Consider the following 72,089-nt stretch of genomic DNA (forward strand, 5'->3'; position numbering starts at 1 on the left):
GGTGAATGTGGGAGATTTTCCCATTCTTTAGACACTCCTAGGACATAAATAAAAAAGGAAGACAATAAAAATGAACCAAAGTTGTTGATAGCCACTAAATCCTTGTGCAAATTCTTGGTAATTAGGTCTGCCAAGTCAATGAACTTATCTCCTTCAATAATCTTTTGGATGAAGAAATACATATGTGTCTCCCAATGGAATGTGTGGTCATTTCCCTTAATTCTGTTCAATAGAAGTACAATGTTTGCAATTTCCTTGAAATGCTCAATGGTTAATGGTTTGGGAAACCTTGAACCACCTTCTGCCAGTTTTAGAAACCAAGATTGGGCTACCTTATTATCATAATTTCTTTTTCTTTTGGCATATAGGCGTTCTACTTCCTCAAATGTCCATGGTTCATGGGGTTCTTTATGAGGGATCCTAAAAACCAAATAAACGCTGGTTATGTTGATCTTAACTATCAATTCCCCTAAAAATTTCTTGATACACCTTGTGCTAGGATCATAATGGTTTGCACACTCAATAACTAGCTTTGGGCATGTGATTGTTGTGGGAAAGGCGGCTGCCTCAAGCAACCCACTATTAACTAGTCTTTGGTATATGGGACCTGACTGGATGTTTCTGGCTCTTTTAATGACATTGGTTAAATTCTTATTAACCAAAAATGTGTCATGAATTTTAGGCAAAGAGATAAGGAGACATCACTTTTCAAATTTGTGCATTTTGGGACGAAAAAAATCATGGATTGCTATGGAATGACAGGGTCTAAAGACACAAATGGAAATATTTCAAAACAAAAGAAAGAACAAATAAAATTGCAAAGGGTAATGGTGGTGCACTTATAGTTTGACAGAGCTATATCCTATGACTCATTCTTCCTACCAGATGATGCTAGAATTTCCTTTGCAAATGGCAAAATGAGCAGTGAAATGGAATAATAAGTGCATTTAAGGGATAACTTACAAGGGAAATCATAGTATAGATATGGCAAGTAAATATAATAATTACTATTCGTGTGTCACACATAAGAAAAGACTCTATGTGTGATTTGTTATAAATGCCCATCAAATTTGCACACTTATTAATGCTCCATGTCATCATGACATGAAAAATTTCCCTTTTTGCCAAATCTTGCCATATCAGAACACATTCCACCTTAATGTTCTTATTTATTATATCACATGCCTTAGGAAGTGTCTTTATTGGGACCCACCTCACTTTTTTAATTCTAAGACTGAATGCCTACATGAAAACATAACATTAGTATACAAAATTGATATTGAAGTTGAAGTTGAAGTTTGGGATGATTAAGCTTCAACTTCAACTTCGACCTCACCAAGACTGACTCAGGTAGAGCAAGTGAACTTTGTCATATGGAAGATAGAAGGGAGCTCAAACTTGAACTTGATGTTAATTGAATCTTTAAGTTCAACTTCATGATTAAGAAATGACTCATGGCTAAGCCACCTTAGGAAATGAGAAAAATATAAGTGGTAACACTTACTTATGTGATCCATATCACCACTTGAAATTTTGTTTCTCTTTTGTCTACCTCAATAGCTCCTGAATGAATTTTTGATACTAAGCCTTGCTGACATTTTCTTGTTCTGCTAGGTGAGCAAGTCCACTTGACTAAGGGAGAGAATTGAACTAAACTTTGAATAGTAGGTTTAGGTTCAATTCTCAACTTTTGAACACCTATAGTGGGAGAGGGGACAACTTCATTGCTTTGTCCAACAAGGTGAGGCAAACTAGAACTAGCAAAGGCTTTCCAAACTTTAGAGGTAACTAGCCCTAGTTCTGACCATCTTTTTCTTGCAAGCCATTGTTTAGTTCTTGTGATGACAAGTATGGTTCTAGCTTCCAAATTATCTTCTTTTGGTGTTTCCCAATCAGTTGTAGGCAAAGGATATGCTTCAATCTATTCAAGATATATTGGGCCAAGCGCTTCTTCATTTTCCCCTTCAACAATTCCAGAAATGTTCAATTGAAGGGTAAAATCTTTGACTTGTTCAAAGTAAGCCTTGACCACCACTATTTCCTAACCTCATAGTCATCTTCACAATCTACCCAAAAATCTTCTATTTGAGGGATGTGGGAGAAAGACAAGTGCATTTTAAAATATTTCAAAGTAAAATCCTAGCTATCAAAATTGGAATGTGGAGAATAGAATGAGAGATTCCTGGTTTTAATTTTGACATTTTGGCTAAGGGAATCTTGAATGGTCTTGTACAAGTAATGTCTAACCTCAACAAGAAAGGTGTAACTAGATCCTTTCTAGACCTTCCAAGTTATCTCCACCTCCACCAACTATCTGCATACTTTGATCAAAACACAATGATCTAGACAATACCAGGGCAACCTCAAAGTTTCTCCTTCATACCCACCTATACTTAAATACCTAAACTTTTGGAACTGGGTAAAAAAACTTCCAAAAATAATAACTAATTATGATGCTTCTTTGGACATCCTCTTATTTTCCTTCCCTTGGAGCTCAAAGATCAACTTGGCAAGAAAAGTATCTTGAACCCCTTTGAAACCTTTTGGGTTTCTTCTCTTTTTCAATAGAGGTTACTATTCATAGATGTGCTTGGTTTGATTCCACACCTAATAAGGTGAACCTTTCCATTCTCTACCATAGACTAGAATATAAAATAGGTAGGATGCCATATAAAAGCCAGAAGTTCCAGACACTTGGGAAAGGTCCTCTTACAACCTCATTGCTTATGATATTAGACCAGTCAATGAATGTTTCTTTTTCTAGAATGGCTTGGATGAAAAAGTAAATCCAATTCTTCCAATGAAAGACATGTTGATTTCCTTTTACTATGTTCAACAGGGTTATAATAACCTTGATTTCTGGAATCATATGTTCCCTAGTAGGAGGACATGGAAGGCAAGACCTACCTCTTTTTGGTTTTAGCAGCTAACTCTTAGCAATTATATTACTGAACTCATTGGTATTTGTGGAGAATTGGGCATAAGCTACACTAATAGTCCAATCTTCATACACCTAATGGGGAGGAATCATCAATGTGCCCATTAAAGAAACCTTATTTATACACACCAAGACTTATTCATTGTAGGTTTAGATACATTTCTCAGTGGCATCATATTTATCTCAACATGCTAGGACAAGTTCTAGGCAATGGATGGCTTAAGGGAATCCAAAGGCTTGCAACAATCCACTTTCAAAAACCTTCCTGAAAATATACCCAAATTTTGAATTAGAAAATTTGGCTACTAGTTTTCTAATGTGTTCATTAGAAATAAATGTATCCTTAATATTAGGTAGGAAACTACTTATGGATGAGATTTCTCCTTTTTGTGTAATTTGGGACATAAAAAATCCATGGAGGATTGGGGTTGTAACAAGCCACAAATAAAGTATGAAGGAAAGCAAATACATAGACAAAAACTTAACTGCAAGGAAAAGAAACAATAACTTGAGAGGAAAAGAAATTTAGGACTCATTGAGATGGTTGCATGAAAAATCTTTGGTAGCAAAGGTGTCTAACACTATCTCCTTGTATCATTGAATAAACAAAGTTCTTGCCTTAAACAACAATGACAAAGAAAAATACAAAGGAAAGTTGTTTTAAGGCATTCAACTTGGAGAGAGATACATATGGATATGTGAGGGAATGAGTAAAGTGACAGGGTACTTTCCATGGTTAAATGGTTCCTTTGATATTTCATATACCAAAATATTTCTTGCCATCATTAATAAATACATGTCTTTTCTAGGGATTTTAGGAAAGAAAAATCATCATCTGTATTGCCAAGTTTGTCCAGGCATGCATCTTTGTTTATACAAGCTTTCAGACCCATGAACTATGAAAATAATAGTTCAACATTCAAGTTTATCGATCATCACATATTAGAACTGATACTCATAAGTTGACAAGACTCAAAGATTACCAATTGAACTGATTAACTTGAACATGGGTGTTTAATGTTCAACTTCACTAATGAGCATAGAGACCTGAAAAGAAAAGCAAATCCACCAAGCTTAAGTTGACCTAACACCATGAATCTGTGAACTTCTGAACTTTGAAATTTGAACTAACATGTTTAGAGTTCAAGTTTAGTCTAAAGTTCAAAACTTGAGAAAAAGTGAAAGACTTAAAATGAATGAACTTCTTGAGAGGAATGGTAAAGATGTTGAACTCTTGAGCTCCCAAACCTTTCAGTTCAAGTTCAAGATTTAGTCCAAAAATGAAGATTTTGTTAAGTATATGAAAATGGATATTAACATGGACCATGCATGGGCAATAGACCGACTGAAACTTAAGGAAGTATGTTTTTTGAGTTTTATAGAGATGGATGAGACAACTGTTGCACACCCACTATATGTACGACACTCTAATGAGGCCCTAAAATTGATTTTTTCTAGTATATGTCAAATTTCACAAGTCATATTACACATAGTGTGTTCAAGTTTTCAAGAGATTAAAGAGATAGAGCAATTTTAAACTATTGTGTAGCAATCTGATAGAATATCTCTCAGTGTGCCTTTGACAATCAAGTGTAATTTAGAGGTCATGTTATTACTAAGCGAAGTAGAGTCAGTAGATCAAAACCTAAATATGAAGAATGGCATCAACTTCTACTACAATGGAGAAAAGGGCATCATCTAAGGTTACTAATAATCGATTGATTCGTAATGAAGCATGCAATCCTCATAAGTTCAAAACTTACCCTGAGATAGCAATTAAAGGAGATGCATTTGGAGCCCTATCTTTAGTTCCACCTAGGGTTATCTTAATTCATGATGTCAGATGTTGTTATATGTGCAATATTGGTGAAATAAGAGACTTTTAACTATGAAATTAATATGACAAGTTTTGCATTGATAGAAAACTTAAAGGAGGAACATAAGCATATCACCTAGAAAGGGTTAACTCTTTCCCTAAATTTTCCTAAGGTTTTCAAGGCATAATGTTTCAAGATCATCTTAAGTCATGTGGATGACATGAAACTACGGTTAGAAGGAGGACCTATTGAAATCACCAAACAAATCATTCATCGTGTCATAGGATACCCTCTTGATAAATTCAAATATATCCGTTGCAAGGGGAGATAGGTGATTGAGGCAAACACTTTGAAAAAATGGAACAAGAGGGAAATGTCCATCTCTACCATCAAAGATCCTATGCTGGACTTAATAGTGAGGGTTGCGGTTCACAAATTTTATCAATCCAATAGACTAGGGAGTGTACCTTGTTTTGTAGTTGACATGGCATGGAAAATTGTGAAGAAAGATCATTCTTATGATCTTGTCAACTTGTAATTTCAACAACTAGAGCAAAACCTTAAAAGCATCTGGAAACCAAAAAACACAATGTGTAAATTTGGCTCACTATTGGTTTTCATTTTCTTTAATGTGAAAAAAATTCATTTCCTACCATTAGTAATGTAACTTTAAAAAGAAGCCAACAACAAAGCAAATTAATGAGTTTATTAAACTATTGGTAGATGATTTTGGGAAAGTAATGGATAGGTATTTTGAGGACTAGGGAAACTAGCACTACAGTTGCCACAAGTCAAAAGAAGGGATTTGTGAAGATAAAAAAACCAAATCAAATTAAGAGCTCTAGAAAGAGGAAGACAAACTTTGAGGAAGCCTAGCCGAGTGAACCAATGAAGAATTCAAGGAGAAGGCTTGTGGTTAAAAAGGATGATGAAGAAGAGGCAAAAGAGGGAACTGATTTAGATGACTTGAGTCAATTTAGGATAGCCACACCCTAGAAGCCACAAGACCTAGATGAGGTATGTGAAAACATAAGAAGTTGTGTAGGGCTATGTAGATTTCATTATATAAAGTATGATACTTTAAGTAATGGTAATAAAAGTAAAGGAGAGGAAGCTATTTTAGATATGATTGTGAAATTTAGGTATACACCTATAGAACTAGGTAAGATGATTTCAGAAGAGCTATATAATAAAATTTGATGCAAAATTGAAATGGGCATTAGTGACTAAAAGGAAAATAAGCGAAACATCATTGGCTCAATCTGTGTCTGAACTGAGAAACAAACAAAACTGCTTAGCAATGAGAAACCATACAAATACATTTGTACGCAAAAGAAGAACTTACCTATTATTGAAGAACATAGTTGAAGAAGTAGTTCAAGAGATCAAGAGAACATCGAAGAAGATTTATGGCTTAATGTTTAATGATGAAGGAAGCAAGGATGAGGAAAAGAAGGAGGTAGGTGAAGTAGAACTAGACAACAAGGAGGACATCTATGATGATGTTGAGAAACAAGTTGATACAATTCAGAGGATGGCTAAAGAAAGTGAAAAGAAAATTTAAACACTCACCATAGAGGATGAACCTATAGAAGCTCAACTAAAAGATGAGACTCATGTAGAGGAAGAGCTAGAGAAGACTACATTGATCGAGCTAGAACATAAGGAGCAAGCTCCCATGCAAAGTCAACAAAAGATGTGTTGATGAACACCAATCCTATGTTAGCATTAGTGAAAGAATATCCAAATATTGATACACAAGTAACTTCTCAATTGGTTGAACAATCACCTATTTATATTGTTACTTTGAATCCCTTTGATAGACAAGTAAAATTTGAAATCTCTTGGAGGAATATAAGGAAAAACCATTACACTTGATGAAGTGATTGTGATTCCAAATTGGGACACAAATAACTTAACATATGATCAAATGAAGACACTTCAAGAGTTCCTAGCCAAGAAAACCAAACAAGAGGAGATGAGAAGAGAACAACAACAAAAAGAGGTAGGTTATGAGATCAAGGACATATTCCTTGACACAATTTTTGATAGCCTCAATGAGAAAGATCAAATCATTGAACAATTGGTTCAAATAGTGGAGAGATTGAACAATCCAGAAATTATTACAAATGACAAACTAATGCAATGGTCTGAGAGGAAATTTGGGAAGAAGGTCATGGAGAAGATTGCAATAGAGATTTCTATAAGATAGGTATAACTTTCCAAACTTGTAGACAATTTGGAGAAAATCATTCAAAATGTATATATATTGTTTAGGAAGTTATGTGATGTATCTACCTTCACAAAAGAAATAAGAGCTCAATGGACAACAATAAAGCCAATTTGAGGTAGAGTGAAAACACATGGAACATGGACAAGTTCTAGTTCAACACATTTTCACAAGTTGAATTTTTTACAAGGGAGACAAGATGAGTTGTAGAAAGAAGATAACAGGATAAGAGAAAAGCTCATTTCAGTTAAAGCTATGCTAACACCTCATTTAGAGATCATGAAAATGCATTTATAGAATGCAAAAGAGATAATAAAGAGAGATCTTATTTTTTCTATAGAAAATAGTCTGGTAGATCTTGCAACTAAATTGGAAACTAACATTCAAGTAATAGATTCTTAAAGGACTACTTGAGATAGCTCATTGACAATAATTTTGTATATTCATAAACTATTTTTGGATAAATATGGTTTAAACCCTTCTAATACCCCACAACGACCATGACAAAAACAAACTAGAAATAATAATGTATGATCAAGTTTAGGGGGACCTAAAGATAGAAGTAGAGCATGTATATAGCTACCAAGCCGAGAAAAGGTATGAATTGCATCCTAAGGGGGAGTTTTTGCATATTTATGAATTTTGCAATTTTGGAGTTTTTTTAAGCATGGCATGTTGATCATGATAAGTATTTTTCCACTAATTCCAAAGGGGGAGATTGTTGACCCTAAAGGAAAATCTTAGCATTGTATATTAGTGCAAAACACATAGTCATTTTCTAGGCAATGTTGGTCGGTCAACATTGCAATCGAGCCACTATATAAGCTAATCAAGTAAAATAGTAAAGTGTACATATTTAGTTCATGTCAAGCACTAGTTAGTGTCAAGAACACATAAGAGTCACTGAAAACTTCAATGAATGTTGAGTGATTCAGGATATAACATATGTCAAGTGAGATAGAGAAACTTTTTAGTTTAAGTTGAGAAAAGTCAAGGCCAAGGGACATCATGAAGAACAATATGTGTCGATCATTAGAGGACTATTAGTGCCGAGTAAAATGGGTTTTTTTATATGAGTTTTTAAATGAAAAAAAATAATATGTAAACCATTTTTGTCATGCTGGAGGGTATGCACAGGATAATGGTCAACCAAACTATGGCCTTAAGTGGTAATGAAAAACCAGCAAATCAGGGTTATGTCAACTTGACACATAATTTTAAAGTGGTTATGGACTTCATATCAAAAAGTTATAAGAGAATAATTTGTAGGAAATTGAATATAGTTTCTAAAATTCTAGGCTTTATCTGGAGGAAAAATTATTTGATTGGTCAAAAGTTTGGATTTTAATACAATACTACAACATTTTTAGGGCAAAAATAAAAAAGTAGGTGTATGTCTGACAACCTTAATCAAAATCAAATGATAATATTTTTAATATACTTATAGATATAAAAAGTAGACTCATGCTCGGATGTGACACATATTTTTGAGTATTTTTATTCCAAAAAAATTATTAAATATGATTTTTCTACTATAACTTTTCCAGAATAAAAAACTCTTGTGTCTAACCACCTTAACTAATTGAAAAATTTACCAAATTAATATTTTTTCCCCTTATACTAGGTGAAGCATAGAATGTGATGCAACTTTTGGATTTAAAAAATGTTATAACGTTTGAAAGTTATAGCTATTTTTCAATCAATATGTTAATCAACACTTTACAGTCATCTTCATTAAAAATCAACTAATAGATACTTATTGAACATAGAATTTGACAGCAATTATATTGATGGAATCTTGACAGTGTTATAAAAAAACCCTTTTTTGTTCCATTGAATTTTGATGAAAATAATATTTTCAAATGGCTACTTGAAGCCTGAATGTAAGTGAAATCTTTCGCAAACATGTTTTTTGAGTTGACCAAATAGGTTTGGTAAATACCAAGCCTAATCAAGTACCTGATTTCAAATCGGGTATCCTATACCAGATTGAATACTCGATATGAAATTGGGTACCTGAAAAGTGGCAGCCAAAATTCTTTCAAGCATTCATAACCCAACCCAAATTTTTGAAATTTTGGAGGGAAATCAGAATTTGGGAAGTATCGACATTATTATTATTAACTATTACTATTACATATGATTATGATTATTATTATTACACATAGTAATATTATATTATTATTATTATATATAGTAATATATATATATATGATTATTATTGTTATATATTCTAGTAATATATTATTATATTAAAATATATAGTATTATATTACTATTAAATATAATATAATCATGAAATACACACATTCAAACCAATCAAATGGGTCCCTAGGGGTACTAAGGCCCCTAGGGACACATGTTTTCATGAAATGTGTCAAAAGGGGTCATAGGTTAACCTATAACTCCTTTCAACACATTCAAACCAACCAAAGAGGTCCCTAGGGGTCCTAGGGCCCTTAGGGACATATCTTGTCATGAAATGTGTTCAAAGGGGTCATAGGGGTCATAGCTTAACACATTCAAACCAACTAGGACATATTATCATGAAATGCATCAGAAGCCTATGACCCCTTTTGACACGTTCAAACCAACCAAATAGGTCCCTAGGGGTCCTAGGGCCCTTAGGGACATATGCTCAAAATGTGTTTAAAGGGGTCTTGGGTTAACCTATGACCCCTTTTGACACATTCAAAACAACCAAATAGGTCCCTAGGGGTCCTAGGGTGCCTGGGGACATATTTTTTCATGAAATGTTTCGAAAGGAGTCATAGGTTAACCTATGACACCTTTAACCTAAGACACCTTTAGATGTATTTGAACCAACCAAATGGGTCCCTAGGCATCCTAGGGCCCCTAGGGATATATGTTGTCATGAAATGTGTCGAAAGGGATCATAGGTTAACCTATGACCCCTTTAGTTGCATTAGAACCAACCAAATAGGGTCCTAGGGCCTCTAGAGACATATGTTGTCATGAAATGAATCGAAAGGGGTCATAGGTTAACCTATGACCCTTTTTGATGCATTTGAACCAACCAAATAGGTCCTTAGGGGTCCTAGGGCCCCTAGGGACATATGTTGTCATGAAATGCATCAAAAGGGGTCATAAGTTAACCTATGAATCCTTTTCATGCATTCGAACCAAACAAATAGGTCCCTAGGGGTCCTAGGGACCCTAGGGACATATGTTGTCATGAAATGCATCGTAGGGGCTCATAGGTTAGTCCTAGGGCCCCTAGGGACATATGTTGTCATAAAATGCATTGAAAGAGATCATAGGTTAAACTATGACCCCTTTAGATGCATTTGAACTAAATAAATAGTTTCCTAGAGGTCCTAGGGCCCCTAGGGACATATGTTGTCATGAAATGCATCGTAAGGTGTCATAGGTTAACCTATGACCCTTTTCGACGCATTCGAACCAACCAAATGGGTCCCTAGGGGTCCTAAGGCCCCTAAGGACATATGTTGTCATGAAATGCATCGAAAGGGATCACAGGTTAGCCTACGCATTTGAACCAACCAAATGGGTCCCTAGAAGGACATACATATGTTATCATGAAATGCATCAAAAAGGGTCATAGGTTAACCTATGACTCCTTTCGATGTATTCAAACCAACCAGATAGGTCCCTAGGGGTCCTAGGGCCCCTCAGAACATATGTTGTCATGAAATGCATCGAAAGGGGTCATAGGTTATCGTATGACCCCTTTCAATGCATTCAAAATAACCAAATAGATCTTTAGGGGTCCCAGGGCCCCTAAAGACATGTGTTGTCATGAAATGTGTTGAAAGGGGTCATAGGTCAACCTATGACCCCTTTCAACACATTCGAACTAACCAAATAGGTCTCCAGGGGTCCTAGGATCCCTTAAGACATACGTTGTCATGAAATGTGTCGAAAGGGGTCATAGGTTAACTTATGATCCCTTTTAATGTCCCTAAGGGTTCTAAGGCCCCTAGGGACATATATTGTCATGAAATTTGTCGAAAGGGGTCATAGGTTATCATACATATGTTGTCATGAAATGCCTCCCTTTCAATGCATTTGAAACAACCAAATAGGTCCCTAGGGGTCCTAGGGCCCTTAGGAACATATGTTGTCATAAAATACATCAAAAGGGGTCATAGGTTAACTAATGACTCCTTTCAACACATTTGAACCAATCGCATTGGTCCCTAGGGACATATACTATCACGAAATGCCTCAAAAGAAGACCACTTTCGATGCATTCAAACCGACCAAATGGGTCCCTAGGGGTCCTAGGGCCCTTAGGGACATATGTTGTCATGAAATGCATCCTTTTAACTCATTCAAACCAACCAAATAGGTCCCAACATATGTCCCTAAGTTAACCTATGACCCATTTCAACATCCCTAGGGGTCCTAGGGCCCTTAGGGACATATTTTGTCATGAAATGTGTGGAAAGAGGTCATATGTTATCATATAACCCCTTTTGATGCATTTGAACCAATAAAATAGGTCTTTAGGGATCCTAGGGCCCCTAAAGATATATGTTGTCATGAAATATGTTGAAATGGGTCATATGTTATTGTATGACCCATTTTGACGCATTCAAAACAACCAAATAGGTCCCTAGGGGTCTTAGGGCCCCTAGGGACATATGATGCCATGAAATGCATCGAAAGGGCTCATAGGTTAACTTATGATCCCTTTCGATGCATTTGAACCAACCAAATAAGGCATCTAGGGACATATGTTGGGACCTATTTGGTTGGTTTGAATGGGTCAAAATGGATCATAGATTAACCTATTACCTCTTTTGATGTATTTGAATCGATCAAATGGGTCCCTAGGGGTCCTAGGGCCCCTAGGGACATATGTTGTCATGAAATGTGTCGAAAGGGGTCATGGGTTAACCTATGATCCCTTTCAATGTCCCTAGGGGTCGTAGGGACCCTAGGGACATATGTTTTCATGCAATGCATCAAAAGGGGTCATAGGTTATCGTATGACCCCTTTCAATGCATTCAAACCAACCAAATAGGTTCGTAGGGGTCCTAGGGCCCTTAGGGACACATGTTGTCATGAAATGTGTTGAAAGGGGTCATAGGCTATCGTATGATCCCTTTTCATGCATTCAAAAACACCAAATAGGTCCCTAGGGGTCCTAGGGCCCCTAGGGACATATGTTGTAATGAAATGTGTTAAAAAGGGTCATAGGTTAACCTATGACCCCTTTCAATTCATCTAAACCAACCAAATAGGTTCCTAGGGGTCCTAGGGCCCCTAGGGACATATGTTTTCATGAAATGCATCAAAAGATGTCATAGGTTAACCTATCACCCCTTTTGACGCATTTGAACCAACCAAATGGGTCCCTAAGGGTCGTAGGGCCCTTATAGACATATGTTGTCATGAAATGCATTGATGACCCCTCTTTGACCCCTTTCAACATATTCAAACCAACAAAATAGGTCCCTAAGGGTCCTAGGGCTCGTAGGGACATATGTTGTCATGAAATGCGTTGAAAGGGGTCATAACTTGTGACCCTTTTCGATGCATTTGAACCAACCAAATGGGTCCCTAGGGGTCCTAGGGCCCCTTGGGACATATGTTCTCATGAAATGCATTGAAATGGGTCATAGGTTAACCTATGATCTCTTTCGACACATTCAAACCAACCAAATGGGTCCCCAGGAGTCCTAGGGCCCCTAGGGACATATGTTGTCATAAAATGTGTCGAAAAGGGTCATAGGTTAACCTATGATCCCTTTCGATGCATTCAAACCAACCACATAGGTCCTTAGGGGTCTAAGGGCCCCTAGAGACATATGTTGTCATGAAATGTGTTGACAAGGGTCATAGGTTAAACTATGACCCCTTTCGACACATTCAAACCTACCAAACAGGTCCCTAGGGACCTTAGGACCCTAGGGACATATTTTGTCATGAAATGTGTTGAAAGGCGCCATAAGCTAACCTATAACCCATTTGAACCAACCAAGTGGGTCCGTAGGGACATATGTTGTCATGAAATGCATCGAAAGGGGTCATAGGTTAACCTATGATACCTATTGATCCCTAGGCATCTTAGGGCCCCTAGGGACATATGTTTTCATGAAATGCATCAAAAGGGGTCGTGGATTATCATATGACCCCTTTTGATGTATTTGAAACATCCAAATTGGTCCCTAGGGGTCCTAGGGCCCCTAAAGACATATGTTGTCATGAAAAGCATTGAAAGGTTCAATGCATTTGAACTAACCAAATAGGTCCCTAAGGGTCCTAGAGCATAGGGACATATGTTGTCATGAAATGCATCAATAACCTATGACCCCTTTCGATACATTCAAACTAACCAAATAGGTCCTTAGGGGTCTTAGGGCCCCTAGGGACATATGTTGTCATGAAATGCGTCGAAAGATTTCAAAGCATTCAAACCAACCAAATGGGTCCTTAGGGTTCCTAGGGCCCCTAGGGACATATGTTGTCATGAAATGTGTCAAAAGGGGTCATAGGTCAACCTATGTCCCCTTTTGATGCATTTGAACCAACCAAGTAGGTCCCTAGGCATCCTAGGGCCCCTAGGCCCACATGTTGTCATGAAATGTGTCGAAAGGGGTCATAGGTTAACCTATGACCCCTTTCGATGCATTCGAACCAACGAAATGGGTCCCTAAGGGTCCTAGGGCCCCTAGGAACATATGTTGTCATGAAATGCATCGAAAGGGGTCATAGGTTAACCTATGACCCCTTTCGACCCATTCGATTGAATCATATATAATATCCTATTAAATTTAATATTATATATAACTATATATAATATTTATAGATTATAATAATAATAATAATATATATTACTATATTATATTTAAAAATAATAGTAAAAATCATACATACATATATATATATATATATATATATATATAATATTTATAGGTCATAATAATAATAACAATAATAATATAAATTACTATATTATATTTAATAATAATAGTAAAAATCATAATAATATAATATAATAATCATAATAATAATATTCATAATAATAATTATATACAAAATTTTATATTTAATAAAATACTAATATATAATAACATTTGTACAAATTTGTTCACATTGCCCATACTTTGAAAATTTTGACTTCCCTCCAAAATTTGGGCATCTATTTCGGGTACTCAATATGGGATCAGATACCTAAAATATTGGCATGCATTTTCCAAAATATTCTATGCCACTACAGACTTGATAATCATGTTTTTTGGAGGCCATTTTCATGGATTTGGAGAAAAATGATTTCTTGGGGCCCATAAGATTGAAAAAGGTTCTATAATGTATGATTAGGTGTCCGATATTGTTTTTTGAATGGGGAGCAATAGTCATCAAAAGGCTAAATGCAAAAGGAAGGTATTGAATGAAGATATTGCAACATATAGGAAAAGGGAAAAGGTAAATCACTGAAGGAAGAGACAAGGTATGTTAAATGTGAGTTAAGTTGACAATGTATTGATCAAAGGTGAAATCATAGAGTCAGATAGTGAATATGTATAGTTGTGGAATGAAAATGTACCAATTGATAATGATAATGTCGGGATTGAAAATTTAGCGAATGAAAATTTGGAGAATGAAATTTTACTAGTTCATAATGTAAATTGCATGATTGACCATTTCAAAAATGACAATGCATAGGAATGTTACATATCTCCTAATTTTAATCAACATGAAGGTTCTAGAACACAAAAATGGATAATTGAAATTGATGAAACAATTATTACCAATTTGGAAGGGAAACAATTAGAAAGAACCATTCGGTTATGGGCTTCAAGACTATATAAGATGTTTTTCGACAACAAGACAAAGGTGGAGGAATGTCAACTTTTTATGCACTTATTAAAGATGCAAAAGATGAGACCTATGCTTTCCAAATTGAAGATTCATGTCAATAAAAAATTGGAAAGAAATGCCATTATGGAGAAGAATCTTTTCAGTGCTCTCAATAGCATTGAAAAAAATAGTAGGGAGAAGGATAGGAGAACTACTTGAAGGGTTATTACAAACTCTTTGGTAAGTAATTATTTGAGAAAGGGTAGATATATGAGACAAACTTGTATTAACTTGAACCTAAATTGTACTACTTTGAGAAGAGCACTTATTAGACTAGAGAGAATTGATGATCCTGTTCAAAATGAAACATGGGCTTTTGGTGGGAGACTTCCATGTTTTGATAAGAATCTATCTGATGATGTGAAGGAAGAAATTACACAATTTTGAAACTCTACTCAACAGTATCATCCAATGCTAAAGACATGTTAAAGTTGAAAATTGGCATCAAAGACCGCATGCCACATCTTAAACATTATTTGGAGGTGAGTCAAACTATGTTGTTCAAATAATTTAGAGAGAGTCATCCAAGATTGCATATATCACAAAGGTCTTTTGAATCTTTCAAGCCATTTTATTATGTGCCACTTAAAATTTGAAATACATGTTGTTACAAATATCATGTCGAGTTTTCTATACATCATGAACTATTACACTCCATCCGTTCTACTTTTCATAGTAAAGAAATGTTGGAGAATTGTGGTGCTAGTGGGCTTCCAAAATCATCAAGAGGCTTGCTAGATCAATTTTTATGTCATAGAGTTGATGATTGTTTCTTTTATATAAATTATTGCTGAAATGAGAAGTGTTCAAAATGTGGTGGCTTATCCAAGTCTAACAGATGTTTCCATGAGGGGTGCGAACAAGATCTTGGGAAGACAATAGTAAACAAAATAGTATACGAAACGATGAAATATACATTGAAGAGTGGGGGTGAGGGCTCTTGATGTGAATTAGTTGCAAAAAGAAATTAGTGTGGCTAGTTTTATTTTAGATTTCAAGACAAATATTTTCTACAAGTATGCAAGACATAGTTATAGGTCTCAGTGGTTGGATAAACAATTTAAAATATGTAAGGAGACTTTTCCCATTGGCACTATTATATCAGTTGTTGACTCTGCTGAGAACTACACATTGCAGTCTCAAAATGAAACACAATCTTAGTATTACAACTCCATTTAGATTGCTATTTTTATCCACATAAAATATAGATATGCACCTGATAGTGAGGAAGATAATTAGAAGATTATCATAGAGTACCATTTTTATATGAGTGATGATAGATCTCACTCTCACGAGTTTGTGCAACATTGTTTTGAGAATTATTTTGATTTCTTATAGGAGCATGACATTTCTATGGATAGACATAACATTTGGTTAGATAATTGCACAGGTCAATTCAAGAATGCTTGCATGTTTTATTGGTTGTGTAGGATGCACATAGAGAGTGAGGTGCCTCATATTTGGAGTTTTTTTTTACTCTAGCCATGGGAAAGAGGAACATGGTGGAGCAAGGGCATTTGTGAAGAGAGCTCTAGTTAAGGAGTAATTGAAGATTTCAAGAGCAAAGCTTCTTGATGCTCGTAACATTACTGATTGGTGTAGTTCAACATTATCTCTTGATTCAATAGTATGCAAGTTCTTTTGGTTGGTTGAGGAAGGGTCCATAGGTGATAGATCAAATTGTGCTATACAAAGAAACTCATCAAAAATGCATTCATTTCGGAGCTCTAATTCTAGTACATGGACCATTTGGACATGATAGCTAGCTTGCTTTTGTATTAGTTGTTTTCAGTATGGTTGGGATCAGTGTGATTCAAGTGAGGGGGTGGAATGAGCTCCACATTATCTTAGTCCATTTTTCATCATACCCTCTATAAAAAATGATGACATGGAAAGTTCACTTGAGCATAACCATCGACCAGATCTTCTTTAGCCAGGACATGTCTTTGCATTGGTTGCACCGAAGGGGAATGATGAGAAATTGGATTATTGGTTAGCAAGTTGTGTAGGAGGTAAACAAAATCTTACACAATCGATCACAGATAATGATGGATTCACATATCCTACTGGTTTAGTGGTTGTTGTTGGAACATGGTTTCGAACATACATGCTTAGCAGGAATGGAATTCCTGTATTTGAAGACTATCAGAAGCACAAAACAATTCTCATATATTCACATCTTATTATAGCAACAAATATGAAGTTGTTAAAGCATCAAGAAAGACCAAAAGTAAATTTTTTTTTTACTATTACTAGTGTTGATCATAAAGCCCTATTGGAGACCCTAAAATAGAGAGAGGACCCTAGTGGAACACTCGACTAGGTATATTTACTTCTTATGTTATTTTGTTCATAATGATTCAGTGAATTGATGATTATATTGTTTAATACAATAAGTTACTAATATTTTTTATGATATTGGAATGTAGGTACATCATGAAGATTAGCCATGCATGAAGATAAAAAAACTAAAAAAGGAGAAAAATGAAGAAAGATCTATTCTATTTTTGACACTACAATTTTTGGTAGTTGTGTATTGATGTAAGATTAAACACTTGAGATATTGTAAACGTAAACTTGTTGATTTAATGTAAGAAACAAAGATGATTTTACTTAATGCAATTTAAGTGGAGGGACCTAAAAAATGATGATTTTAATACATACTAACATTAAACTTGCACTGTGCCCAATGCCAAAAACTTGAGAGAGGTAAAAAATAATGTTTTTACTTAATACTAACCCTAGTGGCACCCTTGTTCCAGCCATAGAGAGCCTCCATCATTCATGGCTACCTTGTATCGAAGAGTCTCCAAGGTGCTCTAAGTGTGTTTTGAGGTTGATCTTATGAGGGTCATTAATCAGAGCTCATGAGGGCTACTAATGAAATTTCAAATGCTATAGGACAATCATGCCAAGGCCTCAAATAACCCATCTCATTTTTGAGAGATCATGTTCCATTTGGATTCGGCACAATGATCTCGCTCAATGCCAAAACTCGCAGTGTGACTCAATTCATAGGTGCATCACAACATAACTTTGAAACCACTAATCTTGGCATCAAATCATCAATGCCATTAACTCTAGATCAATGGGTGAACCCTAGTGACACCCTTTTTCTACTTATGAAGAGCCTTCATCATTCACAACCACCCCGTACCAAAGAGTCTCCAAGATGCTCTAAGTACATTTCAAGGTTGATCTTCTAAGGGTCATAACTTGGAGATCGTGAGGGCTGTCGATGAAATGTCAAATGCTAAAGGATGGTCATGACAAGGCCTAAAATAACCTATCTCATTTTTGAGAGATCACATTCTGTTTGGATTCAACACAACAATCTCACTCGATGTCAAAACTTGTAGTGTGCCTCAGTTCATAGGTGCATCATAACGTAACTTTGAAATCGTTGATCTCGACATTGAATCATCAATTCCATTAGCTTTGGATGGGAAAGAGAACCCTATTGAAACCCTTATTCCAACTATAGAGAGCCTCCATCATTTGCAGCCATCCCATACCGAAGAGTCTCCAAGGTGCTCTAAATGTGTTTTGAGGTCGATCTTCCGAGGGTTGTAACTTAGAGCTCATGAGGGCTATCAATAAAATATTGAATGTTATAAGAAAGACATGTCAAGGCCTAAAATAAGCTATCTCATTTTTGAGAGATCACATTCCATTTTTGATTTGGCACAACGATCTCACTTGATGCCAAAACTCGCAATGTGCCTTAGATCATAGGTGCATCACAACATAACTTTGAAATCACTGATCTTGGCATCAACTCATTAGCACCATTAGCTCTAGATGGGTGGTTTAGCCCTGGTGACACCCTTATTCTTTTCATGGAGAGCCTCCATTGTTCACAACCACTCCGTACTGAATAGTCTCCAAGGTGCTCTAAGTGTGTTTCGAGGTCAATCTTCTGAGGATTGTAACTCAGAGCTCATGAGGGCTATCGATGAAATTTTAAATGCTACAAGATAGTAATGTCAAGGCCTAAAATAATATATCTAATTTTTGAGAGATCACATTTCATTTGGATTCGGCACAATGATCTCACTTGATGCCAAAACTCGTAGTGTGCCTCAGTTCATAGGTGCATCACAACATAACTTTGAAACTGCTGATCTTGGCATGAAATTGTCATACCATTAGCTTTGCATGGGTGGGTTAACCCTATTGACACCCTTGTTCTGGCCATGGAGAGCCTCCATCATTCGCTACCTCCTCGTATCGAAGAGTCTCCAAGTGCTCTAAGTGCATTTCGAGGTCAATATTTCGAGGGTCATAACTCAAAGCTCATGAGGGATATTGATGAAATATCAAATGCTATAGGATAGTCATGTAAAGTTCTAAAATAATCTATCTCATTTTTGAGAGATCACATCCCATTTGGATTTGGCACAATGATCTCGCTCGATGCCAAAACTCACAGTGTGCCTCAATTCATAGGTGCATCACAACGTAACTTTGAAACTACTAATATTGGCATCAAATTATTAGCACCATTAGCTTCAAATGGATGTGTAAGCCCTAGTGACACCTTTTTTCTAGCCACAAAGAGCCTCCATCATTCGTAGCCACCCTGTACCAAAGATTCTCCAAGGTGCTCTAAGTGCATTTCAAGGTCAATCTTTTGAGGTTCGTAAATCAAAGCTCGTGGGGGCTATCGATGAAACATAAAATTCTATAGGATTATCATGCAAAGGCATAAAATAACCTATCTCATTTTTGAGAGATCACATTCTATTTGGATTCAACACAATGATCTTGCTCGATGCCAAAACTCGCAATGTGCCTCAGTTCATAGGTGCATCATAGCGTAGCTTTGAAACCACTAATCTTGGCATTGAATCATCGATACCATTAGCTCTAGATGGGCAGGTAAACCCTCCTGACACCCTTTTTCTAGTTGTAGAGAGCCTCCATCATTCGCGGCCACCCTGTACCGAAGAGTCTCCAAGGTGCTCTAAGTGTGTTTCGAGGTCAATCTTCTGAGGGTCATAACTCAGAGCTTGTGGGGGCTATTGATGAAATTTCAAATGATAAAAGATGTTCATGATAAGGCCTAAAATAACCTATCTCATTTTTGAGAGATCACATTCTGTTTGGATTCAGCACAGTGATCTTGCTCAATGCCAAAACTCATAGTGTGCCTCAATTCATAGGTGCATCACACCGTAACTTTGAAACTCCTGATCTTGGAATTGAATCATCAATGGCATTAGCTTTGGATGTGTGGATGAACCCTAGTGACACCCTTTTTCTAGCTACAGAGAGCCTCCATCATTCACAACCACCCCGTACCGAAGAGTCTCCAAGGTGCTCTAACTGTGTTTCGAGGTCGATATTCCAAGGGTCGTAACTCAAATCTTGTGGGGGCTATCAATGAAAAGTAAAATGCTATATAATGTTCATGTCGAGGCCTACAAAAGCCTATCTCATTTCAAAGGTTCTCTAAGTGTGTTTGGGCGAGTGAACCATAGTGACATCTTAAGGGATTGCAGAGATTATTTCAACTTAAACATATGTGGTAGCATTTCAAATTAGACATTGCATCAAAATTTGTTAATGAAGGTAGTTAAAATATTAGTCACAAATTATTGCATTTGAATCAAATATAAAAAACATGATCAAAATGAATGATATTCTATAAACATGAACAATACACATGATCCACGATAAATTGAACAATAATATACTAAATTAATACATATATCATTGTGCACATAAATGAAAAATAAAATCAAAATACATGTATCCATAGAAAAATTACACAAATATATATCAAAATTCATGTATCCATAGACAAATTACTCAAATATATATCAAAATACATAGATCCATATACAAAATGTGGCTGATCATGCCATTAGAATGTGTATAATATCAATGCTTTTGTATTTAATGTGGCATATTCCATCTCAAAATGTCTCATGATGCATCCTATGACAACTATACTATCCTATGTTGCTAGTGGATGATCAAAATGCAACCTCTTTGCTACACTAGGTGGATCAGATGCCTCCTACATAAACAAAAAAGGAAAACCCAAAGTTAGACTACTAAATTTATATGATTCTTTGTATCTAACATTGAATTACTCAAATGCATAATGATCTTTTCTTTAAATTAAGATTTATAGTATTAAACTTTCATCATAAATACCTCTCTCATTGACCTCCTGTGTCGGTCATGATTCCTCTCATATGTCCTCAACAATGCTTGAACCTCGTTGATTGTGGCCTATGTATGTTCAAGTATGTTTGTTAAAGGAATCTACAACTTAAACTACAACATTATATTTCATAGCATGCTAAATTTATAAAATATAATCAAGAATTCAAACTACAACTTACCTGTGTCGATTCCTCCTCTAGATATAATGGCTACGTCAACAAAGATTCAAAATTCTTGCATCCAACCTCCTATGCACTAGGTGTTTCATATGAAATACAAAAAAATAGTTGTTAATATCATGAAAATCAATTTTGAATTTATTTATAAAAATAAGAAAAACAAAAAAATAAATGATACTTATACATACAATGGGGCTCTCACTTTGAATGGAAATGTCAACGGGTCTGTGACGTGGAATCTGCCTAGACTCATCACCAATAGCCACATCCTATACAATAAAGAATGTAATTAAATTTCATTACCACAAACATTTTACAAGAATGCATTGATATTTAATCACTTTAAAAGCACCTAATTACCTTTCCCTTGTTAATGGGTTGTGCCTCATCCCTCGCACTCTGCCCCCCATTGACAAGTGATACCTGTAAGAGAAAATAAAGATTATAAACCACATATGCTCCAATGTCAAATAAAAAAAAATTATGAGAACACAACATAATATACCATAGATGTCTCAAGGCCAAATGAAATAGTTGTTACTAAAATTTTGCACGTGTAAAATTTAAGTAGAAAGATAAAGAGAGTGCATGAATGTCATTATTTCAATCAAGAATATCTTTGTATTATTCATCAAAAGATAGATACAAATGATATTTACAACTAAGAAGTGAAATGAAAATCTAAATGTCCATGTTTTCTCACAAGAGCTGTAAGATTAGATTTCATTACAAAGAATGATCCTATCCTATTCCAGTGAAAGTACATAAAGAAATGAAATGAAATAGCATATGGGTCATAAGGAGCCAGTCATTGCCTAGTTATGACTAGTTGTTGCATACTTGTGTTATGGTTTAGTTGTTGCTCTAGCTCTACAAAGTCCAAAATCTTCCAATAAATAGAGAAAAATGAGGTAGATCATTTCGATCTAAGCAATGCCAGCTCACCTCCCGTCAAATGCAAAAGCATTTCATTCATGTTGTACTTGCATAGAACTAGAAAAGAAAAATCAACGACATTGATAGATGAAAGCAAATATTCAAAAAACTAGGCAGGATTTGTTTTGAGCTAGAAATTAGAACAAGGGAAAATCCAGTTACAAAGCGTAATATATGCAACACTTGTGATGTGTTAAATCCGAAATGTATGAGAATTTCAAACTAGAAAAAGCCCAGACAGGAAGAAGAATAAACCTAGTCACATAAAGATTATGTTTCTATGCAAGCTTTTTGTTGTCTTTAGAGAAAAAGTAGAAGGATTGGTTATTACATCAAAGTGGTAAAATAAAGAAGAAATTGTATACATTTTCAAAATGCCTTACAAAATATAATTTGAATGCTATCATACATAAGAAGAATAGATATATGAAATATATATCAGATTTGCATAGCATGAAATGGCTCAAAAACAAACTCGCATGATTTTAATCTGTAAGAGAGCTTCATGATTTAAACAAAAGCAAACAAGGCACATGACTGTTGGTTGCTAGCAAATTTGTTACAAAGAATGTTTTTTTTTCAAATTTTTTTATAAAGAAAAGGCCCTATGTTTTCTAGTAAATGCAGGAAAAGGGCAAAATGAAATAGAGAAAACATCAAAACAAAGTAGCATGGGTTTTGTGGCACTTCAAAATTCATCAAATAGATAACTTATAGTTGCAAGAGAAATGTCATGATTTGCATTGAGAAATCCAGTTCAACACTTCAAATGCTAAATAATAGCCACGTAGCTATAGAACGGTTTCAAATTTCCATTCAAAATGCTATTTAATAAGCTCCACATGAGGAAGATGTTTCAAAAAATTGTAGCAGAAATAATGGTCATTCAAGATCAAGTCAACATCAGGAGAGTTCACGGCAACAACAAAATTGAACTCCAAAAATGACACCAAGATAATAATGTGAAGACCTGGTCATGGCTACAATAGCAACATGAATAGCATTAAAAAACCTGAATCATGCCCATTAAAAGTGCAGGAGATTTCATCAATTCAAATTCTAAGCCATGAAAAAAAAGAAATCTCAAAATATAGCGGTGAAGTAGGGCTCTAAATGTGGTGTTTTAAAAGAAGAAAGCTGCTACGTTTTGAATCACAAATGACCTAGTCGCAGATGAAAAAAGACTCTAAAATGGTGTTGAGAATGCCTAGAAATTAGACATGTGAAATCCAACAAAAAATGAATAGTTCCAGTAAATTTTAATGACCATTAATGCCTAGAAATTAGGCACATTAAACTCCAAAGCGACATGAAAGATACAACAAACCAATCACAAAATCGAATAGGAATAAAGGCTAGAAGTTTCTCCATCATTTGATAAGTAGGAGATAATTTCCACAGCTAGTCAAATTGTGATATGAATATCAGGATTTAACTGTGTGATTTTTGAGTCAAACTCGATGACCCATATTTCATGAGTAGTGATTCAACATGAATCCATCTCTCATGAGAATAAATGGAACACTTAGCACTCATTGGATCTAGGTGATGCTCCATCATTGCTGGCAAGGGTTTTTTAATTTTAAAACCCTATTCTTCTTCTCTCTCGAAGAATGAAATAAAATAATGTGTTTTGGCTTTACCTTTGCCTTAGCATATTATGTTTAATTTCATAAAGATTTTGGGTCCATAATGTCCACTTTGCAAAAAAAAATTACAAGTATATACTATGGTTATTAGAAATAAAATTTATAATAATAATAATGTCTTAAAATATAGTTTTTTATATATTATATTTATTTTATTAAATACTATTGATATATTTACTTAATAAGAAATTAATTAAAATTATGTCTATTAAGTGAATTATCAATATCATTTAATAAAATAAATATAATATAAAAAACTTATTTTAAAACAATAATGTTATTATAACTTTTATCATGTCCATATATATTTGCAAAATTTAAAGCTTGATAGTTGGAACTTATAAGTTAATTGTCAAAGACATCTTAATTGCATTAGGAGAGTTGGCATTTCTAGTTGCCAAGTTTTGAAGGTCAATTTCAAAATTGTAAAGGTAGAGCTTTATTGTTGCCATGCATTTTAGAAATGGTGTTGCATTTTGAGTCCTAAATGGGGACTTTTCAGTCATTTTTGGGAAAAATGTGGAGATTTTGTTGTTCCATTTGACTTGTCACCATGTGACTATTATGGAGTAATTGTTTGACATTGATTGGAGGTTTGTTGGAGTGGTTAGAAGGCTTATTTTCAAGGGTTTCTGATTCTATCCAACTTACACTTCCTAATTTTATGGGTATGCTATTGAGTTTGGAAGTTGATATATACTTCTCATTTTCAAATGAGAGGTAGTTCTCTCTTATGAAATTTGGGCTATTAGTGATTTTTCTATCCTTTGGGCATTTTTTTGCATGATTTTGTAACTCATTTTATTATATTTAGAAGCTACCTTGGAGACAGTTTTGGCATAATTCTTATCATCTTCTTGTCATTTTCTGAATTATGTTCATGTCATTTGATAGAATTGTTTGTGAAAGCTTCATTTTCCTTTCAGTTTTTTTTCACTTTCATACCTATTCTATGGTAAGTGTATGGCATAGGTTGTAGGTTGTGTGAGTAGATGCAATGTGTTCTTCATTATGAAAGTTTATTTTGCTTTGTTGAGCAAATTATCATTTCAACCTTTATGCAAAATATTTATGTGCATTTATTTGTTAGGCAAGTCATGTGAGTTTGAAGATTATTTCATTGTTTTCAACTGTAAAAGTTCTCTGGGTATCACAAATTCTAGGTGCATCACCATAGGTTTAGTTTTTCTTTTCTGCATCTTTCTATCCCTTTCCCTCCTAAGCTTTCAAGCTTTAAATGAAGCATCTGATAGGAACTAGCCTACAAACTAGAGGTCTCACTCCATTACATGTTCCACATATAAGTGATTCCCATGTTATACCAGGATTACTGAACTCATTCAGTTCAGTATTGGGTGCAAATTTTGGTACTTAACAATAGCCAAGAGAATGACATTATCAACCCATCTGAGTTCCTCCTCAGTCATCAACTAAACATGAATGAAGATCACATACATGTCTAAGTCAATATGGGTTAAAAATTAAAATTACTCTATTATAAAGATTAACTTTAAATTGCATATGTTGAAACAAAAAAATGTATACACATATCGACACAGAAGGATTCCATGCCTCTGCATGCCCCTCCTCTCTCACGTCAATTTGTGTAGCCTTTTTACGCGCATATGGTGTATCCTCCTCAATTACAAACTAATACACAGAAAGATCACCTATGGACCCAGAAAAATATTCTTGCATATTATGCAAGTATGTGGCACACAAACATGTAATGAGCTCACTGATGATAAACTCATGGCAACATCATCATCAAGGGTAGGAAACACTGACCTAGCCTGGGATATCAATAGGCTACTCAATCTATGGATCACTCTAATAGTCTAAGAGCTAGCTTTTGTAATGATATCAGGATGTTGCACTTGAGGAGGGGGGAAGACATCAGTAGGAGGGACAAAAGCGTCAGCTTTCTTTTGCTAGGTAAAGGGTCTATCCTAAGGAGCTCCTCCTCCTGCACCCTTATTGGGCCTCATGCTCTAATAGTTCACCTTGAGGCCTAACAAAAATTCAACATACAATTTTCTAATGAAATAAAACAACACCTCTAACTTGTTGTGTGGAGGGATGTCAAAAACCATCCACCAATGATCTGAAAAGTTCGCCAGCATTGCTTCATTTGTGCACCATTTAATTGATTGTTTGGGTTTTGTGTGTTCTACTTGTTTATCAATTTTCAGGTTTGCAAAAGGTCTAACCATATTATCTTTAGTTATATTTAGGGTCATAACCTCATCATAGTCCAACCCATCATCAAACATGGCATGCATTTGGTCATGCTAGCGAAAAGGAACACTTTTTTCATTGGTAAGTGTTTCAATATTATCTACTATGGTGTTTAACATGGATAACATGGGAGCTAATGCGGGTATAGTTTTATATGTGGTTCGCAAAACCCTCAGTTCAACGAGATTTTCAATTATCAAATCTTTAATTTGAGGAGGGTTTTGGGGGGGTAGGGGATCGTTTGGTGGACAATTTCGAGGGGGTACTGGATTGTTTGGTGGAGGGTTATGAGGAACATTATTTCCTGCTTTAGTATCATTATTTGGGTCAACCATACCTATTAATTTACAAAACATATTTTGAATAAAAAACAACCTAAATTTCAACAATTTCTATTAAAAAAAACCTAATTTTTAACAAATTCAATTAAAAATAACTAATTTATAATAATATTCATTCAAAAAAAATTTACCCTTATTGTATACCCATTCTGAAATCCGATACCTAAATGGAGGTCAACATTCAAGCCAAAAAAAAAATGTAATGTAAAAAGAGCTCTTGGGTTTAAAAATAAATAAATCTATGTACAGGTTTCAGGTATCCAATTTCATATTGGATACTTGATATGATATCTGAAAAGGATTGGTCCTAACTTTATAGCTTTGGTATTAGGATTGGTGGAAAAAAGTCAGAGCAAATTTTGAAATACTTTTAGATGTTTTCAAACTCTATTTTTTTCACATCACCATTTTTTGGCACACCATGATCTTGCACATACCCTGGAAGCATATTCTACAGATGGAGGAGCTAATCAAGGAGCTGATTACACCTGTTGATGAAGATCATTAATCCTTATGAAAGGAAATCCACCAATCAGAAAATTAGAAGGACCAAGCAACAAAAGGGATGAATCTAGATTGTTGATCATGATCTAGAAGCTTTGCCAAACAACTATATAAGGAGGGTTTTAGATCCAATTCATAAGTGTGTGAGTGAGAGGAGTTTTGATACACAGTTTTGAGGTGAATCAAAGGTGAAATATAGAGGTGAATGAGAAGTGCAATGAGGATTCATTGAAGATCAATCATAGAGAGGTGATATTACATTGGATAGAGGAGATCTTTTATCAACATTGAAATGCATACCAAAGGATCAGGTACTGATATATTCTAATAGGTGTTTCAGCATTAAATATCTCAATAGAGTGGTTTTAACATCCCCTTGTAAATATCCTAATAGAGTACTCACTTAGTTGTGAGGTAAAATCCTTTAATCAAGGTAGACCTAACAGTTTTGTAAGCCTTTTACATGACCCCTCATAGGGTAGATTATTAGAAGTGATCAAACATTATAGCCTTAACAGGCAGACTTTATTGCTATAGTAGTGAAGATTTTTTACGTATCATCCCCACCATAGTATTACCTTCACCTTGGAGGGTTTCCATGTTACCAAATCTTTGTTTCAAGCATTTTATATGTTTTCAATCTTTATTCATGCAATTATATGTTAGCTTTGATGTTATGTTGAAGCACATGATTGCATTGATATAAGATTAAGATTTAATGAGGGTTTTTTATGGAGATATCAAATATGGTTCATGTTTGAAGTGTTAAAGTTTTTAGATCCTGATTCACACCCTCCTTCCCTCTTAGTATCTTACTTTCCCTATTAGATTTTAAACATATTCATGTATTTAATAGAAGCCTTCAATTATATTACCTAAATCATATGTTGCTATCAAACCATTGCACCTCATTGCGGTGCAAGTACTAGTATATTCAATGATATAAATTTGAACCTTGCATTGGTATATTGTGATGTTCAAGTTGTGTTCTTATTGCTCTTATAATCAAGATTCAAACCTCACTTGAGTGTTATTGTTGAATATTTAAATGACACTAATGTCCCTTTTTTGTGACTACACAAGTCCATAACTCTAGATCAAAAGCATTTAGTCCTATTTAGAATTAAAAATAATATGAATTTAGAAATTGAGAATTTAAATTTCAATAGTGAAATAACTAAATAATCTTCTATAACAAATTATTTTTTTCTCACACAAGAAAGAGAAACTCTAAGTGAGTTAAAGGAAGTGTCTACTAATTTATTATGGTTTGCTAAATGTTTTCTCTTTTCATCTTGATTCATATAATGTTTATTTTATTTTATTATATAGAAACTAAAATTGTTTATATCTAATAAGAAAAAATAATTTTGTAAAGTCTTCTTTTACAAATGTTATTAAAAAGAGGTAACCACAATTTTGATGTATAGCCACCGTATAAGAACATTATTTTTAGAAGGCTTACATGGAAAGTTTCATGAGGAATACATTGAAAATTCATCATAAATCAATAAATCATTTAAACTTTATTCTTAATATTTTTTTAATTGAAATAAGTAGAAGAAATTATTACATTAAAAAAGGCCACAAATATGTCACCAAAAACAAGCCAACAAAGTTGAGAGACAAAACAGATCCTTAACACTACAAGAGGCCTACCAAATTATAAATACAAAGCAATACTATTGTAGCAGCTTGAAGCAATGTTGAACCACACAATCTATATAATAAACCTATTGAGATCTAATTGAAAAGATCATTGTTGAGAGATATTATTGAAAGAGGGAGATTGTTGAAGAAGACTATGTGTTTCAATCATTGTTTTGTCACTGATGTCAAGCTTGTTGTCTATTGTTTGTTGGTAAGAGAACTGCTTATAAGATTCAAGTACTATCACTTATTTGATGGATGGAAGAGGATTTGATCAAAAGATCTAACAATAGCACCTAGGGGAAAGGTTGAGTTATGATCATGTAATGAAGTACAAGGATCAGTTAAGACAATGATGACATGATGTATTGATAATCTACTTAAGGTTACAAAGGATAGTTACACTTAGAAAGTTTAGAAGAACAAGTTACAAAAAGTTTGTCTACCAAGCTTGACTGAGTGCTTAGTAGGTGCCAAGCAAACTCAGTGCAAGCTGAGCAGAAAATTAGTTGGAGCTAAGTAAAAGTTCATTCTAGTATATGCCGAGCAAAATAGTTGATGCTGAGTAAAGTTTAGTTGATGTCGAGGACCAGTAAACTTTAGTAGGTGCCAAGTAATTTCATAGTGGATGTCAAGCAACACAGTATGTGTTGAGCATTAGAAGGTTAATAATGCCAAGCTACTGCATTATTTAAAAGATCAAAGATTTGATGAATCTGAGCTGACAAGATTATTTTCTTGGATTTTGTGAACTAGGTGGAAGATAAGGTTGATGAGTTGGTGGCACAAAATTTGAGGTAAGCCATTTTAAGGTGAATTCAAAGTGGATTCTAGGAGAAGTTTCTAGAAGAGATATGAGATATGGGGTAGATACATTGTATCCTATCTAATCCATTTGAACTCAAAAAATTGGACGATGGAAAATGAGCGGAAAAATATCTTAATTTCCTATTTATAGGAATGTCTGGTCATGAAGCAAAGTTATCATGTTCGAGAACCTAAGGGAGACAAGGAGTCAAGGGTTTTACTTCATCAAGTGATCTAAGAGAAGAGTTTGCAATGGCATGTTAAGAAAGAAGGCTTAAGGAGATGAATGCTTGAAGGGTGAATAAGCTATCAGAGTTGCAAAGTATTAAGGCCAAGTAGAATTGAGGACTAAATAGAGATCTGTAATCTGTAAGAGAAGTTGTAAGTTGTATCAGATCAAAGCTCTATTGTTACACTCTAACAATTATATTAGTCTGGCGTAAATCCTTTGGATTAAGGTTGACCTAATAGTCATTTGTAAATCCTTTAACCAGGTGGCATTCCAAGTGAATGGCCTAAAGTCCTCTAACAAGGCCCACTTCTAACAAGGTGATTGAAATCCTTTAATAGTGTCACATTTAATAGTATGTATTGTAACCTTTAACAAGGTTGGCCTTTCACAGGGCATCACTTCAAAAGAGTGAAAAAGAGTAGCATGTTACTTGTGATTTTTCCCAAATTGGGTTTCCATGTAAATCATTGTGTCAAGTGTATTGATGAATTTTTTATGTTTCATGCTTTAAAATTTCTGCAAGTTGATTTGACAGTAACCTAAAATTTTTTAGTGATTGCATAATCTTATGGATGCATGCATGAATATAAATGTTTTATGGGTTCACTAAGCTGTGAAAAGTGTTATTTATACATTTGGACCTTGGATAACTAATTCAACCCCCACCCCCCTCACCACTCCCACCCTCTCAGTTATTCTAAAGTATTCCAACAAAACCATGTTCAAACTATATAATAATCATGTTGTGGTAGCTTATAACAAAAAATATTAAACCTTTTTTGGAGTTATTTTAAACATAAATATCAACTTTGTGAAGTTGAAGCAGTTGAAGATTGATCCTAGCCTTTTCTCTTAATACATTCCTCAAGTATTTCTTCTACATCACCATTTCCCAATCCATTCCAACATCAATCAATGTTGGATATAAGACCTAAAATCCTATGCCATAACTACCTACCTCTTGTTAAGAAAAAGTTTGACCTATAGTTAAAATTGTTCAATCCAAAAAGTAGTCTTTAAAGTTCTTTTCAACATTTTCCTTGTAGTGACAAAAAAAGAAGAAGTCAACAATTAAAAAATATCTAAGTAAAGCCCTAAAATGTAGCTTCCTAGTGATTTTGATTGAGATAATTGAAAATATTTTTTGCCCGAGTATCTCCATATGCAAAACAAAATGACATTTCTAAATCCATAAACAATGACATTAACATGTAAGCCCACACTGAGAAGGGTTTCTTTTCAATTTAATTTATGTTCAAAGATGACTAGTAAGCCATTAAAAAAATAATTCCATTGATTCCTAACAAACCAAAATCCCCAAAATATATGAGTAATATTTTCAAATCTTTGACATAATGGAAAATTAAGTGGTTTGACCATGTCATGCATTTCAACTTGTCCACAATGAGTAGTTTGCAATGAAGAATCTCCCAAGCAATCAATTGTGCTTCAAATTTGACTTTTGATTTTCACATTTGAGAAAATAGTTTAGACTAAAAATATTCTTTGAACCTACACACCTTGAATCCAATTGAGACCTTAAAGGTAAATTCAAAAGTAGTTGCACATAGACATGTTTTAATAGAAAAAGTAGAAAAGGACATGATGAAAACCATAACCAATCCTTGCAAAAGTTATAATGTCCATAAGCATACATAATTTCATAATCAATTATAGTGGCACTAATAACTAAAAATAAATAAATAAAGATTATGTTTAATACTTATATTAAAATTTTCATTAACAAAACATTGTGAGAACTAACTTGTAATATGAAAAATCCCAAATATCTTGAACATTATGAAATCCCGTTTTGAAAATAGCATAAGACTATTTTGTAAAGCTTAACATAAGGGGTTAATCCTAATAGAGAATGTGATTATTCCACCAAATAGAAGATGTGGAGAAATTGAATCCATGTTGGAGTGAGTTTTCTCTCCATTTTAATAGGATACAATTATGTTTTCAAGCCTTCCATATAGATTGGAGGGAGGAGACACCTTTATTGAGAAACAAGAGGCATGAAGAAGTTTATCTAATCACTGTACATGTTTCCATCTACCCTTGATAGTGTCAAGATTAATATAGTTCCATATATGTACCATGGTTTATCCCCATGGATAGCTCTAATAATCTATTTGGTAGCCAAACAAAACCCTTGTATTATTGGATCTATTAGTCCTAAACCACCTTTACATTTAGGCTATAAACAATGTGTACATGAAGTAGATATGAACCTTATATTACCATATGATTCAGCTCAAATAAATTGACAAATGATTTTGACTAAATGAAGATAATACCCTTTTTTGAAGGCATCCAATGTGAGGAGTACTAGTGCACATGTGTATCCAGAAATATTTTTATTGATAACTTGGAATTTTTCAATCAAATTCAATAATTCATTCTCCAATTGAAAAACTTATTCTAGGCTCTGTTAAGATACCAATTCCACATGTCTTTGAGTGACACCTCAATACCAAAGGGTGTGCAAAGGTCACAAGGGCTTCACTTAGCAAACCTAAATCATAGCACATGTGTTTTTGGTATACTAAATAATCCCCCTAATTTTAAAAATAATTTCCCCAAACTTCTTCTTTCCACCCCCTCTAGTACCCAATTAATACTCCCCACACCTATTTGCCTATATAAAACTCCATCCCCCATGCCCCCAACCTAAAACACCTCCCTATCCCCCATTTAGGAAATATATTACCCCAACCCCCCTTCTTTTCCTATTTTAAACCCCCACAATATGAAGCATGTGGCATTGCATTTCCTCTTTAGCAAAGATCCCACTACTAAGGTATCTCATGATCGCCCCATGTTTAGTTTGTTTCCAATCTCAAGGAATCCAATGTGGAATAAGTCCATGTTGAATCATCCTTCTTTTGTTTTATTATGTTGTTGGCTAAATTTTTTGTAAGCCACTATAACCACAACTTACAAAATGGGAACTTTAGGCAACAGTGTAGTGAGATAAATCTCTTCTCTCAACAATAAGGGAGGCTCCCTTCTTACCATAAGTGGCTACAACAAAGATCTAATGAGAATTAAAAAAAGGGTGGTTTACTGAATCAATTCCTATTTTTTTAGAAATGATTTTATACTACCAACTACTACTTGCAATTAAAAAAACATAATCTATTGCTATGTTAATACTAGTGGTTTAAGTATTGACATAAGAACAACAATTATACTTGACTTGTGTGGTTGCTAGCAAGAACCCAAAGTCACCTACAAGAAACCTTCTTGAAACAAAATGGCGAATAGCTAATAAAGGTCAAAGCCTTTGTTCAACTATCCGAATATGAAATGATATACTAAGAAATCAAGCTCAAAGTCTTCAAATCCTAGTACTTGCACCCACTAACAACCTAGATTAATCTCGTTTAAGAAAGCTCAAAGTCTTCCAAAACCAACATCAAGCACCCAAATGCTTCTAAAGAGAGAAGTATCAAAGTTGAATGAATTAATGTAACATCAAAGACAATGATCAATTCCTTGTATCTCAACACAAAGTTTGGGAAAAACTTGCTTCTTTATTCACTTTAGAGTTTTGCAACAAGAAATGCAAAGCCTTCTAGTCACAAGCCAACCTTCTCTTATGAAGAAAAAGATGATTATTTACAATGAAATCTCCTTTTTATATAGGAAAAATGAAGAGAGAAAGATGGAGGAAAAAGTGGAACAACCTCAACCATCCATACTTATCCTAACTATCTACTTTGACTTTATTCAAAGTTGCATGCCTAATACAATTACAACTAAACTACATGAGCTGATTATAAAGGTACATATTATCTAGTATTTACAACATGAATCCTCTTTACATGTTTCCTACAACTATTATACTTAAAGCATATAAAAATTTGAAATGTTCATAAGGTCTCAACAATGTTTGTGAATTTTTGTAGTGAATTCCACACACCCTTGGTATCAAGCTCACCAATGTACTCTGCAACCATTATGATCCTTCAATATGTCTTGGTTGCCTCCAAAATCTCTTTAATAGAAACCTCATTTTTTCTTTGTAGTTCATCTAATGAACAATTCCAACTTGCAAATGTACTCATTACATCGAGATTGAAATCATCTACTTCAAGCTATGAGTGAATTGTTTTAGTGAACTCTATAACAATATCCGTTTCTTTCCTGAGTTCATCATTCTTGGTGATATTTCCACATGATAGCTTCTTGAAGCACTTACTCATCATGTGTTTTTTTATCATCAATCTTCGCTATTGGTAACTCTACATCATTCATAAGTTGTTGCAGAACTTGTTCTTTATTAATCATCATATGCTTATAATCATGATACATCTCAATAGATGAGATGAATCCATAAGAAAATAAAGCCTCCAAGTCAAGCTCCATCATACTCTTCCAAGAACCAATATCCCCATCTAACAACTGTAATTTTTATTTAAGTGATCCTTGAAAATCACTTAATTGACCAGTAGATTTCCCACCCTTTCTCAGCATTCTATAAATATTACGAATGAGTTGATAACCTTGTGATTCAATGTTGGTTACCCATTCATTAATGACATGTGCATTTTGCTTCTCTCATTATGTATATACAACTAAAATAGGTTCATTATCTGCAGAGGACCTCTTCTTTTCTTCAATGATTCCCAACAGATGTGCATTCTCCTCTCTAAGTTTCATTTTCTTTTCCCATAGTTTAGCTTTCTTTAGATAAAGAAGGTTAACTGCCTCATGTGAATCCTTTTGATAACTTAGCTTTATTTGTTTACCAAGTTCAACCATTCTGATTTTGTAATCATCAGGCTACATGTCTTTAGTAGATTTCTCCACATGTGTTTCAACGACTTCAACAAACTTGATGTGATTTTCATCAACAACTACCTGAGAAACTATCTTAGCTTTTTTATCTTTTGAGACCCTTGGTTTTCTCACTTTCCTATCAGATTCTTTAGGTGGGATTTATTCTTTCTTCCCTTTTTGTGTGATAGTGCCCAACCAAGGAGGAAAGTTGAAATAATATGCATTGACTTAAGAAGTAGTTACCATTGTTAACTCTAGATTACCTTGCATAATAGTAATAACTATAGTTGGTATCTTAGCTTGAATGGTTGTAGGAGGAGAAATTCTATGTGTGACCTTAGTCATGAATTGTTCAGACTAAGCTGAAGACACATCAAGTAATGTTGTAGACCAAACAATGACAAAAGGAATCAACCAAGAATATGCATAAAAAATATTCTCAAAATCTTATTGATCTCCTCATGTTTCTAGTGTACATGCAGTTGAGGACACTGGCAATGCTGGTGTAATAGTCACATAATCTTCAAAAGATAGATGCTCAATGGAGATACATCCATAGTAATGCCTAAAGGTGAATCATGGGATTCATTAGATACTGGATCCAAATTTGAAAGAAAAGTTGTAGTGAAAACATCAAGAGGACATAAAGTGAGAGGTGATTACTCCTTTGATTTCCTTTCTTCATTTCCACTTGAATCAAGTTGAATTGATTGAGATTCAACCCTTTTCACCTCAAGTACTCTTGAATCATTTCCTCATTTGGTAAACAACTTGGGGAAACTTTGAGTAGGAGGTTCAAATATAGATGAGGATGTGTTGTCTTTAACTTTACCATTTATTTTTAATCTCAAACCATTTGGACCAATAGGATCAAAATATTTTCCAGGATTTATTTTGATGCATTTGAGACCCCTTCTCTTCATCCATGTTTTGGTATTGGTTATAATCGACTACAATCTATCCCAAATGGCATATTTTCTTTGCATGACCATGTAGCAGGAACAATGGGTAACTTATCCACATCATGCTGAAAATATTTAGGATCTAGGATTTGATCATCATCTTCAAATCTAGGAGGGATTGATGCAAAGTTGAAATCTATAATATTCTTCATAGTCAATTGAGTATAATCCATGTGTCGTATATGCACCTCGATATGTACATCAATCCAAAGATCTTCTAGATGTTGTATGTACAAAAGTTTCTTCCTTATCTTTTAATGTAATCCTCTCCAATCAAAACAACTCCTAGTTGCAAAAATAATCAGTGTGATCCTTTAGAGTTCAAACTCCATGTTCTATGCTTGAGACATAGTTTCTATCAAGTATCTTCAAATCTTCAATGGGTTTTGAGATGAGGTCCCCACTTTAGATCTATGCAAACTAGACTAATAAGCCTAGACTTCTATAAGTTGACTTGCCAACTCCATGAGTATGATTTTATTAGTAGGGTACCTTGGTAGTGTGTATGACTCTCCCTTGAAGCATCCAACTCTCATATATGTGAAGTTGGGGAACTATGAAAACATACAACCATATTTAGTTACCTTGTTCCATGCTTCATCAGATACTCAAATATTAGGAAGTTCTTTATCAAGTAAGCACATAAAATGCACAAAGAAGGCATCCTGAACCCCTATGAAGTGTATCTGACCTTTCTTTAATGGAAGCTTCTCATAGTACTCCCAAAAATGCACTATAGACATGTCATGTATTATTGATAAACCAAAAAAGGTTCTTAAAGAAGCAATAATGTATACAATATAGGAGTTCTTGTTGACTACACCAATAGATAATGCATTCAACAATTGCTCACATATTGAGTCACTCACCAATTCAGCTCCGAAAACATTCTTTTTTGACCAAAGTATTAGTGAGATGTACTTATACATCCAATTTTCAAAGGTGTTTGAATCCTTGAGCCCTACCAAGGACTTGAAAGTGTGATGAGATCATTAATTTGTTCCTTGAAATCACATCTGTGCACTCCTATGACTGACAGTCTGACAAGATTTAGCCTCTTGGTGAATAATCAATTGCCATTTACAAAATTAGTACAATAAGGTGTATCCTCATTCCACTTGTCCATAGCCTTCTTCTTAGTGATATTTGTGTAAACTGGAGTGTGAGGAACATGAAATATATGATCAATAGTCTCAAGATAAAGACTAATGATAATATTTCCATCTTGGTCTTTGATAGTTCATGGAGTTGACTCAAAGTGTCTTGCACATACAAGGATGAATTATGGTTCATGGGATGCCAAGGGAAAAGTGGATAAAAAATAAATATGATTTTGCTTAATCCATGTCATATCTTTAGTAGCTGTAGCATCAAATCTTGCAAGAAGGTCTTCAATGTTGATGTGAGAAATATTAGTATCTTGTACTTCATCACAATATGAAGTTACTTGTGATGAACGGATGGAGTTATGATACTAATCATATTGATATGTCATCTTCATTTGTCTTTGCCTTTTTTTTGGAGTAGGTTCTCTTGACATTGCAACATGGTATGCCTACACAAGTGTTACATGAAAATCCCATAAAATGAGAACATATTCATGTGAAGGATCAATTGCAAGATTTTGATAGATTTTGGATAAGGTATAGATGGGGGAAATAGATGGAATGAACAAGGATACAGAATGAATGAATGGGTCAAGCTCATAATGGCTAAATTATGAGTAAAATAGCCTAAAACAAGTTTTTTGGGATGAATTACATATGCTAACAACAAGCTTCAACTTAAGTGAGAAAGGGGGAAAAAAATTACACATTGATCATCTCATGTTTCAACAAGTGTAAAATGTGAAATTCTACTGAGCAAGCATATGGGAAAGACTTCAACCATAGGGTAGCCATATGAAGGCACATGGAATACATAATGGCAAGGTTTTAACTTGCATTCACATGTGAGGGAAAATAAAATTTATCTTTCTTTTAAGAATGCAATTTTACACCTGACTACATATGTAATGTAAACGAAACCTTGCATATGCAACTTTGAGAAGAAGATGAAAATTAGAAGGAATAATTTCAAAAATATAAACATGCAAATATGAAAATGAAAATAACAATGACTTGCAAGACCATTCAACAAATATATACAAATTCCTTAGAGAAAATAATCAAGGAACATTACCTCAAATCCACCAAAAATGAGAAAGACAAATCCTTATCCAAATCTTGAGAAAATATGAAAAGAATCCAAGAGATTTTTGGATTTTAGATTGTCTAAAACCAAGACTTAAATAGATTTTGAAATCCTCATAACGTGGTTCAAATTTTGACATGTGGATATGGTTAGAGAAATGAAATTCCCAAAATGTAGAACAACCTTTGACCTGGCAACTTCAAATGCAAAGACATATTGTAATGCCTTGCCAAGGAACCCAAAAGAAGTTAACCTAAAGTTTTACTAAGTTTGACAAATAAATAAATTTAAGATAACATACACAACCGTAATAGAATAGCAGAAGCAATAACATACACTCAAATAACAACAACACATAATCAGGTTGCAACTCTTAAGGGTCCCATGATAATGAATCACATTTAATTTTAATTAACACTAAATCGAATATATAATAAATCCACATCAAAGAATAATGTACAAGTATGATTCTATTTAAATAATATATAGTTATCACAAATGCCACTTGGAGATAATCATAATGCACCATCATCCACTGTACAGGTCATAAGGTGTGAAGGGTTGAAAGAATGTACAACATAAAAATATATTACAACATCTCATAAGATTCACAAAATCAAATACAATACAAAAGGTATAACCATCCATCATAGTACACAAGAATAGAATGAAATGATACAAAATAGGAAACTCTAACCATGACATCAAATTGTTAGATCTCAATGGTACAAGAAAAAGCACTACCAACTGACCTTGTAGTAACCCAAAAAGGGTCCACTCCCACTGCACTGAGGAGATAGTCTCAAGTCCCAAACATGATAACAAACACAAAAGTCAAATCCAACACTAAAATCTAGAAAAACCTAAAAGCAATCTAACTCAAAGGTACCAAGATACAAAAGACATCTAAACCCAGAGGCAACAATGACACATAGGGAATGTATTATGCATGTGGGCAAGTGTCATCGCACAAGCCAACTCTAAGGTTACCTGGCTAGTCATTTAATCCTCTAGCCCCCTAGTGACTCTATGCAACATTAGTATCCTTTCATACTAACAAGGCATACTAACGAGTCAGCTCTAAGGTTACCTAGCTAGTCTTTTAATCCTCTGGCCCCCTACTGACTTTCTATGGTACCAATATCTTATTAATTCATTTTAAACCCATTTAATGAAATGTTATCAATTATTAAAATAACCTACAATGGGTTCTTGTCAGTCTCTTTAGGGTCTCGACCTCCATTGCAATCCACTTCCCAAAATGACATATAGATAACCTACCCTAAGCTTAGTAAATCAAAAAGATCTCAAAAGGCCATATACCATACATCAGTTCTTAAACAAGCAACTAACAAGCATTAAAATATCACTGATCAAAATTGCACATTCCACCACTACAATCATCCTAATAGGACTGATAAAAAATCAAGTACACATAAACCAATCCATGTCATAACATGACATCAACAATAACAAATCATACAAACACCTCGATCCTATACAAGCAATTAAAAAACAATCCAAATACAATTGATCGAAGACTCAAAGGTTATATCAGATAGTTCACACCATTCACCTCAGTTTCACACAAGAACATTGGAAAGTAATAACAATCAATAGATCAAAACACCTCATAGAGCATACAAGAAACATAACCATGGTTGAGTATAAAAAATCATGATCAAAACATCACCATGACATCACAAAATAGAACTCCCAAGCCTCTAGTAAACATCTTGATTTGACAAAGTACTAAGTCAACCTAACACCCAATAGTAAAATCAAATGTTATAAAGAGAGTACATACAAAATCAACTTTCACAAAATATTAGGTTTAGAAAACACAAACTTTAATTTTCATTAAAGATTTTCATTTCATTGCCAATTTTCAGTTTGCTAAAGTTTACAATTTCCAAATTTACTTTTTACATACAATATCATAATCCATTAATTCCAATTTTAGTTAAATATTATTAATATTTAATTAAATAATCATTAGATTATTAAAGATTGTTGGAATACAAACACCACTGAGGGGGGTGAATCAATGGTTTAAAATACTTTTCAAAACTTGAAACAATTACAAGTTATAAAAATTTAACGCATGAAAAAGATAGTTAATGAATAAAAAAGTGACACAATATTTTAATGTGGAAAACCCCTTAGGGTAAAAAAAAACTTTGAATCTGAAACTTTATTGGCCTCTTGGTCAAATATTTTAGAGCTACAACTCTGGGAAGCACCAACACCCTGTTTTAGAAATACCAATTTCAAGGAACACCAATCCCTTACACCTGAAGCACCAACTTCCAAAATGAACAAATGAGATATAAAATTAGAGGATCATCTCTATTACAACACAAATCATGAATCACTAGTTTCAACTTCTTGTTGAAAACATAATGCAGGATATACTTCTATTCTCCTCAAAACATCCAATATCCAAATATATTTTCTTTTTCTGTTAAAAGATCTAATCAAATATTGATATGAATGAATGAAGCAGAAATATATAACCCTTTTTCTACCTTTGGTAAACTTCTACAATGAAAGTCAAATCACAAATATGAAAATAGAAACATAAAGCATTACCCTCTTCTTTGTTGTTAAAAATCTGCCTGCAAACTGTTTGGTCTATAAGGAATTCCACATAAATCTTGCAACTTATATCAAAACCACCTATTGGATGTTTTAGAGGAATGTATCCTCTACTTATAAACCAAGAAGGTCAAAAATTTTGAGATAGGTACATACCCCAAACTTCCATTAGATCAAAACCGCTCAAACTTGCTAAAACTGTCATAACAATTTGGTAACTATTTCTGATAAACATACATTTTCTCTTTCCATACATGTGTTATGCAAAAACTAACAAAGACCCATTTTAGTTAACTCTGAGACCTTTCCAAAAAGGTATGATAGTTTGAGTCTATCTAATAAAAAAACTTGTCGAATTTCTCATAGACCAAAACTTCTTTTTTTTATAACCATTTTCTAAACCAATGTGAACATTAAGTGTTAATTGTTTAACACTTAAGTGTTTGTCTTGAATATGTTTTGAACAATATTTAAGGACATCAAATAAGATAATTACATGATGTTACCCATACCATATGCTCATTATAATTACATTATCGACATCAATGACAACGATCAAAGACCAAATACCAAGAGTTCAACAAAAGACAATAATAATCACTAATGTATTAATAAAATAACATATATATTAAATTATTAATAAGTAATTATTGATCTAATAATAATTGTTGTTAAAAGATAATAATAATAATATTATAATATTATAATATTTAATAACTATAAACATTTATAAAATTTAAATCTAACATTTATTAAAATAAACATTTAATACAAATATTAATAAATTACTTTAATTTAATAAATTTAAATTAAATTTAAAAAAACTTACCATTAAAACTTTTAAAGCCCGCAGGCTAGGTCTCTGTCACGGTAGCTCTGCTATCGCGAGAGTAGAGTACAACCTATGGCAGTACCTTTGCTGTCACGGTAGCAGAGTTACCGTGCGCAGCCATAAATGGCCACCGATAGCTTTGTTGTCATGCAGGAAGGGAGGGGTTAGGAAAAAGGGGTGGGTGGGGGATTAGTGGCCCCACCCACCAAAAAAACATATATTTTATTTATTAAAAAAAAGTATGTTCCCCCCTCATTTAATAGTTTTTTTTAATATATAATTTTTTATATAAAAAATGTGAACAATGCTCTGATAGGGAAACCCAAAAAAAGCATTCGAATTTACATTCTAGAATTCAATTTTTAAACCAAAACCCATCTAAATAAAATTTATAAGAACAAGGGTTTCAAAAGAATTAATTCCTCAAACATAGATATCTTCAAAATGAAATTAAACCAAGATTCACAAGAAGAATTTATCAATGATATCAAACAAATCTACAAATTTTTGAAAATATATTTATCCAGACATGAAGTAGACAAAAGATTGAAAAACATAAATCTTTTGCGTAATTTAATCACAAATTCTACCTGAATCTAATGCAAACATGTAAACACGCAAACACACAAAATACATGAGAAAACCCCTTCCTTCTAAAAAGCTTCTTCTCTAAAAATCCCTTCTCCAAAATCCTTGGTTCCTAGCGAAAATGAGTTGTAGATCTCTGATAAAGAGTTCTCCCCTAAATTTGGGGCTTTGATTGTGCAATCACGCAACGAAACTTGATGATCATTATCTTTTATTATTTTATTATCTTTTACCTTTTCATGCACAACTCTTTTTGATATTTAATTACAAAATATCTTAATTAAATAACTTTCTCTCTTTAATTAATTTATTATATTTTAATTTTATGCATATGCTTTATGCAACTTAACTAAAATAAACTTTATTAAATTTATATTTTCTTTCTCTAGTTAATTACAAGACGTTTTAATAATATATTTATTAATACAACTAATAATATTATTTAGAGTTTATTATTAAAAATAAAACTCCTAAATAATAATTATTAAATTAAATAAATATAAATACACCAAAATTAGAACTTTAATAAAAAAATTAAATTAAATTTCTTTATTTAATTAATTCCTCAATTAATTAAATATAATTAATTGATGTATGACAAGCCTATCCACCACTTGTTTTCTTTGTTCTTCAGGTTTCCGAAGAAACATAATTCTTTTGTCCAAGGAACTTTCAAAAGTTTCATCCTCTATTGCTTTTTCTAACTTGAAAGCGAGAAGCTCTTAAGTTATGGGAATTTCTGCATTTAAACCATAAAGAAGCTGAAGTGGTGACATGCCAATAGCTCTTTTTGGTGTAATTTTATCTACCCACAAAGCATCAAAAATTACTTTGTGCCAAGTTCTCTTATTATCATTCATGTGTTTGTGAATGATTCTAACCAAGTTCTTGTTACTAGATTCAACTTGTCCATATCCTTGTGGATAATAATCATATGCATAAGCCACAATAATACCATGTTCAAAGAAAATTGTATAATCTCAAATGATGAAAATACTAAAGCATTGTCTAAAATAATCTTATTAGGTATTACAAAATGATAAATAATATTCTCCTTTAGAAATAAACACACCACTGATGATGTTGCATTCTTCACAGGAATCACCTCCACCAAGTTAGTGAAGTAATCAGTAGTAGTCAAAATATAAGTATGCCCTACACTGGATGTTGGATTAATTACACCAATTAAAGCTAAAACCTATTGCTGGAAAGGTTCTTCAATTACCATCGACTTCAATGGAAGTTCTGCTAACTTTTGTTTTCCAACAAAATGTTGGCATCTTTGACATTTACATACCCATTCATAAGTATCCTAAAAAATATTTGGCCAATAATACTTTGCTCGTAAAATCTTATGAGCAGTAACTAGTGTTGAAAAATGGCCTCTACAAACTAAATCATGAAATGATTCCAACAATATGATTTGTTGTTATTTATCAACACAACAAGGAAAGTGCCATCAATTGGGTGCTTATATAGACCACTGTTCTAGAGAACAAAATTAGTGGCTCTAAGCTTTAAACTCCTTGTTTACTTATAAGAAAAATGTAAAGGACATTCACTATATGTGGGATAATATGCTATATCAAAATACCATTCATTATTTGTACTGACAAACAAAACTTTAGGTAGTCCTTTCTGTTTTGGTTCATTTTTAGCCATGAGCTAACAGAAGCCTTTAGATTGAACCAACTTCATAGGATTGATTTCAATATCATACTCTTGAATTTTGGAAATCCAATCACCTCTTTTAGTTTTGAACTCTTGTTGTATCAAAATGGATTTGACAGTCGTATCTGGAACAAAAGCCACCAAATGTGAATTCAATATATAAAATCTAAATTACATAACTTCTTTAACCATCGCAAAGGCATTATTTTCCATCATTGACTACTTTAGCTCATGTGATTTGAGCAGAAAAATCATGAATACAATGGGAGATTCTATATCTTTAGCATTCTTCTGCACAAGAAGAGATGACATAGTATGCTCTGAAGCATAACTAGACATGATAAAATCCTTGGAGAAATTAGGACAAACTAGCACTGGTGCATGTGCAATTTCTTCCTTTATCTCTTTAAAAGTAACCTTTCCTTTAGTACTCCAATGGAATATGGTAGATCCTTTTATCATATTTGAAATGTGACGAGTCTTCTCCAATTTTTTTGGAATGAACCTTCTTAGAAAATTCACCTTTCCAAAGAAAGAATGAGCAACCATATTATTAGTTGGTAGACAAAGACTTTGAATAGATTTCACCCTTTTAGGATCAATCTTGATTCCTTCTTTGGACACAATGTGTCCATGAAACTTTCCTTTTGTATCTCCAAACGCAAATTTCATAGGATTATGAGAAATCCTGTGTCTCTGATAGTTTTCTAACACTTGATGTAGATGATGAACATGATCTTGTCTTTATTTATAAAAGACATTAAGATCATCTAGATAGACTATAATGATCTTATCCTTGATATCATGAAAGGAAAAATCCATTACCCATTGGAAAGTAGCACCTATGTTTATCAACCTAAAGGGCATCTTGTTTTATGAAAATGTACCCCACAAATTTGTAAATGTTTTTTTGTATTGATCCTCTGTTAGAATATATGGTCCACCAATATAACTTAGAGGGGGGGGGATGCGTGAATTAGTTATCCAACTATTATCACAATTATCAACTTTAAACAAACTTAACCATATAAGAAATAAAATAAAAAACAACAAGAAGATACTCATGCACAATTATACCAGATATGTTTGTTGGAAATATAAGAAGAGTAACTAAGAGGGGAGGGGTGAATCAATCACAAAAATAAATCCCTAAGCTCTTAGATGTCAATATAAATCAAAACTGAACTATGTTGTAACTCAATAAACATACAAGAAAAATGGTTTAATTTAGTAAACATTGAAATACCTCGGCAAGTGCTTAACATGAAAATCTTAAGATATTATCTATGGTTTATCTTACTTAACTTAGTTGCATAAACATAAGAGAAATAACATGAACATAATTGACAACAAGATTTAACGTTGAAACCCAATTTGGGAAAAACCACCAATTGCAAATAGTTATTGATTTTTACTCTTCTGAAGTGAGCCCTATTAGGAGCCAACCCTATTAAAGGTTACAAAACACACTTTTAGATGTGACCCTATTAGAGGATTTAATCACCCTGTTAGGAGTGGCCTTTTTAGAGGTCTTTAGACAATTCAATAGAAATGCCACCTTTTTAGAGGATTTACAAAAAGCTATTAAGCCAAATTTGTTAAGAGATTTAGATCACTGGTACAATGGTTAGAGAGTAATAATGAGATGACCTGATTCCTAATATAACTGAATTGTTGATTATAGATCTCAATTCTGGCTTGTATACTCGATCCCTCTTGATTGAATGTATCTTTGCATCCCAACAAGGATATTCTACTTATCCTTCTAAATTGCTTCCTCTAAGCATCATCAAATCTTTAAAAATGTTCCACACATTCAATCCTCAAATTGACCTTACATTTATATCTTACATATTGTCAAGTCAACTTGAATACAACTTAGAATAATTAATATTCACCTTCTAAGTTGGCTAGAATCAACAAACAATACAATTGAACTCAATATGCCAAAACAAGAAAATCTTTTGTTAGCTGACCCTGCTCGGTAGATACTAACTCAAAAAAAATTTCCTGTGTTAACCAAGTGAACTTGGTTAACACTACATATTCACAAAGTTCCTTTGGTAATTGAGTGAGCTTGGTTAATACTTGTTCCATCCAACATTTCCTTCATTAACTAAGTGAGCTCAGTTAACACTCAACTTCTACAAACTTTCCTTTGTCACTCGAGTGAACTCAGTAGACACTATCTTTTGAACTAGAAAAACTTTGGAATGCTCAACAAACTCAAAAAACTGCCTTTAATGCCAAATTGAGCTCACTATACATTGATTAGAAATGATATGACATTTTGTGTAACATCAAAGATAGTACATAGTTAATCAATTATTTCTAACAATCTCCCTCTTTGGCATTGATAGCAACACATCATTTCATAATGCAATGAAATTTTAGAGGAAGAATAAAGTAAGGAACATAGCCTTAGTTTCATTATAATTCTCATCCATGAGAACTCCCTCTATTAATGTGAACTCCCTCTACCTTTAGTTTCTCCCTCTGTCAGCAAACTTCTACCTTTGATATTTCCCTCTTTGTTATCTCTTGAACTAATAAATTTTTTGTGAGCTATGACATAAAACTTCTCCCTCTTTAAGATCTCATACCAAAGACAATATTTAGTATAATATACCTCATGTACTGATTCATTTTCAATGTGCCTTTGTCAATATTGCATCAACTGATTGATCTTCAACATGCTTTGGTTGATGCATCACTAAACTTCTTTTAGCAAGCTTCAGATAGGGGAATGACCCCTAGCTTACCTCTTAGATACAAAAATGCATCCTTAGGTAATGACTTCGTGAATATGTCTGCAATTTGTTCTTTAGTATTCACATATTCCAATCTTACCTCTTTATCTTGTACCAATTCTCTAAAAAAATGATATTTTTATAGCAATGTGTTTTGTTTTGGTATGCATCACTAGATTCTTTGATATATTAATTGCATTGGTGTTATCGCAGTATATAACCACTAGATCCTTGATCTCTATCTTCATACTTGACAACTATTGTTTGAACCAAACAATATTAGAACAATTAACTACTCCTACCACATATTCTGCCTCTACCGTGGACTGAGAAATACAATTTTGTTTCTTGCTACTCTAAGACACCAATCTTTTATAAAGAAAGAATGGTTCACCACTAGTGCTCTTTTTGTCATCAAAAATTTTGTCCAATAAACATATGTGAATACTTTTAAATCCAAATTGCCTCCTTTTTTGTACCATAAACCATAGTCTTTAGTGCCTTTCAGATATCTTATGATTCTTTTGATTGCCATCATGTGATTTTCTTTGGGATTTACTGAGAATCTTGCTAGCATACCGACTGCTAATGCAATATTAGGCCTTGTATGCACTACATACTACAATTTTCCAATCATTGATCTTTATGTGATTTGGTCCACCTCCTTGAAATCATCATTTTTGGAAAGCTTATGTCTAATAGAAATAGGAGTTCCAATTGGTCTTGAGTCTTCCATTCTAAAGCTCTTTAGTATCTCCTTGATATTTTTAGATTGAGTAATATAGATACCATCTTTCTTCTACTGGATCTGTAATCAAACAAAGAATTTTATCTCTCCAAACATACATATCTCAAATTCTTTACACATTTCTTTTGAAAATGCCTTGCACAAGTCATCATTTCCTATAAATAAAGTATCATCCACAAATATTTTTGCCAACACAATCTTCTTATATGGTCCTTCTTTGATATACAGAATATTGTTTATCATATGTTCTTTGAAAACCAATCTATATCAAGTAGTTATGAAGTCTTTCATACCAAGCTTTGGGAGCTTGCTTGAGACCCTATAATGCTTTGTGTAATTTGCAAAGCATATCTCTTTCTCTAGGATCTACAAAACCTTCAAGTTGTTCTATGTAGACTTTCTCATCAAGAATTCCATTCAAGAATGCATATTTTACATCCATTTGATAAACTTTAAATCCTTTGTAAGTTGCATATGCTAGTAAAGTTCTAACACCTTCCAATCTTGCAATAAGAGAAAAAGTTTCACCATAATCAATACCTTCTTCTTGAGAATAACCTTTACATACTAACCGTTCTTTGTTTTTGGAAACTTCCCCATCTTCATTTAGCTCATTTTTATCCTTGGGTCTAGGAACAAGACTCTAGGTTTTTTTCTTCTCTATCTCTTATATTTTCTCATTCATTGCTTCAATCCAAATTTCATTATCCAAAGCATCGTTAACATTTCTAGGTTCAGATTCAACAAGCAAACATGTACCTTTCAATTTGTTTCTTGTCATTGTTCCATCTGACTTGTCTCCAATGATCTGATCAGGTGCATGATGCCTTTTGACATATCTTGATTACTTTGGATTTGGATTTTGTTTCACTGATTTCTTCATGATCTATATTAAGTTCAGGTCCCACTATCTGTGACTTGAGTCCATCAGACTTAGTTTTCTTTAGCAACAACTTGGTAGCTTTTGGAGATTTTGGGGATTCAGGAGGTGAGGTCTCCTAATTTCTAGATAGATTTGGTAAAGTATCAGGTTCATAGTAAACAAATCTTTTGTAACCATCAAGTTCTTTGTTGCTTTCTTCTTTACTCTTTTCTAAAAATTCATCAATTCTCACATGTGCACTTTCTATGATTTTATAAGTAGAAAAATTCAAACATTTGTATGCTTTACTTCTGTAAGAGTATCCTAGTGATATGCCTTCATCACCTTTGACATCAAATTTACCTTTCCTAAATTCTTTCAAGATATAACATTTGCAAGTTAGGTTTATAGCCATACCATAGTTCATAAGCAGTTTGATTTGAGTCTTTCTTCAACTATAATATCTTCAAGGTATGCACTGCAATACTGATTGCTTCCTTCTAGTATTTGATTGCAACATTCTTTTCTATCATCAATATTCTTCCACAATTCATGATGGATTTGTTCCTTCTTTGAACTATACCATTCTGCTGAGGTGTATCAAGGTCTAATACTTGTCTTTTAATTCATTTTTCAATGTAGAATTCATTGAACTCATTGGAAATGAATCCACCACCTTTTTCTGATCTCAAACATTTTACCTTCTTTCTAATTTCTTTTTCTACTCGTACCAGATACCACTTAAATTTTTGAAAAGCTTCAAATTTTTCTTTTAGATACATTACATTCATCATTCTAGAATAATCATCAACAAAAAGAGTGAAAAACTTATCTCCACTATAACTCTCTATTCCAATAGGTTTACATAAGTATGTATGTACAAGCTCTAAGACTTCTTCAGAATGATAGTTCTTGTTTTTGAATCTAGTTTTTCCCATCTTACTAATTTGACAATTTTTGCATAGACCTATATTAGGTTTCTTCTTCTATTTTTTCTTATCTTGACCAGGTTATCAAAATTCACATGAAATAATATTTTGTGCCATAACTAGCTTTCTTCTAATTAAGCAACAAAATATGAACTTTCATTGAGATCAAGATAGAATAGATTACCTTTTGTTTGTTTGCTAGATTCAACCAGATTTCCTTTTTGATCCAATAGTTTGACCTTCCCATTCATAAATTCTACTTTGAATCTAATATTATTCAACTATGCCACACTCAGTAGATTATGCTTTAGTCCTTCAACTTAATAAGCATTGTCACATCTAAGTTCATTGGTTAATGAGATACACCCTTTTCCTTTTATGCAACAAGGTTCATTGTTTCCAAATCTCACACTACCACCATCATAATGTTCCATGTGTTCAAATTTTGTTTTATCTCTAGTCATATGATGTAAGCAACCACTATCACTAATCCATGTATCATTTTTGCTAACATGAGAAATAAGTATCATTTTATCCCCTTCATCATCAAATTCATCTTTTACAACAATATATACCATTTCATCTTCACTGTTATCAGAATCTTTAGCCATAAACCAATATTTCTTACCTTTGTCCTTGTAGTCCTTGTAGTTTTTGAATTCCTTCTTGCCTTTGTACTTATCACTTTTCTTTTCATCCTTGTCTTATCTGTTTGGGCACCTTGCAACAATGTGACCAACTTCTTCACAAGAAAAATAGATTAGAGGAATCTTACCTTTGTACTTCCTCTACCTTTGGAATATTTCCTTGCAAGTAGGGCTTCAACAAGTTCAAGATCATTGTCTAAAATTTCTTCTTCTTCTTCTTTACTTTCTAATTGACTGGATTTTGATTTGTTACCCTTTTTCTTGAGTGAAAGATGAGCTTCAAATGGAAACTCAATATCTTTGGAACTAGGGACATAGTTATCATAGTTATCCAACTCAAAACATGTCAGTCTTCTAACTCTTCCAACTAAAGAACCCAAAGTTATTTTTCTATTTGGATCACATCTCATGATCATGAATAACAAACATTCTAATTACATAGATAGGAAGAAGGGTTCTGAGTACCTTTCTTACAACTATTTTGTCATCAATGTTTGATCTAAACGCTTTGATTGCACTCACGCTTTAATTCTCTCAACATATTTTGTAATGTTTTCAACTTCTCTCATCTTCACCTAATCAAATTGTCCTCTAAGACTTTCAGCCTTAGCTCTTCTTACATTATCATCTCCTCCATAGATGACTTTTAGTTTGATCCACATATGATAAGTTGTAGTGCAACTTTTGGCTTTATCAAATTCAACATAATTAAGAGCAATAGCAATGTCAATCATCATGATGTTATGATTTTTCTTTTCAGCAATATCTTCCTCTAATAATGTTCTAGTAGGAGTCTTGTATTCACTATCAAGATATTTATGACCTAAATCACTGATAGATGACATATGTAACCTCATAAGTCCTTGCCATGTTGCAAAGTTGTGTTGGTTTAACTTGAAAATCTCTCTTCTGTAAGATATCCTGATCTTTAGCTTTGGTCCTTAAAACCTTCTTTGCAAGCACCAAAAGCTCTGATACCAATTATTGGAAATATAAAAAGAGTAACTGAGAAGGGAGGGGTAAATTAGTTACCGCAAAAATAAATCCTAGATCCCTTAGATGTCACTATAAATCAAAATTGAACTTTGTTGTAACACGGTAAACATACAAGAAAAATGTTATAACTTGGTAAACACTAAAATACCTTGGCAAGTGCTTTACATGAAAATTTTAAGATATTATCTCTTGTTAATCTTACTTAACTTAGTTGCATACACATAAGAGAAATAGTATGAACACAATTGACACCAATATTTAACATGGAAACCCAATTTGGAAAAAACCACCAATTACAACTAGTTACTGATTTTCACTCTTCTGAAGTGAGCCCTATTAGGAGCCAACCCTATTAAAGGTTACAAAACACACTGTTAGGTGTGAACCTGTTAGAGGATTTAATCACCCTATTAGGAGTGGCTTTGTTAGAGGTCTTTAGACAATCAATAGAAATATCACCTTGTTAGAGGATTTACAAATAGCTATTAAGCCAACTCTGTTAAGAGATTTAGATCACTACTACAATGGTTAGAGAGTAACAATGAGATGACCTGATTCCTGATGCAACTGAATTACCGATTATAGATCTCAATTCTAGCTTGTATACTTGATCCTTCTAGATCAAATGTATCTTTGCATCTTAACAAGGATATTCTGCTTATCCTTCTAACTCTCTTCCTCTAAGCATCGTCAAATCTTCAAAAATGTTCCACACATTCAATCCTCAACTTGAACTTATATTTATATCTTACATATTATCATGTCAACTTAAATACAACTTAGAATAATTAATATTCATCTTCTCAGTCGGCTAGAACCAATAGAGAATACAATTGGACTCAATATACCAAAACAAGAATATCCTTCATTAGCCGAACCTGCTCGATAGATACTAACTCAAAGCAATTTTTTTTTGTTAACCAAGTGAACTAGGTTAACACTACTTATTCACAAAGTTCCTTTGGTACTCAAGTGAGCTCGGTTAAAATTGGTTCCATCCATCATTTTCTTCATTAATCAAGTGAGCTTGGTTAATAATAAACTTATGTAAACTTTCCTTTGTCGCCCAACTGAACTTGGTAGACATTGTCTTCTGAACTAGGAAAACTGTGGAATGCTTTGTAGACGTAGGAAACTATCTTCAATGCTTGAGTGAGCTTGGCATACCTTGACTGACAATGATATGATATTTTGTGTAACATCAAAGACAATACACAATTAATCAATTTTTTCCAACAATTTTAACTAGGGAAACCTTTAATCAAATGGAAAACTGTTGTGGGGATGGTGCCCACAAGATGATGTACTAATATAGACATTGCTTGTTATAGGATGGACCCTGTTAGGATTCTATAAAAACATTCAGTACATATCAGTCCCTATTAGGAGATTCCAACCTTGTTAGGAGTTGAGCCAACCCTGTAAGGAATTATGGAAGACAACTAGACCCACTACCCAAAAAAATTCAAGGGAAAGACCAATGAACCCACTATCTAAATGACCTCAGTACTATTCCTTGTAGAATAATAAAAATGAATAATACTTCCTTCCTCTGTCCTATCAACCAGACCCCTGCTCCTTTTGATCTTGTAACTAGATCACAAAATTTGCATCCAATAATCCCTTGGATTGCTTACTCACATTCACTAAACACTCTCTCCTTTTCACACTTCACACTTCATACAATGATCCCAATACACTTACTCATATTACAAACAAGGAAAACATCTTTCCTTTATACCATATCTTCAAAATAATTCCTTGGGTCAGCCTTGAAGCTTTCTTGATTAATTATAATAAGATAATTAAGTAATTACAATTACAATAACATTGTTGGCTCATAGGTTAGACAGAGCTTCACATGTGTGACACTTGGGCTTGCACATCTTAAATGAAAGATATAATACAAACATCAAAAACTACTTTCCAAGCACTCTGTCTCTGTACTACTCTTAGTAAATCAAGTTCAATTTTCGTACATCTTAAAATTACGTATTGCACATTGAATCTCATCATTAGGACATAGTGCAGAACATGCTCATGACTGTGCATCATTAGACAAGCAAAAGTTTTTCCATACAACTAAGATCTCTCTCTACTACTCTACTAGTCTTCATAGACTTACTGCTATGTTGACATCAATAACAAACATAGTCATGAATGCAACTTGTCAATACTCTCTAATGCGTAGGATACTCCCCCATTGTAGTATGATCAACATTCATGCTAACAATCTCCCCATTTGGCATTGATGGAAACATAGATGAAAAATATCTAAGTTCCATGAATTCAAAAATAGTACCCTACTGTTGTTGTTGTTGTTGTGCTTATCTTCTCAAATCCTCTTCATCAAACATATCTGAAATCCTTTGGAACACTGCTCTGTTCTTCTTCTTCTTCTTTAGGATTGGCAACAATTGTTCATAATAAACAACTCACCATACATTAGAATTCCTTGTGCTACATATCTCCCCCATATAGATATTCCTCCTTCTTCTTTAAATGAATCTCTCTAAATCTCCCTAATTTTCTCTTCATACATACTACAAAGATGTTTTTCATGCATATTATCCCCCTTTGACATCAATGACAAAGGTCTTATTATGTAAATTACTACTCTAAGTATTCAACTAGCTCAAGTGTCCAAAAATAGTATTCAAGACTAGATACAAAGAGTCCTCAAAGACTCAACTCATCTTAGATAATCCCCCATATGAGAAGCATAAACATTTAGTCCAATCTAATAATAGTGCTTTATACCACTAGACTAATGCAATTATTGCATCATCTACTCAGAATTAGGCAAGGGCATAACTCCAAGCATAACTCTCAAGTACTCAAATATATCTTTAGGTAAAGGCTTCAAAAAGATATCTACAATCTGATCTTTAGTACTCACATATTCCAATCTAATCTATTTTTATGTTACCTTCAATCTCAAGACATGATACTTAATAGATATATGCTTAGTATTAGAATGCAATACATGATTCTTAGACATACTCATTGCAGTTGTGTTATCACAGTAAATGATAATAGGTCATATAAACTCAATTATGATATCCTTACACATCTATTTCATCCACATCACTTGATTGAAATTATTTTTTGTTGCAATATACTCTGCCGTAGCTATACTCTGAGAAATACAATTATATTTCTTTCTTAGCCAAGAAACCCATCTTATTCCAAGGAAAAATGCTCCACCATTGATGCTTTTTCTGTCATCCATACTACCTACCTAATCTACATCAATATATGCACATAGAGTGAAATCACTCGATCTATCATACCAAATTCCATAGTCACATGTTCCTTTCAAATATCTGGTCTAGTGTAAGTCAGATATTGCAACCCTCCAATCATGGATCTATACTTCTTCTACTCAACTATACATGTTTCATCCTTGCTAGATAACTTGTGACCAGTTATCATAGGTGTATCAACAAGTTTACAACTTTCCAATCCAAAACTTTTCAACAAATCCTTCAAGTACTTGTCTTGTGAGATAAAAATACCATCAATGTTCTGCATAATCTAAAACCCTAGGAAAAACTTCATTTCTTCTATCATGCTCATTTAAAACTCATTCTTCATTTCTTTAGCAAACTTATCACTTGCTTCATCATTACCTCCAAATATGATGTCATCAACAAACATTACTATTATCAACAATCCATTCTCAATTTCTTTCAAATATAGCTTACTATCTATCGTACCTTTAGCCAATCCAAGTTTTTCCAAATAGCTATCCAACCTTGCATACCAAGTTCTAGGTGTTTGCTTCAAACTATATACATATTTCTTTAGTTTGCATACCATATCTTTGTCTTCTATTAGAGGAAAACCTTTAGGCTTCTCAATATATACCTCTTCTTTAAGTTCTCCATTCAAGAAGTTTGATTTAACACCCATTTGATATACTTTGAACTTTTTATTTCCTACATAAGACAAGAACATTCTTACTACACTTCCATTCTAGCTACAGGGGCATATGTCTCCTCATACTATATGCCTTCTTGCTATGAGTAACCTTTAAATAAAAGTTTGGACTTGTTTCTCACAACTTCGCCTTGCTCATTTATCTTGTTCTTGAATACCCATTTGGTTCTTATCACATTCTTGTCTTTAGGTATAGGAACTAACTCCCATGTTTCATTCTTTACAATTTAATCTAATTCTTCCTTCATTGCTTGAATCCAATGATGATCTTTACATGCTTCATCTACACTTTTAGGTTCAACTTGCAAAACATATATCTCTATTAACTCTCTTTCTTGTCATCACACCTTTGTCTTTGCTTCCAATTATCTATTCTGGAGGGTGATTCTTTGTTAGATTATTTTTAGGGTAGGATTTGACATCTCAACTCTAGGTTCAAACCTCTACTATCCTCTTTTCTCAACAATTAACACATCATTCTACAGATCATTGCTAGTCTCAAAGAAAAATTCAGCGTTATGTCTAACAATTCTAGAACTCTCTTCTTCTTCATCTGAATTGTAATCTAACATATTTTCCTTACTTCTAAGCTTTTCATCAGTCTTTACATTTGTACACTCAACTATTGTCTGAGTTCTATGATTAAAACATCTGTATGCTTTACTTTACAATGAATAGCCAAAAAACATACCTTCATCACTTCTTAGAGAAAACTTACCAACATCATCATCTCTCTTAATATAACACTTGCTTCCAAATATTTTGAAATACTTAACTGATGGTGAATGACCAAATCATAGTTCATAAGGTGTTTTGCTCATACCTTTTCTAATCTGTACTTTGTTCATAGTGTACATTGTTGTATTGACTACTTCTCTCCAAAATATCTTGGACACATCATTCTTAAACAACATTTCTCTTGTTGCCTTTGCTACTGATTTATTTCTTCTTTCTACAATCTCATTCTATCCAGGTGTCCTAGGTGAAGATAACTATCTTTTGATTCCATTTTCTTCATAAAACATGTTAAACTCTCTAGAGGTGAATTATCCTACTCTATTTGATCTCAAAAACTTTATCTTAACACCAAATTCATTCTCAACTCTATTCTTAAATATCCTAAACTTCTCAAAAGCTTCAAACTTCTCTTTAAGAAATGCTACCCACACCATTCTAGTGAAATCATCAACAAAAATCATGAAAAACCTTTCACCATAGAATCATCTTGTTCTAGAGGGACCACTCAGATCTATGTGAACAATTTCCAACTTCTCTATGGTTGTGAATTTCTTGCTAGGAAAAAATACCTTCTTCTACTTCACCCAAATACATTCTTTGCAAACAGCATTAGTAGGCTTTATTATTTTAAGCAAATCTTTGACTAGAAACGTGCTACTAACCTTTACAATATTATCAAAACTTTAATGACAGAATCTCTTATGCTATAACCAATTTTTATACACTTTAGTAACCAAACAAGTCATTTTAGTAGGATTCAATTGAAATACATTACCTCTAGATCTAGTTCAAGTTCCAATCATCTTACCATCCTTATCCTTGATAATGCAAGTCTTTCTAGTCAATTACAATTGATACCCTTTGTCTAACAACTATCCAACACTCAACAAATTGTACTTTACACCATCAACAAAATAAACATCACCAATGTTAGCTCTTCTATATAAAGTAATGGATCCAATCCTTGTAATATGACAAATTATATTGTTACCAACTCTAACAATACCTCCATCATAGTTTTTGAATTTAACAAACTTATTCATATCACCAATCATGTGATGTGAACAACCACTATCTACTATCCAATCAAATTTCTTTTCAACTTGGAAAACTAGAGCCTTTTCTTTTCTAATTTCTCTATCAAGATCATCTTCCTTAATAGCTAAAAATCCTAGCTCATCATCACTTTCACTTTGAAATCTTTCATCAAATTCCTCATCTTCATTCGCATACACAAAATTTATATCTCTCCTAGGCTTAAAATTTCCTTTATATATATGTATATGTATGTATGTGTGTGTGTGTGTAACTACATACTTATACATACATACATACATGTATGTATGTATAAGTATGTAGTTACACACACACACACACACACATACATACATACATATGTATATATATATATGTGTGTGTGTGTGTGTGTGTGTGTGCGCGCGTGTGTGTGTGTGTGTGTATATATATATATGTATATATATATATATATATATATATATATATGTATGTATATATGTATGTATGTATGTATATTATATATATATATATATATATATATATATATATACATACTTGTACATACATGTGTGTGTGTGTATTTATGTATGTATATGTTAACTACATACATATACATCCATAAATACATACATACATATATATGTATGTATGTAGGTATGTATGCATTTATATGTATGTAGTTATATACATATATATAAATATAATATATATGTATATATGTACAGATATATACACATATACATCATATATATATAATGTTAGAGTAATTAGATATTTACTAATTAACTCTTATTTGCTTAAGCTAAACTTTAGGCATCTAATAATTAATTATTTTATTAATTATTATGATGCAAACTAGGTTAGACCTTTTTAGGGTTTGGATCTCCTTTATAAGGACGATCTCTCTTTGTAATTTTTCAATTCATTTTTTAATATAACAATTTATTTTTTTACTCATCAAGAATGTCTCATCTATGGATATGATAATTTCAGCCTCAATAGCTTTTGCCTCTCTCTTTTTGTGACAAGTGTTTACATGCAGGTGATTCTTCGGATCTGTGGGGTTGATCTTTTATCTTATTCAACATGGTATCAGAGCTCCAAGTCTTTATGCCCTTGTTCTGTTCTTGAGATATCTGGCATTGGTTTTTAGATCTGAGCTTTCAACAATTTTTTATTAGATCTGGGGGTCAATGATTTTCAAGGCACTTTGAGCAAAAACAAACATCACTATTGAGCTCAAAGTGCTCAAAAACCCTCATTTCCATATATAATACGTCATTTTGGATGTTGTTGAAATCTAAGGCAACATTTTTTTGCACCCAGGACATTTTTACCTAAGCATGCAAAATAAGACAACCATTTTGTTTTTTCCTTTCAAAAAAATTATCAAATATTTGTGCAAGCGTTTGTTTCTAAATATTTTTTGATCAAATACATGTTTTTTTGGATCACATGTATCAAGCAGATTCTTGGGTTGGGTGTTGGTTTTAAGGGGAGTGACCCCACTTGTCATTTTCTTTGGTAGAGTTCACTTCCATTGCCACCTACAAATCTGGCCACCCTTTCTGTGCCTTGGTCTACTCAAGGCCTCATCGATCTACACTTTTCCCTTTGTGCTAACATCATTGCATTTTTTGGTTCTTGGTCTGTGCAAAATGATGGAATCCATGTTATTGTTGATTATTTTGGAGGTTATTTCATTCTCTATGCATGATTTATGAGGCATTCTCTATTCTTTGGCTTCTCTATATTTTTGGTTGAAGTGCTCAGTTTAGAGTCAAAGATTTAGAGATATCACATACAAAATTATGCATGTCCCTCCTACACCCCTCAGCCTCTGCATGGTATCATCTATCTCCACTAGTCTACAATTTTGATTGGAAGAGAAGATGTCGACCATTGATTGCCATTCAAAATCCGCTTTTGACCTTTGATAGCATCATCCTTCACATGCTCTGAACTCCACATTTTTTGGGTTGATGCTCTATCTTTTGGCTTGGATCACATTAATTTCAAACCCTGCCAACTTATTCTTGGAATTCATGATTTTTGTTGGGACACATTGTTTGGAGGCCTACCTTTTATTGGCACTTGCTCACATGTGTTATCAACGGTTTATGGGGGTGCGAGATTAGCGTGCCCATTAAGTGGTTTTGTAGTTTGCATGACACATCTTCTTCCTTGAAGTGATTTCCAATTTCAAATCGGGCTATTTGAAGGAGAATCCTTTTGATGCACTTCCTAATGATCTCATCATTTCAATAATGGTTTCCTCAGCTTTGTTCCCCCAACACTAATTCTAATGTGTGTGGGAAATTTTACACTTTTATGATTTTGATTGGGAGCTCCCACATTGGCTTCTACTATGTCAATAGATGTGTTGTTTTTTGTCCCTCCTTCCATTTTTGTTCCTAGTGTGGTTTCTTCTGTTTCTACTTGTGTAGGGGCTGTTGGTTTCTTGCAACCCAGTTTGTTTGATGATGACTCTATTCTTGCCGAAAATGATTGGTCTTTGGTTGGGGATTGACTTGCTAAACCTAAGGGCTCTTCCCTTCACGTCCTTGGTGGTGCCTCTCCTCTTGGGGTAGTTTGTGGGCTTTCCCCACCAAGCCACATTAGCGTTGAGGTGGTCTTAATTTTGTTGTAGGGTTGATCATTGACTAGACCTTGTCCTTGTGATGCTAGTAGTACCTTAGACACCATACACAAGAGATTGCATGTTTGTGGGCCCCACCTATGGCCTTGTATGTGATCATATTTGGTGTGACCTCTTTTGGCATGAGGTTGTTTTGTCTCATTATTGGTGTTTATTCAATCTTGATTTGGGGTATTGCATTTTTATATGCAAAATTGGTGTTTTTATTTCAAACATGCGATTCTTTTGGCCATCAGTTTTTAATCTAACACTAACCCTTTGATCCAACTCTTATTTCTAGTGGTTGGACATCTTCTCCAGCAAGGGTCTTTTTCTAGCATTTTTTTTTGCCTTGGTGGCCATTTTCCCATCAAATTTGGGCTCGTCACCTGCTAACATCAACATCACATTAGCATTGCATCATCAGTTGTGTCACTTCCTTGGGCTCTGTTTGGACCTACCTTCAAAATTTTGCTCATATCTTGGGCATATAGACTCAATTTTCCATAAACAAGATATCATTGGAAAGCTAGTTCTGAGGCCGTCTTAGTGGTACAATTTGTTTTTAGTTTTGATGCCTTCTTGATGGACTTTTTTAATGTCCAAGTTAGGGGTATAGTTTTGTACTTTGGGAGACATATCTTGAGCATTCGATCTCCAATTTAGGAATTATTTATATCCTTGGAAAGGTCTTTCCCAGCTCTTTCCAATGATTCTAGCTGTTTTTCTAAATTTTGCTCAAGGCACATTTTATTCAGTGGTTTAAATTTTTGCATTCTAGTGGATATCTTGGTTATTTCAGGTTTGAGGATCGATTTCGTTACGTCAGATGATTCATCATAACTTATACTATCTATTGTATTAGTCTTATGTCTCTTCTAGTCTATTTAGACATTATTTATATGCATTCTTGTAAACACACTAAGATAAAGTGCCATATTGCATCTATATTTTAGTTTTAGTATTTTTTCCTTTTGATTTGAGCTATGTCATTTGAGGACACTAGTGCAGATAATTACAATCTTGGGATTCACCATATTTTGTGCCTTATTGTACATGCACTACTCTAATTAAAGTGTTATGGAAGGTTGATGTTTTGCCTTTGTTTGTCATCTTCCTTTATTGAGTGAGTGTCCCTTCCATGACATTAGCCCCATGACTTATTTGAGATTGATCACCTCAATACACACATATGTACTCATTTGTGCATATTGATAATGGTTCCTTAACATGTAGTTATTTTAGCCCACTTTTGTATTTGCCTATCACCTCACCCTTGTCTACATTAGGGAGGTTCTTTTGTTGTTTCTCATGCTTCCTTGGTTCGATTGATCAACTCTTTAGGCTTTGGAGTTTCATGCCATCTGTATCTTCAAGTTAATTTATTTACCTTTATGTGCCTCCTAATTCGATGTAGACTACAGTCTTCTCTACCTAGTTAGGTTCTATTTTAGTGGAGGTTCTTCAGATCAATAGTTACTTTTCACAGAGCTTTGCCGCTTCTACATGCTTCAGTGGTGTTTTTCATGATAATCTTTTGTTCCTATCTTTTAGAACATTCCCTAGTTTGGAGGCTTCTTTAGTCCTTCACTAGTTTCTTTTAGCATTATTTCCATCTCTTTTTGGAGTAGGGTTTTTCCCATGTGGTTCTCTCTATTTCTCCTCTTTGTAGATATTTGGTTGTTCTTGGATACCTCATCAAGATTTGTTGTTGATACCCAATTCTACTTTCAGCAGTAGTTTCTAGGTTTTTAGCTACTCCTTAAGTTTATCTTTAGGTGGGGTGGGTGTTAGAGTAATTAGATGTAATGCCCCATCAGGTAACCCAAAAGAAATTAACCTAAAGTTTCACTAAGTTTTCCAAACTTTTTTTTATAAAGATAATAACTTAACAATAGATATAAAAATAGTGGAAGCAATAACATACACATAAACACATACCATAAAACAAATTATAATTCTTAAGGGTCCCATAATGTTGAATCACATTTAAGCTTAATTAATACTTAATATATAACACATCCACATTAAAGAATAACTACAAGTACAAATCCATTTAAATAATATACAATTATCTCAAATGCCACTTGGAAATAATTAGAATGCACAATCGTCCACTGGACAAGTCATAAGGTATGAAAGACTAAAAGAATATACAACATATATAAAATACATCATCTAATATGATCTATGAAAAATCAAGTATAGAATAACAAAATATAACCACCATCAGAAATATAAGGTAAGAAAGAAAGGATCAACTACATAAGAACCTCCAACAACGATATCCAATGGTTGGATCTCAATGGTATAAGAAAATGCACTACCACCCGACCTTGTGAAACCAAGTAAGTTCCACTCCCACTGCATTGAGGAGATAAACTCAACTCCCATATGAATATCAACAACATAAGTCAAAACCAACATCTAAGTCAAGGAAACAATTGAAAGAAAACTATCTCAAAGGGTACAAAGACACAAGTATAAACTAATCCTAGAGGCAACAAAGACACATAGGAAATCTACAATGTAAGTGGGAAAGTGTCATCACATAAGCCAACCCTAAGGTTACCTAGGCAGTCTTTTAATACTCTGCACCACTAGTATCTATATGTGGCACTAATATCTGTTGGAATATTCAAATGGGAAGAGTACTTCTGAGGGGGAGGGGGTGAATCAAAAGTAACTGGTTTTTATCCTTTTAAACCCTTATTAACACATAACTGAAAGAAATGTACATACATGTAAACTTATAAGCAAACATGAAATGAAAGCATGCATCAACATATAACACCAAAATTGATAACCTAGAAACCCTCCATGAGTAAGAAGGTAAAATTGGGGTGGGGATGACACCCACAAAAATCATTGCAGCAATCAATGTTCAACCACTTCTGATGGTTTTCCCTGTGAAAGGCCTGCCCTATTAAAGGCTTTACACTGTGTCAATAGTGACCTAGTTAGAGGATTTACAAACACTTACATGAAGTGTCACCCTGTTAAAGGATTTACAATAGGTTGTTAAATCCACCTAATACATAGGATTTTCAATCACCTTCTCCAAAGGTTATCCTATGTAGCTGTTAAGCTAACCTATCAACATAGGATTTCAACCTCTAATACAATTGTGAGAGAGTATTAGAACATTTGACCTAATTGAATGCAATCTCAAATTGCTAGATTAAGGTACTAGATCTGCTCTTCTCATTATGATCCTTGTTTGATCTAATCTTTGTATGTGTTCCTTGTCCCTTATGCTGTTATGATCAACTTGATTTGAAATTGCTACTCTGTTCCTCTAAGTCTTTCCTTCTTCACACTAAAATTTCACTATAATCTCCTCATTCACTGTTCGCTTCCACCTATGCAATGGTGCATTCGACCTCCTTATAAAGAATGTGAAGACTTAGGGTTAGGTATGGATCTACAATCCACATTGAATCTTAAATTCTCAATCAAATCCTTAGATTTTCTTCATTGGTTACATGCCTTCTCCATTTTTTTGATTGGTTGCATGCAGATTGCATAGGGAATGTAAATGATTCATCCTTGTCCTTTTTCTCCTTTGAAATCTCTCTAAATCGGCTCCAAAAATGATTTACATCTTAGTTTGTGAAAGCACAAACTCTTATGTTGATATTGAGTTACTCAACACTCATTACATTACTGATGCTCAGCATGAACTAATTCCTAGATTGCTCAGCATTTATTACTTTCCTAGTTTGCTCAACACCTATTGAACACTGTATTGCTCGACAGATGTATGTTCTGTATTCTTTAGCATCTGAACATTTCTAGATTACTTGGCACATGAACATTTCCTAGATCACTTAGCACATGAACATTTCTAGATTACTTGGCACATGAGCATTTCCTAGATCATTAGCACATGAACATTTCTTGGATCACTCGGCACATACTACGTTCTGACTAGCTTGGCACCAACTATGGCTCGACATACATTGTGTACTTGGCTTATATAGTGAAAATGGTTAAGTGTGTTGACACTCAATTGTCAAGACTATTCTTTTGACCAACAATATCCTGCTTTGACATGAGTGTCAAAAACACTTAACTAAGCATTTATGAACTATACCTTATTGAGCACATTCTTTATCTGCTTGGGGTACATGCAAAAATTTAAAAATATTGTGAGTAAAAATATACCTTATGACTCCCCCTGAGTTGATTATGCCTTGTCCAATCTTGAAACTGAAATTATGTGCTTGAGTGCCCAATCCTCTCTGTTGTTTGTCCTGTTTATGCATTCTGAGCTTGTATGTTGTATCTGATCTATGTGAAGTTCAAAATTTTGCATCTCCCCCTTTTTCCTTATTACTTGACTTCCCCTTTTTTGGCTATTTACAAACTTTCTGCTCAAATTTCAAAATGAAAGAATGTAATAAAAAATGATTCAAAATTTGGTATTCTCCCATAGTATCTGCCTATATACATATCTCCCCTTATACATATATCTCCCCCTTACTTTATCTTCCTCTTTTTGACACTGATGTCAAAGGGTTCTATGGAGTAATACCATACTTAGCCAAAAATGTGCTATTTACCTCCAGAAGTATTTTCAGAGTTGCATCCCAATTTGCTAGTGCAATGTCTAATGACTTATAATGGATGAAAAGCTTGGCTGCTAGATATACAAGTCCATCTGAGGTAGAAAGATTTAAATCTTTCTTGAGGACCGTTTCTGCATACATTTGCTCCTTATGGAGTACCTCCAAGTGAGGGATTATAGAGGACTAGATTTGCATCAACTTAGCTTTTGTATTAGCCTCCTCTGTTGTTAATATAGCTAATTCTCTTTGAGTGTGAAGTGTTTGAGAAAAATGCTTCTCACTTTGAGCTAGATTAGTTGGGAGTTGCATACTAGAAATCTTTAGATTTCTCTCCAAACTTAGTATCCTTTGGCTAGTCTCCTATGTGAAGTTGGATAAATCACACAACTTGTTGTACAGGGAGAATATATTCCAAAGTATAATTTTTACTCTATCCAATTTCTTAGCCAGCTCAACTTGAGATAGTGTTATATCACCATATATTTTCTTATTTACCTTTCCTTGGAACTTCCTTTTTGACCATTCCATTAATTTTGCATTTGTATCATGGTCTTCATTTGTCACCTAGTCAACTATGTCAGATAGTTGCTCTATTATTAACCTTGACTCATCAGGTGTATGCAAGCTAAAGGCATCCATGAAGATGTCCTTTATACCTCTTGTCTTCTTCTTCTATCCAGTGCACTCTATATTTCATTAACCTTCTCCTCAGTGAGAGTGCTAGATTTATAGTAAGGTATTGTGATTTCCTCATCAAGCTTAGGAATTCCATACTGAAGTTTCCTAGCTACTTTTGTTGAGCTCGAACCTAGTGTTCTAACTTGCAATGCTAGCATTTCAGTGCTTGGCTTTTGAAGAGTTTGAATGGGAGTACTTATTTTGGGTAGTTGAACAAAGTTTGTATGGCATTCTGCTCCTCATCTATTATCTCTTCCTTCTCTTCAGCTTGTTTCTCCTTTTCACTATCAATGGTTGGGGGTGTGCTTGCTAGCTGTTCTATTTTTCTTGTGTCTACCCCTACTATTACACTCGACACTTGAAGTGCATCTGTTATTGTTCTTGGTGAAGATGAAGGTGGAAGCAATAAGAGTCCAGTAGTTTGAGTGGTCAAAGGTGGTTCTTGTGTTTTCACCTTGACTTCCTTTGATTTTACTACTAGTTTTTGGAACTCATCAATATTGACTAATATTGGGCTTGAACATAATCTAGCTACTTGTGTTGATTGGTCAAGGATCTTTGTGAGATCCTCTGCAGTCAATGGATTGAATTTTTGACAAGAGGTGTCAATAACATCCTTTATTTTTATAATCTCTATAGGTGTGATGGTGGCATGAGGAGGGCTAGGAGGAGATAGTTGTATGTCTTGCACACTTTGTTCTTGTTGCTCATTTGTATCCTTTTCTTCCTCTTTCTCCTCTTTATTCTCATCTTCATTTTTCTTTTCCTCTTCCACTTTCTTCTCTTCCTCAGCCTTCTTCTCCTTTTCCTTTTTGTCTTCCTCCTTCTTCCCTGTTTCTTTCATTTCCTTTTTCTTGGCACTTGCTTCTGCCTTGTATTCCTCATCAAAAACATCATCAATTTTCTTTAAAATTATTTTCCACTATTGTGTGGATTTGTTCACAATATTTTCAATTTTATTCTGCAAAATACTAAATGCCCTATGCTTTGGAGTAAATCTACTATTGTGCCTCTTGACTATATTAGTTATTTGACCCTTAGTCAAATCAGGCAACAATCTAGCTAAAATAGATTATCTTATTTCCTTTTCCATTTGTAAGCAAAAATGCCATTTGTCTTCTACTATTTTATACAATTCTTTGGGCATTGAGCCATCTAGCTCTAGAGGTGTGTGCTTGTACTCGGCCATCATAGCATACATAGATTACTCTATTTTATTTTTCTCTTCCTTAGTGAGCTTATTAAAATCTAAATTCTTTAAATCTTTCAAGTCATCATTTTTAATCTTTGTACAAAATTTATCTATGACAGACTTGGGTGGACAACTTACCACTTTGAACTGACTATTATCATATGTCTTTTTCTTTTCTTCATCTGAGTTAGGTTGAGCTACATATTTTCTTCTCTTTCTTGGCTCCTCATCAGTCTTCTTGGTAGTTTTCTTCTTCTTTTCTACCTCTTCTTTGGCCTTTTTTGTTGTAGCTCTGGTGGTAGCTATGGTAGTAGCCTTCCCTGGTGATGGTTTTGCCACTTTCTTTAATTTGGGTTGAGGAGCAGGGGGAGTTTTGGCCTTCCTCTTGGTGACTTTTGTTTTAATAGGTGCTTCCTCTACTTCTTTTTCCTCTGCATCTTCCTCTTTATCCTCACCTAGACCTTGTGTCAGTTGTAGAGGCTCATCTTCTTCATTTTCATTGTCATCCTCTTCTTCATCTGCTTCCTTTTCCTCTACTGAGCCTGTTACTTCAACTCCAAATCTTTTCTTGATCTTCTTGATCAATTTGTCCTTTTTCACTGCTATGTCTGTCTTAAGGTCTGTCGCCACCCTTGATTTGACAATGTCATAAGTTCCAAAATGTTTCGCATCCTTGTCAATTTCCTCTGCAAGTAGAGCTATTATTGATGCTGAGGCTTGATCAACATCAAGTTCATAACCTAGTGGCCTAAACCATCTCACTCTAGGCATGACTGCTTGTATATACATGTAATCAATATCCACAAGAAAGCAAATGTCCTTTACATGTTGCTTAACTAGTGAGATTAGTGTCTGTTATCATTTTTGCCACCCCCCCCCCACCCACCAAAATTTGAATTTAAATGCTTGCCCCGCCCAATGGTCACCTTCCATCTTTTGTATTATTTTAATGCTTGGGAAATACCAAATAAAATGATTAAAACCTTATGATTTGTTTCTGCTACCCGCAACTCTCCCCTCCGTTAGATCTTGTGAGATCAACGGATGTCACTACCTTGCTATTAAAAGTTGCGAGGTTGTTTCCAATAGTGACATAGCGAGTACCGCAAATTATGGAAAGTGGGACCAAAATGTGAAGGGGCGGTGGTCAGGATTTGTTTTTCAGCTAACTTTATAGCCATGTGCAAGTACTGTCAAAATAGGAGAGGGACCCAATGGAAACAACTGGGAGACGTCACCGAAATTAAAAGTTTTTTGGCACTCGCTATCTTGCTATCGAAAAACTCAGACATCTCACCGTTAGCAACATAACGAGGTGTCATGAAATGCAAGACACAGTGGCATCTTGCTTAGCATTTGTAAGTCGAAAGTTTTGACTCTGCTGGAGCTTGCTATATCGCTATTGGCTCGGCTTCCACTGAAGTTCATCTACTCAATAGCCACTAACATCTCTTACTCGGCATCAACTAGACTATTCAACTCGACATATAGTGGAGTTTCACTCGGCAACCAAAGGTAGCTCAACATCATTTTCTAACTTTTAACTTGATATCTTTTCTCATGCATATTTCTTTTTGCAGTACTTTTATGTTTTCTTGGGCTGATGTATAATACATCTTTATATGTATCAGCCCCATGTATCTGTCTTGTGCTTAATTGGATGAGGTGTGATCACTTAACCTCTTGGATGGAGTGATCTCTCCATTTGATGTGCTACATTCAATTTTTTTCTTCCATGTCTTATTCATTTGTCCTCTTATTTGTTCAACATCAATCTTCTCTTTTCCTTTGTTGACTTCAGCCTTTGGTGCTTTTGACTTTGTAGGACAGTTTTTGTCGATATGACCAATTTTCAAGCAACTAAAACATATAGTTTGGTTTAGCCACCTACTATAACCTCCCTTGAAATGTTTCCTTATGAAATTTTTAGGAATGTGTCCATACTCTTGACAACAGTAACAACTATACCTAGTATTGTAATCCCAATTGTAGTGATGTGCATGATTGATTCCTCTTGCAAGTTGATTAGGTGTCCACATAGGCTTTGATCTTCATTCAAATGATTTATGTCCATACTTTTTGTAGTTGTAGCAGTGACCCTCAAATCTTGGTGTCTTCATTGTCTTGGTTCTCCAGTCTTGTGTTGAATGTCTTTGCTTTTTGCACTTGTGACAAAAATTTGCATCTGTAGGCTTATCATATTGATGACTATTCTTGCTTCTGCACACATTAGAGGTATGTCCCTTTTTACCATAGAAATGACAAGTTGGTTTAGTGTTCTTACCTTTGTTGCTTCTTTCTTCTACAATCTTGAATGATTCTCCTTGTTCAGTGCTGATGTAGCCAAGTCTTGAAGTATCATTACTAGCCCTTGGTGATTTTAGCAATTGCTCAAAGTACTTGATGGCCTCATTAGGTTTGTTGTAACTTTCTGCCATTTCCTTTTCTCTCTTCAATTCATTCTGCAATTTTTCATTTTGCATCTTCAAGGTGGAGATCTCAATGTCCTTCATGTTTAGCTCATGATGAACATTCATCATCTAGCTTAAGGTGTCCAACTACGTGTTTGAAATCTTTTCAAATTCAATTGTCTTCTCTTCCAACCTATTGGTGAGATTTCTCTTGTCATCTTCTATCATGGCCTTGTCTTCAATAGCTCTTTTCTTTTGTTCAGTCACTTTACAAAGCATTATGGCTTGCAATTCTTGTTCAAGCTTGAGTAATCTGATTTCTTTAGCTTGTGCTATGTTTTTCTCCATTAATTATGTTATTGCTACATCAAATTCCTTGGAATCTCCATTGGAAAACACTTGCGTGGTGTCAATCTCCTTGTAGTGTATTTCATTTTTAGCTATGGCTACCTCCTTCCTTCTTTTCAAGGATTTTCTCAATTCCCCCTTGGCTTCCTCTACTTTGTGTAGAGCTAGTTGCACATTTCTCACCTAATTGTCAATGATCTTCCTAGGTTTGAAGACTTCCATCTTCTAACCTTTTTCTCCAAGCTATTAGGCTTCTCCTTGTGAGAACCAACACTCTGATACCAATTGTTGGAATATTCAAATGGGAAGAGTACTTCTAGGGGGGGGGGGGGGGGGGGGGGGGTGAATCAGAAGTAACCAATTTTTATCATTTTAAACCCTTATTAACACATAACTGAAGGCAATGTACATGCATGTAAACTTATAAGCAAATATGAAATGAAAGCATGCATCAACATATAACACCAGAATTGATAACCCAGAAACCCTCCATGAATAAGAAGGTAAAATTGGGGTGGGGATGACACCCACAAAAATCACTGCAGCAATCAATGTTCAACCACTTCTGATGGTCTGCCTTGTTAAAGGATTTACACTATGTCAATAGTGACCTGGTTAGAGGATTTACAAACACTTAAATGAAGTGTTACCCTATTAAAGGATTTACAATAGGTTGTTAAACCTACCTAATACATAGGATTTTCAGTCACCTTCTCCAAAGGTTCTCCTACCTAGCTGTTAAGCTAACCTATCAACATAGGATTTCAACCTCTAATACAATTGTGAGAGAGTATTAGAAAATTTGACCTGATTGAATGCAATCTCAAATTGTTGGATTAAGGTACAAGATCTACTCTTCTCATTCTGATCCTTGCTTGATCTGATCTCTATATGTGTTCCTTGTCCCTTGTGTTGTTCTGATCAACTTGATATGAAATTGTTGCTCTGTTCCTCTAAGTCTTTCCTTCTTCACAATAAATTTTTTCTATAATCTCCCCATTCACTATTCTCATCCACATATGCAATGGTGCATTCAACCTCCTTATAAATAATGTGAAGACTTAGGGTTACGTATGGATCTACGATCCACATTGAATCTCAAATGAATCTCAAATTCTCGCTCAAATCCTTGGATTTTCTTCATTGGTTGCATGCCTTCTCTGTTTTTATAATTGGTTGCATGCAGATTTCATAAGGAATGTAAATGATTCATCCTTATCCTTTTTCTCCTTGGAAATCTCTCTAAGTCGGCTCCAAAAATGGTTTACATCTTAGTTTGTGAAAGCACAAACTCTTATGCTGATCCTGAGTTACTCGACACTCATTACATTACTGATGCTCGACATGAACTGATTCCTAGATTGCTCGACATCTATTACTTTCTTGATTTTCTTGACACCTGTTAAACACTGTATTGCTCAACACATGTATGTTCTGTATTGTTCGACATCTAAACATTTTTGGATTACTTGGCACATGAACATTTCCTAGATCACTCGGCATATGAACATTTCCTAGATCACTTGGCACATACTACGTTTTGACTAGCTCAACACCAACTGTGGCTCGACATACATTGTGTACTTGGCTTATATAGTGAAAATGGTTAAGTGTGTTGACACTCAATTGTCCAGACTATTCTTTTGACCAACAATGTCTTTTTGTACAAACAAGGCATACTAACAAATCAAGGTCACAACCAAGCATCCTCTCTACTCCCATCCTAGCTTGTACTAGCACTCGAGGCATGGGCAAGGAAAAATAATGACTTGTTAATTCAATTTAAACCCATTTAATGATATGTTATCACTTATTAAAATAACCTATAATGGGTTGCTCGCCAGCCTCTTTAGGACCTCAACCTCCATTGCAAGCCACTTCCCAACATGACATACAACTAACCTACCGTAAGCTCAATAAAAGAAAAGATCTCAAATGACTATAAGCCCCACATCAGTTCTTAAACAAGCAACTGGAAAGTACTAAAATATTACTAATCATAATCATAGATTCTACTAATACGATCATTCTAATAGGTCTGATCCAAAATCAAGTACACATAAACCAAATCCATGTTATAACATGACATCACCAAAACAAATCATTTAATCACCTCAATCCTATACAAGCAACTGAGAATCAATCCAAAAATACTAATTGAAGACTCAAAGGTTATATTTGATAAGTCACACCATTCACCTCAATCCCACACAAGAAATTCGAAAGCACATCAAAACATCTGATCAAACTCATCATAGCACACACATGACACATGAGCATGGTCAGGTATAAAAAATCATAATCAAAACATCATCATGACATCACAGATCAAAACTCCCAAGCCTCTAGTAAACATCTTAACTGGCCAAAGCTAAGTCAAACCTGAAAACCCCAACACTAATAAATCACACATCACATAAATTACATACAATATAACATTCTTAATACCTTAGGTTATGAAAACACAGGTTTAATTTCCACTTATATGTTTTCAAGTTCTCTTTTTCATTTTCAAACACAAAGATTTAATAACAACCAGGGTTTTGATTTTCTTTTCCGAGCATTATTGTTTATAAAGTTTTTAATTTCACTATAGGGTTTCAGTTTTCACTTTTATGTTTAGGACACAAAAATTTGAAACACAAGAACAATAAATTCACAATGATGTTTCACATTAAATCACAGACAATTCTATAATGGAAATCAATTTTCTTAAATAAGGGTTTCAACCCAAAGAAATTTTGAAAATAGAAACACAACAGACACAGAAAAGACAGGAATTTGAAGAACAAGCAACTACTATATAGACCCACAAGATCCTAACTAGATTTGATGCTAAAAATACGAATGCACAAACATGTAAGAATATTCCTTTTCCTTCAAAAATCCTCTTTTTAAAAATTGTCTCTTCCAAACCTGTGTGTATAGAAATGAGCTCAAATGTCTTAATAAAGAGTTTGACTCTACCTAGGGTTCCCGATTTTTGAACATGCAAAGGCCTTCCCTTAAAAATACCTTTTATTATTTAAACCTTTCATGCACATTTAAAGAACTTTTTAATTAAAATATTCTATTATATTTCCTTTTCCTCCACTTTATTAATTAGTGCAAGCAATTAAAAGTATAGTTTATTATTTAAATTAATAAGAATAAATAAAGCTCATTATTTAAATGCAATTCTAATTTAATAATCATTAATTAAATAATCAGAATAAAATAATATTAAATCTTTAATCTTTTAATATTTTAATTGTATTTTTATCCAACTTCTTAAATTAGACTTTTAAAATAAACATTTTAAACTAAAGTACATATTTAACTAATTAAATAACATCATATTCTTGTTTTTCTTTAACCAATTTTCTAAATTTAGACCTCTAAATTTAGACTTCTAATTTTATACTTTTTATTTAAAGCATAAATTTAATTAATCCATATTCACATATTTTAATATTTTCTTTTTAATCAAATAATATTTATTACTTAACTAATAATATTATTTAGAGTTTATTATTAAGGTAAAACTCCTAAATAATAATTATTAAATTAAATAAATATAAATATGCCAAAATTAGAATTTTAATTAAATATTTTAAATTTATTTATTTTATTTTATTTATTTCTTAATTAATTAAATATTAAATTTTCTTTATAAAATTTTCATTAAATTATCTTTTAATTTGATTTTATTATAACTGAAAATTATAATAGACCCACAAAACCAAATATGACAACTCAACTAAAGACAAAGAATGTAATCAAATTCTAGGGTCAAAATCACAAATTCACGTCAGTTGATGAATTCAGACGAGTAAACTAACTCAGATACTTGTCCTACTTTCTAGGACAATTAGCTTAGGGTTTAGGATTCAGACTCAAGAATTATCTCCCCACTTGTACCATTGAGATACTGTGATATGATATGCTCATCCTGGAAATTTAGGAAAGTTGATACTCGGCACCTACAATCTGCATGCAATCCACACATGTACAAACACATATATTCCAAACTAAATAGGCAATGGTGGAAAGTGGTGCATCACGTAGCTCCTGACTAGCAGGTGACTATGACTCCCTTCCTTAACCACATTAGAAACATCAATCATAAAGTAAAATAAATAAGTAAATCATACACATGCAAGTATAGGGTACGTAACCATAGAACTGCATATAAATATTCCACCTAACTAATCATCATGAGATAACTAGAATCACTTAATTGAACAAACATATATATCATCATCAAAAGGATAAACATAAGCACATGAAATAACTAAAATAACCAAATAACTCATTAGATAAATCAATTGTGTATGAAATAACATCTAAATGATCCAGTAACCAACTAGCGATAATTATAAAACACAATCAGAAAACTGGCCTAAAAGAATATGACAATACAACATAAAAGTCAACTAGGGGTAGGCATTCCATTAG

This window comes from Cupressus sempervirens, chromosome 8 (genome assembly GCF_028749045.1).
Source record: "Cupressus sempervirens isolate cs-2001-9-10 chromosome 8, ASM2874904v1, whole genome shotgun sequence".
NCBI classification, from domain to species: domain Eukaryota; kingdom Viridiplantae; phylum Streptophyta; class Pinopsida; order Cupressales; family Cupressaceae; genus Cupressus; species Cupressus sempervirens.